This window comes from Leptonychotes weddellii, chromosome 8 (genome assembly GCF_054177405.1).
Source record: "Leptonychotes weddellii isolate Sample4059 chromosome 8, ASM5417740v2, whole genome shotgun sequence".
NCBI classification, from domain to species: domain Eukaryota; kingdom Metazoa; phylum Chordata; class Mammalia; order Carnivora; family Phocidae; genus Leptonychotes; species Leptonychotes weddellii.
The window spans coordinates 64,615,184-64,687,272 of record NC_138376.1 but is presented as its reverse complement, the minus strand read 5'-3'; the positions used below and the strand labels follow the sequence as shown (position 1 = coordinate 64,687,272).

Here is a 72,089-nt window from a genome sequence, read left to right as displayed (position 1 = left end):
CATGACTTAAAATACCAAAAATGTCATAATTCATTGATACTTATAATTTTTTTACCAATATTAGAATTACTGAAGACTTCTAATACAATAAACTGCATATAACTCTATAACTATAACCACAATCAAGGTAATGAACATATATATCATCAGCCCCTTGCCCCCAAAGTTCCCTCCTTTCCCAGGGTAATCTCTTCCTTTCATTCCTCCCTTGTGCTCCCATCTCAGGCATCCACTGATCTGCTTTTTGTCTCAATAGATTAGTTTGTGGGGCGCCTGGGTGGCTCAGTTGGTTAAGCGTCTGCATTTAGCTCAGGTCATGATCCCAGCGTCCTGGGATCCAGCCCTGCTTCAGGCTCCCTGCTCAGCGGGGAGTCTGCTTCTCCCTCTACCCTTTCCCCCTGCTCATGATCTCCCTCTCTCTCTCTCTCAAATAAATAAATAAATAAATCTTTAAAAAATAGATTAGTTTACATTTTCTAGATTTTTAAATAAATGGAATCACACAACATGTATTTTTTGCTTGTGTAGCTTCTTTCAGGTAGCATAATTGTTTTGAGATTCATCCATGCTGTGTATATCAGTAGCTCATTCCCATTTATTACTGATTAGTTTCATTGTATGGATATACCACGATTTTCTTATCACTAGTAAATCCAAGTTTTTAATGTGGTAAAAATAAGTTATTTGCCTCAGTAGAACAAATAAGAAACTCTTTAACATTACAGAAATTCCCCAAACAAGGACATGAAGAATCAATTATGAGAAAAGCCTGTTTTGATCAAAGGTAGGATCAAATCTTTGTGATGAGAACAAAGTCTGAAAGAGATAAACAAAGCAGAGGAGGGTGAGGAATTTGGAAAGCAAGAATAAAATATGAACTGAGAAATCTATCATACGACATTGGTAGCAGGTATAACAGGGAATTTCAAAACATTTAAATTTAATGAAGTTAATTTATCAATCTTTTTCTCTATGGTTAACACACTTTGTGTTCTGTTTAAGAAAGCTTTGCCTACTCCCAAGTCATGAAGATATATTAAGTTGCCTTTTAGAAGCCTTATTATTTTGCCTTTCACATTTAGATCCACACAATACTATGAATTGATGTTCATCTTTGGCGTGAAGTAGAAGCCAATGTTCTTTTTTTTCTTTCCCATATGGATATCCAGTTGATCTAGCACCATTTATTAAAAAAGGGCATTCTTTCCTCATCACATTTCAGTGTCTCCTTTGTCACAAGTCAAGTATGTGTAAGTGTGTTGTTATTGGCCTGTTTGGATTGTGTGTTCCAATCTTTTATCCATCTTTGCATCAATACCATGCTGTATTAATTACTGTAGCTCTATAATAAATCTTGGTAACAACAAAGTACCCATTGTTCTTCTTTAAGATTATATCGGTTATTTTTATTTAGCTCTTTGTCCTTCCGTATAAAACTTAAAATCATTTTATTAATTTTCACAAAAATACTCGTCAGATTTTTGCTGGTTCTACAGATCAATTAGAATCTATAGATGAATTTTTAACATCTTTATAATATTGGGTGTTTCAATCCATGAGTGTGGTGTATCTTTCTATTTACTTAGTTCTTTAATTTCTCTCAATAATATTTTGTCATTTCCTGTATATATGTTTGGTCTATCTTTTGTTAATTTGAGGACCGTTGGAAAAGTACTGGCGCTCAAGCCCCCTCCCAGAGATTCTGAATCAACTGGCCTGGTACACGTTCCGGGCACTGATATTTTTCCAAGATGCCCAGGTGTTACAGTGTGCAGCCACAGTTGGGAAACACTGCTTTGGAAACCTCTCTCAAGGCTGACGTTAATCTATCATCAGTATTCTTGAGGTGTTGTCGTTCACCCATTTAAAAACTGTTTACATATATTATCATCCAGTCTTGGCCCTTTATCTCTGGAACCTATCAATGTTATCTTGTTTGGAAAGAATCTTTGCGGGTGTAATTAAGTTAAGGATCTTGAGATGAGATTACCCTGGTTTATCCAGGTGGGCCCTAAACACCATTCCAAGTATCCTTATAAGAGAGAGCCAAAGGAAGATAACAGACACACATTGAAGATACTGTGAAAAGAGAGAGAGGTAGCTACAAGCCAAGGGATGCCAACAATCTCTAGAAGCTGGAACAGGCAAGGAACAGATTTTCCTCTAGAGCTTCCAGAGCGAGTGTGGCCTGATGATAACTTTATTTTTAGACTTCTGACCTCTCATAGCTGTGAGAGAATAAATTTCTGTTGTTTTAAATCACTTCATTCATGTTAATTTGTTACTGTAGCTCTAGGAAATTAATACATGCCTTTTCAGATAACATCTGCTCATCTAAGCCTACAAGTTGAGTATGCCCCGAAAAGAAACATACAGATAGATTAAGGCTTTGTACACAAACAGCTGTGTGATCTTGGAAAAGTTACTTAAACTCCAGGAGTCTTACGTTTCTAATCTGTGCAATAGTGCCTACCCACCATATGGTTCTTGTGATGATTAAATTATTTGATGTACAGAAAGCCCTTGGGAGAGATCCTGGAACAAGGTTAGAAATTGACGTGCTAACAGTGGGGCACCTGGGTGGCTCAGTTGGTTAAACATCCCACTCTTGATTTTGGCTCAGGTTATGATCTCAGGGTGGTGAGATAGAGCCCCACCTCGGGCTCTGTGCTCAGTGGGGAGTCTGCTTGAGGATTCTCTCTCCCTCTCCCTCTGCGCCTCCCCCCACTCGTATTTGCATGCTCTCTCACAAATAAATAAATATATCTTTTTTTTTTAAAAGATTTTATTTATTTATTCGTGAGAGAGAGAGGGAGAGAGAGGCAGAGGGAGAAGCAGGACCCTGGGATCATGACCTGAGCCGAAGGCAGACGCTTAACCATCTGAGCCACCCAGGCGCCCAAATAAATATATCTTAAAAAAAAGGGAAGTGCTAACAGCTATTGTAGGGAAAAAAATCTCATAAAGAGAGAAAGAATATGATATAGCAGGCAAAGTGGCTAGGTGTTTTTTGTGTTTTGTTTTTGTTTTTTAAGGAAAAATATCTTTTTCTAAGGCAGAGTTTTAATCAGAGGTGCCTAGGGAGCTTCTAAGGCTGTGTGGACCTGATACTATATCCAAAGCATTATGTCCATGGGCACTTTTTTCAGGGGTCGTGGTTTGATCAGATCCTCAAGGAGTTTTATGATTCCATAAAGGCTAAGAAGGATTGAAGAGACTGAGGTGAGAACAGAGTGTGCGGTGGTGGGGACACGCCTGCTCACAACACTCCAGCCTCATATTCTCCATCTTCTCATTGAAACAAACTTCACAATTACCATGTTGGGCAGGGAGGCCAAGCAGCTCAACGCAGTAGTGGAACCAAGGGGTGGCTCAGGACAAGCGCTTTAGATTCCCTACTTCCCCAGTAAATACATCGAAGTAGACAGAGCAGTGGTCTATGTCAATATAGCTTCTAGACAGGTCCTCAGCTCCTTCCAGTATGTTGCTGCCCCAGCCTAGCTTACATAGAACATTCCGGGTGCAGCCATTGGAATAAATAAGATCATTGGCAGCGTATGTGCCGGGAAGGGAGGCTTAAGACTGGCCTATGGAGGCAAAGGTGGAACTGATGGACCAGGTAACCTTTCTTGTTTCCGCGTTTTAGAAAACCATAGAAAGCGGAGGAGTTGGAAGCCGAGGAGTCCTAACCTCCCAACACAGCAATCCTGTTATTTTAAATCTTCCACGACCCAGATTTGCTCCATTCGCCTTCTTTCTCCAGCAGTACCCTGAGCAGAGGACACTAGCAAAGGTCAAACTGATGTGGAGAAACGGTATGGGAAACTGTGCCAAGCTGACCAGGATGGAGTGGGGTTTACCAAGTGTGGATTTCAGGAGGTCTCTGGGTGGAAAAGAGAGTAGTACTTCACTTCTGCTACTGAGTGAGAGGCAGCTGAGGTCTGTGGAGTCTAAGTACCAAGAAATGGTGAAATGAAAGTTCCCGTGTGTGACCAGTGCTGTCGCTAAAATCGTACTCTAATGTTGGAATGGCTGGAAGCCCAAATCTGTGCTGTCTACAGCGGGTGTAAGTGAGGCGCTGTTAAGGCTCAATAGCACCTCTCTGAGGGAACGAAGGGAGTACGTCCTGCCAAGGGTGTGACTTTCATTCCCAGAAGGAACAATACTCGGGTTGTTGTCCTCAGAGGTAAGCATAGCTCCTAGGAAGGAAGCTCCTCCTGCTGCTTTAATATCATCTTTCATACAAAAAAAATCAATGCAAAGGATTACTTCCAAATTCAGCCTCCATGATATGCAATATGTGGCAACCACATGAAGGACTGAAATGATTCCTAGGTAGACCACAGTGCTTCTTTTCTTACCTGTATGTGAGGGAGCCATCTGCTGTCAGAATAGGATCCTCCAGCTACAGATTCTTCCATTTTCCCCCTCCGACTACGTAACTGCATTAACCTAGCTCCAGACCAACAATTCTGTAGAATTCTAGAAACTGACATGAGATCACTGTCAGGGAGAAGCCACACAGTCCTGTCTCTTCTGCAAGTCCGAAAATATTCAGTAAGCACTTAAATCCATTTATGACACATTGCAATTCTCAAAGGGGGTTCTGTCATGCTGGAATTAATAAGAAAGTCTGTAATAACAAATGTCCCTGCCAATTTCCTTCTTAGTGTTTTTGGCAATACTATTCCTTTCTCAACTTGTCTTTGCCTGTCCCCATCCTGCCCAACCCACAACCTCAGCTCCAGTCTTATTTCCTTCGCGAAGATGCTGTCATTGTTCCAGCACACAACGGCCTCTCCTGGGACCTCTGCTCTGTCCCCGGGGCCCCACTCTTGTCCACACTTCATCATCCACACACTGCTGCACGGTAGCATACACTAACAACCAGCATTTACCATATGTCTGCACTGTGGTAAGCACTTTTATTATTAACTTATTTAGTTCTCATAATAACCCTATGAGGTGGTTACTATTATAATCTCCATTTTGCAGAAGAGCAAATTGAGGTCTAGCAAGGCTAAAAAAAACCCTGCCCAACATCATCAAGGCTATTAACGCAGGGTAGCCACCATTAAACCCACATCGGCTTTTCAGATGTGTTCGTAAGCACCCAGAGGACAAGAACTATGCTGTAAAATTCTTTGGGAGTTCTCACAGTGCCTAGCTTAGCACTAGGGTCCTACGGGCTGATGTCCAGAGTTTTACTACAGTTTACTAATTTTACAGGGAGTCAGAAGACCCAGGAAAGAAGATCATTTTGTCCCAATAGTCAGGCTGATAAAAAACTAGTCTGGCAAGGTACTCTAGTAACAACAGGAAACTTGCACTGAGGATGTAGTATAAGCCAGGCGTTGGGGCAGATATGTTTATATATTAACCTATTTCATCCTTGTATACATCATTTCAGAGAGGTACAATTATATATATTTGATCATTGGGGAAACTGAAGCACAGAGAGGTCAAGTAACTTGCTTGAGGTCACAGAAACTCCTGCCTACGCCTACTCTACACGCTATCATCTCACACTTACTATGGAAGAATGCTTATCTGCAAAGGAGTTAAGAATTTGTGAAGACTATACAATGAGGAAGATGGCCTTCCCCATATTGTCCCAACTCCCAGGTTGCAGGAACGGTGCAGGAGGGAGGATCTCCGCAGACGCTGCACAGTCCCCTGGGGATCTCACTGGTTACTGCTGCCAGGCTGAGCTGGCCTCAGGGGGGCACTGCTCCCCTTTTAACACCTTGGCTTCTACACGTTTCCTTTTTAAAACAGCGATCCTAACTAATGCAAGGCTGGAACATTTCAATCAGAATTTACCAAAGCCCAGGGTAATAAAACAAAGAAAGAAAGAGCATAACAAAGAACATAATCTGCTTACAAGATGTGGCCGACTCTCCAAGGCATGAACAAAATGGACCTTTGACCTGCCTTCCTGCTGAGGCTCCATTCTGGTATTTACCACACAAAAGCACTCACCTGGCACCTTTCCTCTAAGTCCAACCCTTAGAGGGCTGGGTCTGGGAGAAGTAAGACTTCTCTGTGCATTAGCACAGAATTCAGATTCCTGTTTCCGGTATGAGGACCTGCTCCGTCCACAGATGATGGACACTGGCATTGAGCGCTCTCTTGGGGAGATGCCTTCTGTTTAGCCACTCCCTCCAAGGAGACCTGTTTTATTTTTTAATTTTTTAATTTTTATCAATTTATTTTTTGAGACCTGTTCTTAAGCCTCATCAGGACATCCTAAATCTAACGTCTGTATAAGATATTTACATGTACAGTAGTAGGTTGCCACAAATCAACTCCTCTCTTCAGGGTATCAAACAATGAAAAGAATTCTCACACCAGAATGCTTGAGAGATTAAAGAAGCCAACAGGATGAATGCGCTACAGCCAGGAGCACATCTGACAAAACAGTACACATGTGCACATGAGTTTGCATGTGCATGGATTAGGGGGTGTTTGTTTCTAGATACTACGGGCATTTGTTTCTAGATGCTGTGATTTGAGGTGCTAATGACTGGGAGATCATCAAGAAGACTACACATGGAGATAAAATCGAGGACGGGACATTCACAATCACTTCTACTGATGCTGCCTCCAAACCTGTTTGCCCGCTGTTGCCAGGAGCCTGACTACCTTGAGGAGAACCCCAGACCCATAACTGTAGATGCTCAAAAAGCTACCCGTTAATTTTATTAAACACCTGCTTAATGCTTGTATTTTAAAAAACCAACTCTTTCTGAATTTAGCAACATTGCTTTCTTTACCTAGAAATTTTTTTCTGGGCTTGCCTTTGGGATCGATTTGATCTTAGCTTCTAAGGCATCCACCCCATCTAGTCCCAGGATATATGGACTCCTATGTGTTCCAGCAGGTCCTTCTAACATGGTGCATGTCAGAAGTATAAGGCACTGCAGAGTCCGTGGTTATTGATGAGAACAGATGAAACAGTTTCTTCTACTCAAAGATATTTCTTTCCAGTCATTTACAAATAATATTATCAATCATGTCTAACTTATAGATGCACCTGTTTTCTAGGAAGATCTTCTGTGGACGTAGAAGGCCAAATTCATTCCCCTGCCTGTTTTTGAATGGCTTGCAAGCTAATAATAATTTCTATATTCTTAGGTAGTTGGAAAAAAACAAAGAACAGTAATATTTTGTGACATGTGGAAGTGATATGAAAGTCAGATTTCCGTGTCCGTAATAAAGTTGGGCTGGAACGCAGCCGCGCTCATCCTCCGTGTGCTCACGGCCGACCTCGCTCTACCGCAGCAGAGCTGAGAAGCCACAGCAGAGACGGTGTGGCCTGAAAAGCCGAAAATATTTTGTATCTGGTCCTTTACAGAAAAAATTGAGCAACCCCTGACATTGTCTAACAGGCTGTCTGTCTTTGATTCATAAATTCAATCTCCATTCTTTTTCAAATCATCGTAGTGATTTTACAGATAAGGAAATAAGAGGCCCAAAGAGGTTATAAACAGTTTGAGTGATACAGAGTCTGAACTAAAACACTTGGCCAAATCACTGAAGCTCTCTAAACCTTCGTTATATCACTTACCAAAAAACAGTGCTGACCTCACACAGTCATGGTGGAAGGGAAAGGGATTAACGCCAGCCAGGGGTTTAGGGCAGTGTTTGGCGGAAGCATTGACTACATGTAGCTATTTTCATTAGCTAATAATGTCATTATTACTATTAAAACTCAGATCTTCTGATTTAACTCAGTACCCTTTTCACTGTAATAAACTGTACTCCCCCCAAAGAAAAAACAGGAATAGGTTCTATAATCACTGATTGTTTTACCAAGACTTGAGATAGTTTCCACCCACTCTCCAGACAACTGATCCACTCATATCCTTAAGTTTCTACCAGTGTGACATCATAATGGCCACAGACAGTCTTTGAGGAGATGGATATCACTTACTCAGGAAGGCCTTACAACCATTTCTCCTCTTCTGATCTGTCCAGTGAGAATAAGGATGTGCCTTCTACATAACTGGAAAGCTCATAGGAGGTAATAGACAGGAAGACACTTTGAGAACTGAAATTTCTTTGCAATAAAATCATACATCTATGAAACCTTTTGCAAAAGTAGGTGATTCCTAAGATTGCCATCCGTTCATAGGCTATTGAGAGTCTGGTCGTCAGGTGAACTACGACCTAAATCGAACCCCTAGGTATTCTCTATTCCTTGATTTGGAGAGGAGCAAGAAATACCCAGCTCAGAAAATAAATAAATTTTTAAAAAAAGAAAGAAAGAAAGAAAGAGAGAAAGCCAGCTCAGAAGCTTGGAGGGAGTGCCAGTGATGGAAGAAGAGAAGTTGTCAGCAGAGGTAAGTGAACAGGTGAGGGCTCTTCTGAAGTCCCTGCTGGCTGTGTACCTCACCACTACCCACCCCGTGTCTCTCTCTATGGACCTTGTCTACCCCCATCCAGCTGCCTTCCTTTCTCCCCCACCTTCCTTTTTCCTTCTGTCTTCCCTGTTCCCTTCTTCCATCTCCCTCCCTGCGTGCCATCCTGTCTCTCCTCGTCTCTTACTTTGTCCTCAAGAATATTATTAGTTTTTATACAATAAAATACTTCTATTCCATGTCCTTAATGTTGTATTATTCTTCCGCTCATGTAAATTATTGTTTCATGTTACTTGAAATGAAAGAGATAAATAGGACTTTATTCCACTTACCAAGATGAGTACTGAGTGATGTATAGAATCACTATGTTGCACACCTGAAACTAACATAACACTGTATGGGAACTACACTGGAATTTAAAAAATAAATACAAAAAATAGGACTTTATTGTTTGCAAAGCTCTTTCACATGCATTAATCTCTGGGTCTTCTCAAGACCCCACTAGAAAACAATCTCCAAATTTAAAAAACACGTAATGATAGCAAAAAGCTTTCATCTATTTTTTTTTTTTTTTCTAAATAGGAAAGTGTCGCTTGACTGAGCAAAAGAGCTTCCTGCATCATGAACTTGGAGAATCACTTGGTTGATTTAGCTCTTTATTTTCTGATTTTACTGTGGATATCTTTCTCTGATCCATTTTGAAGATATTCATGATTATGTTATTGACTAGCAAGTAAATTCCTAATTCTGTAGCATGGTATTGGAGGGCCTCCATGATTGCCCGTGACCACTCTCTCCAGTCTCATTCCTCATGACCCCCTCTCTGTGTACCACATAGTTTACATTTTCCTGACTGTGCCTTTCCTCATGAATTTCTCTCTGCCTAGATTACCCTATATTCTTCCCTCCAAATCTGCCAATGGAGACTGAACTAGTCCTTCGAGGCCCTGATCACACCTAGCCGTTACATGTCTCTCAACTACAGCCCTTTATTAATGCCCTCAGTGAAGCACTCCCTAGATCTGGCATTGCTGTGTAATTATTATTGTTTATCAACCCATCATCTCCCACTACTCTCTGATAGATCTCTGTAATCCCTGTAAATTTATCACAATGACTGCATACAATAGGTTTTCCACAAATGCTTAGTGAATGACCAAACCTACCACCTCCAGCCTAAATTCTCAATAAAAGATAGGAAAAAATTCAAACTTTAAAGGTTTTCACTATATTTTGGGGTCAAATCACTTTCCTCATTTAGTACAAGATTTCACCTTAGCATTTTTGACATGAAGTTCGATATGCCACTGCTAGGTGTTTTTCCACCTAAAATCATAGTTCTGAGAAAAATGAAAAACATCTGTCATAGGCCATTATTCAAGCACTGCAATCACATAAGGACTAGGCAAGCATGACTATGAATCTGATGCTGACCTTTAGGATGGATTTAGGTTTTGCAAAACTATTAGATGACCTCCAGGCTAGCTTTACTTTTAGATTCCAGTAATCCAGAAAACACTCCGAATTATTTATTTCTCTGCAATGGGTCATAAAATGTGACATTAGCATCCTGGAAAAAATTATATTTGAATCCATTTATAATTGAAAGAGAATATGTTTGATGATATTTTTTGGAAGCACCTCCTCTACAAAGAAAGTAGGAATAGGTTATATAATCATTTATTTTAAAATGTTAATGGTGTTTTATTAAGACTCAAGACATCTGATCCACTAATGTCCTCAAGTTTCTGCCAAGGTGACATCATAATGACCACAGATGGTCCTTTGGGAGATGGATATCACTTAGTCAGGAAGAAAATACAGTATATTTTCAGCTCAGATTTCTTAGCAACATAAGGTATTAATTTTGTTAAAATCAAAAGCCATTCCTCTAAAAGCTACTGGTTTTTTTTTCCCTTTTCAAGTTCAGCAATTCCCCCCCACACTCAGACTTCTTCATGTTTCCTTTTAAAGGTTTATATAACCTATCCTCATGACTTTCTATAAACAGATAATCCCTTTTTTCTGTTATAAGGCTTTTTATGTTTATGTTTTTTTTTTTTTTAAGTAAGTTTTACACCCAATGTGGGGCTTGAACTCACTAACCTGAGATCAAGAGTCTCATGCTCTACCAACTGAGCCAGTCAGGGGCTCCAAGGCTTTTTACGTTTAAATAGAAACAAATGAAATACTAAATTGAGTTTAGGTAAAATAGGAGCCAGGAAAGCAAGCTAGGTGGCTTGGCCCTGGGATTATGGAGGGAAATATGTGCAGATGTGTCCATGATGGAAGAGAACGGCCTTGTCACTTTTCCTGTCTTCTCAACCTCTTCCTCTTCGGAAAAGCTCAGTGCCCCTGACAGCATGCCTAGTGACTGCTGGAGCATGAATGCAAGCATTCCTAAAATGGACCCTAGTGCTATCCTTTGAGATGGGGCTAAGTATTCAATAATATTCCTCAAGCTGAGTTCCTGGTTCCCCCGAAGGGATAAATCGTAGGTTAAATCTTTAGAAATATGGCTTGTGAGTAAAAGCTGGTTGATTTGTTATTGATTAAAAACCATGCCAGAGGTCTTCCATCTCCTCCTCATTTGTAGACTCTCAAAAACACCCATAAGCCCTCCCTAACTCTCAACTCTTGCTGTGCTTCTGGCACAAGTAAATAGCTAAGTGCACATTTAGGTTTTATCATAGTCGGTGGGACATTTTGGGTGAAAACGATATACCTGAAGCAATTTAGAAACTCAGTTTGCCAGAGAGTTAAAACATTAAACTATTCCTTCTAGGTGCTCCATATCATCACTTACTGTTTTTACCAAGGAAGTAGATTTAGGTTTGCAAGGCTGGTCATTTTCTCAGAGGTATTCCGCCTATAATTCCTGTAGTTATACACCAGGTAATGTGGCCTGATAGAGAACACAGGTTCACAGGTTTTTTATTCTTAATAAAATTCTTAAACATCCTCAGTTCCTGACGACGTTATTTAATAATTTTTTCATGGCATCCCTACGCCAAAAGAAGTGCCTAACTACTCTGGACCTAGGCCAAAACCAGCACCTAATAGCTTGTGTGGAGCTGACAAATATCACTGTGTTTCTCTTGAAATTTAAAAATACCCTGCTTCACCCCTGTGAGTTTGCTACAGTGCCCAAGGGCGACTTGGGACACAGTTGGAGAATGCAGTCTTAGTGTTTTAGGGCATTTAACAAATAATCCAATTCCAATTCTCATATGGTTTCCTTATGAAAAAAATAAATAAAAACTGCTATGGTTTTACTTCTCTCTGGATAATAAAATGGTGATGTGTCAACATGGATAGATCTCAAAAACATAATGTGAGGTGAAAATGGCATAATGTGAGGCGAAAAAGTGTCAGAGGAGTGTATACAAAGTAAGAGCCCATCTACTGAAAGTTTATCTCTTATTTATGAATACAAAAGTGTAGTAAAATGAGGACCCTTAAAGGCGTGCACTCAGGAGAGTGGTCGTCTCTGAGGAGGGGAGAAAATGGGACTGAAAAGAGAATAAAGAAGACCCACATTTTATCTGTGCTCTTTTATATGTGTCATTAGAATATGTAAAGCAAAGATGACCTTGCTATGGACTGACTGTGCTCCCCTAAATTCGAATGTTGAGAGTCTAATCCCCAGTGTGGTGGTATTATGGGTTGGGGCTTTGGCAGGTAGTAGGGTAATGAGGATGGAGCCCTCCTGGACGCAATTGGTGCCCTTATAAAAAGAGACACAGACTTTGCTTCCTCCCTCTGCTCCCTGCCATGTGAGGACACAGTGAGCAAGACTGCCATCTGTAAACCAGGAAGCGGGCTCTCACCAGACACTGGATCTGCTGCTGCCTTGATCCTGGGCCTCCCAGCCTCCAGAACTGTGAGAAATAGAGGTTTGTTGTTTAAGCCACCCCATCTATGGCAATTTGCTATTGCACCTTGAGCTGATGAAGACAACGACCAAATGTTGACACTTGCTAATTCTGGGGAGTGGACTATCTATAGGTGTTTCTTATGATTGTACTTTTCTATATTAAAACAAAACAAACACACAGAAACCAGAAAGTATTGAGCAAGAAATAAAAGAATAGATTAGGCATTATTTTTTTTTTTTTGTATGATCAACTCTTATCTTCAGCTATTTCATTTGGTTTTGGATCATAAAATAATTCTGAATCTTTTCTGAGGGTCAGAATAGCCATATGATACCTACTTACTCTATTGTATTCAAAAACCACAGCAGCTGTGCTTAATAAAATTAGCTGCTTGTTAATCCTAATAAGGTGTAACTTTTACTACTAATTAGTTCCAGAAGATAGATTTACATTCAAATTTAACACATTATTGTATTAAAGAAGAGACCAGGGGCGCCTGGGTGGCTCAGTATGTTAAGCATCTGACTCTTGTTTTTGGCTCAGGTCATGATCTCAGGGTCGTGAGATTGAGCCCTGAGACAGGCTCCCCATTCAGTCACTGGTGGTGAGGGGGGTGTGTCTGCTTGAAGAGTCTCTCCTTCTGCCCTCCCGCGACACCCACACGTGAGCTGTCTCTCTCAAATAAATAAATAAAACTTTTAAAAAATATATCAGGGCGCCTGGGTGGCTCAGTCAGTTAAGTGTCTGCCTTCGGCTCAGGTCATGATCCTGGGGTCCTAAGATCAAGGCGCATGTTGGGCTCCCTGCTCAGAAGGGAGCCTGCTTCTCCCTCTCCTGACTGATGATGCTCTCTCTCTCTCGCTATCTCTCTCTCTCTCTCAAATAAATAAATAAATCTTAAGAAAATTAAAATAAATAAATCAAAGAAAATAGAGGCCATATCTTGATAATTTTTTTTTAATCTCAGTATCTTATACATGGTAGATGTTCAATAAGTGTCTTTGGAATCCATGAAACTAATTTGTCCTTTTCTCAACATTAAAATTAGCAATGAGAAAGAAACTTCTAGACACAGAAATGTAGCAGTTTGATAATGTGGCTTATAGTTTTTTGAAATTTTTTAAATGTGATAAATTCAGATGGTTCAAAATTAAAGGTTTAAACTGATACACAATGAAAACTAAGGCTCCATTCAACACTTGATCCCCAGCCACTCTCCTAAATAGGCAACCAAAATGACCAGTTTTGTGCATATGTCTGGAAAAGAGATATTTTATACATGTACAAGCAAATGGATATGTATCTTTTTTTCTCTGTTTATACAAATAGTAACATTCATATTCATGGCTCAAAATACCATCTACAGATGACATTGATTAGACAGTCATTTGGATGTCTAATAAATAAATCAAATTCAACATGTGCAGACTGAATTCCCGATCTTTCCTCCAAACAGGCTCCATCAGCCACTTTCCCATTCAGCCCATGGCACCCCCAGCCTTGGGGTTGCTCAGCCGTCCTTGACTCCTCCTGTTCACATACCACATCCAGTCTGTCAGGAAAGCCTGTTGGCAAGTAGGAAAACATTTCCAGAATCTGATCACTGCCTACCACCACCTCTGTTGTCACCCAGGTGATGGCCACCAGCATCTCTCGTGAGATGAGGGTCCCTGCCTGAGGATTCTCTGCCTCCACCGCTGCCTCCCACAGCCTATTCTCCGCAGACCACCAGACAAAGGCTTTTAAATTCGAAGTCATACAGTGCCACTTGGTGCCTCAGATCCCAACAGGGCTCCTTGTTTCTCAGAATGAAAGTCAACCTCCTTATACGGCCCTGCACTGATCTGCCTCCCGCTGTCTTCCTCACCTTCTTCCTACTACTCTTTCCAGATCCCTCTGCTCAGCCTGGCCAGCCTGCTCCCACACCAGCAGACATATGCCCGCCCTAGGGCCTTTTACCTTAGCTCCCACGCCTGGAACTCTTCTCTCAGACACTTTTCCGGACAAATGCCCTCACCTTCTTCAAGCCTTTGTTCAAATCTTACCTAATAAGATCCAACCTGACCATGGTATTGTTAACAGTGCACATTATCTTCTTCTCCACCCCCAAACCCCTGGATCTCCCATACCCTGCTCTACTCTTTCTTTTACCCACAGGACTCCCAGTTCCTGATAAACTACTATATAATGTTCACGTTTGGGGTTTACCAATTGTCTCCTTTAACAGAATGTAAGCTCCACTACAGTTAAGATCTTTGTCTATTTCATGGATATATCCCAAATGTCTAGTGTGATGCCTGACACATAGCAGATGCTCAAATGTATTTGATGAATACATGAATGTGTAACTAGATTATACTATGCATATCATTTGCACCTTAACTTTTTCACTAAATGACATATTCATTCATTCAACAAATACATTTTGAAATCTTGGAAATTTTTTATCAGCGCATACATTCTTTCCCTCATTCTTCTTCTTCTTTTTTTTTTTTTTTTACAGAAGCTTATTATTTCATTGGAATTTCATCATTAAAAAGAGGTATCATAATTTACATAATTCATATAACTGGTTCTATTTAGATTGATTCTAGTCTTTTATTTTTACAGAAGAATACTGTAATGACAATCTGGTTCATGTGTTATTTTACATGTGTAAGAATATTTGCAGGATAAACTGCTAGAAATGGAATTGCTGGGTCAAAGGCTATTTGCTTTTTAATTTTAATAGGTACTGCCAAACTGAATTCTACAGAACTTGCACCAACTTACGTTCCCTCCAGCAATGTATGAGAATGTTTGCTCACACTGTCATCAATGCAGCTTATAATCTTATTATCTTTGCCAGTCTGATAGGTAGACAATGAATTCTCAATGTAACTTTCATTTGCATGCCTGCTATTATGAGGGACAGGAACATTTTTCCATATGTTTAAACAATGTTTGAGTCTTTTCCATTTTCTATGGGGTTGTTGATCTATTTCTTATTGCTTCCTAGGAGTCCTTTATATAGCAGAGAAATTAGCCCTTTGTGATAGGAAATGCAAATATTTTTCTCTGGCTTGTGTTTTGTCTTTGGGCCTTCTTACAATTTTTGGCCTAGCAGATTTAAAGAAAATGTTTTCATGAAGTTGAATGCACCATGTTTATTCATGCTTTTTTCTTCTGGGTTTTGCATCAGACATAGATGGCTATCCTCGATCTGATTTATTTGAACATTCTTAAATGGCTTCTTCTAATACTTTTGCAGTTTCATTTTTACTTTTGAACCTCTGATCCGCCTGGAATATCTCTTGATGTGTTGAGATAGGAATAGCTAACTTTGCTATGAATACCCACTTGCCCCCAAGCCATTAATTGAATAAGCCATTTTTTTTTTCTTTAGTACTTCAAAGTGCCATCTTTGCCCTAAGCTAAATTAATAAGTGATATTAAGGAGATTCAAAATCAAATATTCTGTCATTTGGGACAGCATCCCTAAGTTTTCCCTATACCCTTATATTTTATTCTTTTTTTTAAAGATTTTATTTAATTATTTACGAGAGAGAGAGAACACCCAGAGGGAGAAGCAGAGGGAGAGGGACAAGGAGACTCTGTGCTGAGCACAGAGCCTGATGGAGGGCTCCATTCCACGACCCTGAGATCATGACCTGAGATGAAATCAAGAGTCGGAGCCCAACAGACTGAGCCACCAAGGTGCCCCTATATTTTATTCTTAAATTCTATTCTGTACCATTGCGTCTTGCGTCTATTCATGCCTCAGGATTACTATTTCAGTTTCTAATGGCATATAGTGAAAAGGTTAGTGCCCATCATCATAGGTACTCTCAGAATTTCCCTAAATATTCTTGCTCCTTATTTTTCCGCCTGAAATTTATTTTTATTTATTTATTTTTAAAGATTTTATTTATTTATTTGACAGAGAGAGCAAGAGAGCACAAGCAGGGGGAACAGTAGAGGGAGAGGGAGAAGCAGGCTCCCCTCCGAGCAGGGAGCCCGATGCGGGGCTCGATCCAGGACCCTGAGATCATGACCTGAGCCGAAGGCAGACGCCCAACCATTTGAGCCACCCAGGTGCCCCTCTGCCTGAAATTTAGAAACAACTTGCTATCACCACTCAAAATAATGCCAGGACCAAGCCCAAGATCAACAACAAAAGCAACACAACAACATGTGATATTTCTCTGGGTTTCTATTACATTCATGCTCTCCAGCTCCAACCTTCACTATTGCCTTTAGCATATTGAAATCACTGGAAAACAGTCTTTTCCTGGTCTGTCTCTGAGCTAATTCTTACTGGAGTTTTGGTTGCAGGGTCACACATAGTTTCATCTCCATAACTGCCTTAGGCTGTTGTTCTGGGTTCTGATCCTCAGCCATCCTGATATCCTTCTATTCATTTTTTCCTTATCAGTTCATGCTATAGCATAATTTAAAGTGGTTTGTTCAAAATCATAATTATAAGGGACTTACCATAATACTCCTTTTATTAACTTCTTTTAGACAGAAGTCTTATAATCCTGAAACAATCTTGCAGTCATTCCAATTCAAACTGTATGTTATGACTCTGTCCTTTAAATTTTTAAGTGTATTTTCCACTTGAGTTCTTAAAGGTTCAGAGACAACTGGTTTCTATGCAACCACTCAGGTGAAGTACATACTCTATCTTGCTGCTTTCCATTCCTTAGTGAAGTGCTTAACATCTGTAGTCAATAAACATACTCTCTGGGATGAAAGAGAAAAAAAGAATTTAGTAAAAGAATTTTAAAATAGCTGTCAGCAGGCTTCTCATAAGATTAAGTTTTTAAAAGCTAAAATAAAAGTTCTACCCATCACAGACTAAATATGCTTTAAAATATACAAGCAGTAGACTATAATTCACACACACAATGCACACACAAACACATAAAAAGACTGAGGAAATAAAATGTAATGAAATCGGTACATCCTACAATTTAGAATAAATGGCTTTAGGATCTGCATGAGGAATGCAGAACCATATATGTCTTGTGGGCTCATTTTTATAGGGATGAAAAATAACTAACATTTGGAATACTTCCTTTCTCTGAGGAACTATGCTAAACATTCTATTGAATCCTCACCAAGACCCTATGGTCCAGGTTCAATTATTATCTACACTTTGTGGAGGAAAAACTCTGATGTTTATAAGCAATTTGTCTAAAGCCAGCCAGTTACCAGCTGGTAGACTAGGATTTACTCCTAGGAAGCCGGACCCCAGATCTCTATGCTGCTACTAGGCACAAATAAGATGCTAGAATGGGAGCATTTGCAGAGTTCTTCCTAAGTGGGGTAATTATAAATGATTTTTAAAAATCAGCTTTATAGAAGTTTAATATACATAATAAAATTCACTAATTGTGTGCACAATTAGATATGTGCTAAAAAATGTATTCAGTGATGTTATCATCACCAAAATTATAATATTGAACATTTCCATTACCCTCCAAAATTCCCCCATGCCCCTTTGCCCCATACTCCCTGGCTCCTGGCAAATCCCACTGATGTCCTTTCTGGTATGAGAGTTTTGCCTCTTCTAAAAGTTCATATAAATTAAATCACACAGTAGTTGTCTTTTGAGGATGATTTTTTTTTTTTTGAGAGAGAGAGGTGGGGAGGGTGCAGAGGAAGAAGGAGAGAGAGAATCTTCAGCAGGCTCCATGCCCAGCGTGGAGCCCAATGCAGGGCTCGAACTCACAACCCTAAGATCATGACTTGAGTCGAAATCAAGAGTTGGACGCTTAACCGACTGCCCAGGTGCCCCTTGACGATGAAATTTTAAATGTATCATAGTGCATTTGAGACTCATTATGTTGTTACACGTAAGTTATTACTTTTTATTGTTGAGTGATATTCCATTGCAGGGGTATGCCACAATTTGTTTATTCACCAATAAACATTTGGGTTATTTTCACTTTGAGGTAATTACAAAGAAGGCTGCTATGAACATTTGAATACAAATCCTTGTTTGACATATGGTTTAATTTCTCTTGAGTAAGCACTACAAATACGACTTCTAGGTCATATGGTGTCATGTAGTCATCTGATAAGGTTATATTTATCTTTACAGGAAACTTCCAAATAATTTTTCAAAGTTTGTGAACCGTTTTGTATTTCCCCCAGCAATGGGTAAATGTTCTAGTGACTCATATACTTGTCTACCCTTGGTATTGTCCATATTTAAATTTTAGGCATTAGTGTGTGGGGGTGTGTGTAGTGGTATTTCATTGTGTTTATTGAAGGCCTATTATTTATCATGCACCATGCTATCCACAGGGAATAAAATGGTTAGTAATACAGAGTTGATCCCTCATAGAGTTTAAGGACCAGAGGAGAAGACAAACAAGCAATTATGACAGAGAATGCTAAGCAGTATTGTATTAGGGCGCCTCCTAACACAAACATCTGCCATTTTCTGCCCATCAGCTCTTCTTTTCAATAATCAAAACATTTAGATAAAGTTGCTTAGAGAAATAAAAAAAACAAAAAGACTTTAGTAGAGGTGATTTTAAATTCCATATTGAATACATTCTTACACACATTAGCTGTTTTGTCAGTATTTACATCCTGAAAATCAGTTTGAAAATACACAACTCTTTTAGAACTCTGGAGACAGGTAACCTGATGTTCTTTAGAGCAAAGAACCAAAAATATAAACACAGCATTATTCCTGATCTGTGCTTCTAGGATCCTATAGAATTAATTCTTTGTATGCTGATACTACTTGTGAAAAATCTTTGAAAAGACAAGAGAAGTGTGGTCAATTTTCCAAACACTTATAAATTAGGTTCTAAAGATACACAAGGAGATCTACAGCTTTTCACTCTGGAAGACGATGAAGACACACTATCAGATCACTCCCTTACAACAGTTAGTATAGTACTACCTGAGCAGAGGTGACTGCAAAGCATAATGTGAACCAAAATGACGGCATTTCTCCCACGAATGGAGAGGACTGGGGAGGATTTCACAGAGGTGGCATCAAGGTCCTGAGTGATGAATGATCAGGTCCAGAGGTAGGATGGAAGAAGTATCCAGGTAGCAGTAGTTGAGTGTATGGCTACTTGGCCTTTATTAAGACATAACTTTCCCAGAATAGCAGACCAGTACCTCTCAGATGTCATAAAAATGATCTGAACCAATAAAATAATGATAAAAAATCTGGTATCTAGAAATTCCTCCATTCAAGCAAAGAAAAGGAGAAAAGCCCTCCCAGAAAATATGGAACTAAGTGTAGCCCCATATTTTCAGTTTACCAAAGCTGATATTAATCAGTTCTGAACAACTGAGCAGGAAACCAGTCCATTGTTTAGTAGGAAAGAGCGAAAAGATAGCAATCAGTGTGAATAATAGTGTAATTAAGAGAAGTAAACTTGGCAAGGGTACTTAATTTATACTTAATTTGAAGTTTACAAAGCTCTCTTTCCAATTTGGAGGACTAGAAAAGGAAAGAAGGTTAAGTTTTTGTCTTGAACGAAAGGACGGACCCTGGGTTAGGAAAGAAAGGGAGTAGCCTAATTTGGTAAGGAAACATAAGCTTTAAGCCAATTCTCCTAAAATTTCAACAGAAGCCAGTGCAATGCATATTCCATTCCATTAAGCTAACATCCATGATGCTTATGAACTGGGACTTACCAGAAAACCCACTGAAATGTCACTCCAAGTACCATTACTTCTTTGTGGAATGGCTTCTCTTTCCCTCTTGAGCCTCAGGGAGGTCCTCAGGCTTGAAAGACTAGCTCTTGTCATTTTACAAATTAGAGGCTGTGTGAGCCTAAGCACTGTAAAAGACTAATTTTCCCTATCTGTAAAATGCAGCTAGTACTATCTACTTTGTAGGATTCTTGTAAGGTAAAGTATGTCGAGTACATTGAGTTCTCAGCACAAAGCTGGCCCCTATAAAAAAAGAAACAAGCAAAATGTATTAATCACCCAGTCTTTCTGGCCAGGGTACTGCAGGCCTATGATCTGCCAAAAGATACCCTTCAGCAGTTTGACTTATCTCGGAAAGCCTGTTCCCTGGGACACACACTCCATAGAATCATCTTCTCACCAGTAACATATCTGTGCATCTCAAGCTGTCCTGAAGCACTGGCGCCTGGGTGGCTGAGATGGTTAAGCGTCTGTCTTCGGCTCAGGTCATGATCTGGGGTCCTGGGATCGAGTCCCGCATCGGGCTCCCTGCTCGGCGGGAAGCCTGCTTCTCCCTCTCCCTCTGCCTCTCCCCCTGCTCATGCTCTCTCTCTCACTCTCTGTGTCTCAAATGAATAAATAATAAAAAATCTTTAAAAAAAAAGATATCCTGAAGCATTATTTTCTTCTTACAATAGGGGTTGGGGTTCCTCAAGGTAATTAGAGAAAGAAGGCACATGGGAAGATAATTTAACTGGGAATAAAATTTGCACTATGAACAAAACAAAACACAAAATTCAAATCCTAATCAGTATGGAAAAATCATTTTGATAGAATAGTCAAAAGAGAACAAACCTGAGTTGCATATTTTTCCTTTTATTCAAAGGCTGAGTGGTGAAGCCACCTGAGACTTCCAGATTTTTCTTTCTTTTTCCTGTGTAGTCTCTGGTTGTTCCCATTTCAAAATGGCAGTTGTGGCTTTCCAGAGAAATGTTCAGGAGGGCAGCTGACTTGGAGGTAGGTTGCCAGGATTCCTCAACATTAAAACATGCACATAAAGACTCCAGAAGGGAATGTAGGGGCGAGTGGCCTCTGCTAGCTGTTAGAGGCAGGCAGGTCCACGGCTGCATGCTGCCCTGCGTCTGTGCCCCAAAGTCAGTTTTTGGCTATCTTTTAAAAAGAACCCCTCAACAGATGCTCTATTGAATAACTTTTAAAAAGGCAAACCACTTGTGGTCATTTAACACAATCTCAAAGCCTTGATTGCAAATGATAGTGAGATGGCCAAAATTACCACATGCTGTATCCAAGTTCTCAAGGTGCACCACCACTTTTTTTTTTTTTTTTTTTTTTCCTGGTGGTCCCATAACCAAGCAGTTGATGTGGTGTTGGGAACTATCGGGGCCCATTTGGAAGACCCAGGTGCCCAGCAGCTCAGGGTCAAAGTGCAGCTGACAGGTGTGGAGTAGCAAGAGGGTGGAGAGCAGCCAGTGGGGCCAGGGACCCACAATGGTGGGGCCCCAGAGGAGAGGAGGAGACAGCCAGAGCCAGAGAGCTGCAGGCTGAGAATTTCACTGTGGCTTTAATTTGCATTTCCCCAATACTAATTTTGAATAGCTTTTCATGTATTTAATTGCCATTTGTATATCTTCTTTAGCAAAGGGTTCACATTTTGGTGGAGGAGGATTGTTTGTTTTCTTATTGAACTGTGAATGTTCTTTATATATTCTGCACTAATGACCTTAATCAGATATATATTTTCCAAGTATTTTCCCTTATTTTGTGGCTTGCCTTTCTAGTTCAAAATATTTTCTAATTTAACTTATGCTTTGTTCTCTGATACATGGGTTCTTTAGAAGTTGTTTAATTTCCAAATATTTAGATATCCTTCTGTGACTTCTAATTAATTTAAAGAATATATTTCATATTCTTTCAGTCCCTTTAAGTTTATTGAGACTTGTTTCTTGGCCCATTTTATGGTCCTTATTTATGAATATTCCATATATTTTTGAAATGTTAATTAGGTCAATTTTCTTCCTAATGTTGTTCATGTCTTCTACATCCTCGCTGATTTTCTGTCTTCTTTTTTTTATCAATTACCAAGAGAGGACTGTTGAAGTTTCCAACTATAATTGAGGATTCATTTATTTTTTTCTTTCTATTCTATCAGTTTTTGTGTCATATAATTTGAAGCTGTGATACTGAGTGAATCTACATTTAGGGTTATTATGATCTCTTGATGAATCAATCTCCATCATTTTGAAATGTCCCTTTTTTCCCCTGGTAAGATTGCTTGTTATTAAATCAACTTTGCTGGTTATTAATATAGCCATTCTACTTTTCTTTTGACTAGTGTTTTCATGGTATTGTCATTTTCCATCCTTTTACTTTTAACCTATCTGTGTGTCTTTATATGTAACTTGGATTTCTTCTGGGTAGCATATGGTTGAGTCTTGCTTTTTATTTTTAAGATTTCATTTCTTTATTTATTTGAGAGAGAGAGAGCATGAGCAAACAGGGGGAGGGAGAGGGACAAGCAGACTCCATGTGGAGCGCAGAGCCTGACAATAGGAGCAATCCTACCACCCCAAGATCATGACCTGAGCCAAAACCAAGAGTTGGATGCTCAGCCAACTGAGCCACCCAGGCTTGCTGTTTTTTTTTTTTTTTTTTTTTAATCCCATCAGACAATCTCTATGTTTTGATTAGAGTGTTTGGACCATTTACACTGAATGCAAGTAAATCTGCCATATTGATATTTTTTTCTATTAATCTCACCTCTTGTTTCTTTCTCTTTTGCCTTATTTTGGATTAACTGAATATATTTTGTGAATATTAATTGGAAACATTATTGGCTTAGTTGCTATACTTATTTGCCTTTCATTTTAGTGGTTGCTCTAGGCTTTACATTGTACATCTTGAACTTCTCATGGTCCACCTTCAAATATTATACCACTTCACACAGGTGTGTAGGGCCTTCCTATGGTATGCTTCCATCTCCTTCCTCCCATTTGGTGGAATTGTTGTCATACATATTACTTCCACATATGTTATAAATCCCACATTATTTTTTTTCTTTAAGTAGTCAATTATAAAGAGATTAAAATGAGGAAAAATATCTTTTACCTTTACTCACAGATTTATCACTCCCAGTGTTCCTTATTCCTTCACACAGATCCAACTTTTTATCTGTTACCACTTCCTGCTGCCTAAAGAACTTTCTTCAATATTAATTATATTGCAGATGTGCTAACAATAGATTTTCTCATCTTTTGCTTGTCTGAAAAAGTCATTATTTTGCCTTATTTTTGCAGAACGTTTCACGGGGTGTAACTGGTTTTGCTTTTCTCTCAGTACTTTATAAAGATGTTGCTACACTGTGGGTGCCTGGGTGGCTCAGTTGGTTAAGCGACTGCCTGCTGCTCAGGTCATGATCCCGGAGTCCCAGGATCGAGTCCCGCATCGGGCTCCCTGCTCAGCGGGGTGTCTGCTTCTCCCTCTGACCCTCCCCCCTCTCATGCTCTCTCTCTCTCTCATTCTCTCTCAAATAAATAAATAAAATCTTAAAAAAAAAATGTTGCTACATTGTTTTCTGGCTTGTTTCTTTTCTGCTGAGAAGCTTGAAGTCCACTGTTATTCTTTATTCCTCCACAGGTAAAATATCTTTTTTCTCTGGTTGCATTTTAGCTTTTTTTCTTTATCACTTACTTTCAACAGTTTGATTTAGATACTTCAGTGTGGATTTCTTTATATTTTTTTGCTTGGAGTTTATTAAGCTTAATAGATCTGTGGCTTTATATTTTCCTCAAATTTGGAAAATGTTCAGCTATCATTTCCTCAAATATTTTTTCTGCACCTCCCACATTTTTTCCCCCTGCGACTCCAATTACATGTATGTTAGACTTTTTTTATGTTGTTCCACAGGTCTTTGAGGCTCTTTTAATGTTTTCAGTCTGGTTTTTTGTGCTTCAATTTGGATCATTTATTTCTCTTGCTATAACTCCAAGTTTATCTTTTCCTCTTAATCCCACCCAGGGTATTTTTCATTTTATTTTTTTTTATTTTTTATTTATTTATTTTTTTAAAGATTTTATTTATTTATTTATTTATTTGAGACAGAGAGAACGAGAGAGAGAGAGAGCACATGAGAGGGGGGAGGGTCAGAGGCAGAAGCAGGTTCCCTGCTGAGCAGGGAGCCCGATGCGGGACTCGATCCCGGGACTCCCAGGATCATGACCTGAGCCGAAGGCAGTCGCTTAACCAACTGAGCCACCTAGGCGCCCCAAGTATTTTTCATTTTAGATTCATATTTCTCATCTCTACATGATTCATTTGAAATACGCACATACACACAGAGAGAGACAGACAGATAGACACTTGTACCACATACCCGTCTTTGAGAGATGCCTTAGGTGACACGTGCACATGTCAGCTTAACTCAAAGGATGTTGAGCTATACCACTGTGGTCTTGGGAGACCATACTGCTATGGCAGGCCCTTAATCCCTGTGTCCATTTCTCCAGGGTAAACCACTACCTTCTCCCCATTGCAACAGACCCTCTTGCTTTTGCTCCTCCCTAGTGCAACCCCACCCTTTGCACCCACTTCTGTACCCTTCACCCTCTTCCTTAGCCTTCCTGGTATCTCCCTCCTCCCCAGTTCTCTGCTCTCACACTCCACTCTCAGGCCATCTTTCTTCAACCCAGCCTCAGGTACTATCTCAGTTCCCAGCCTGATGCTTCCACCAGCCTCCTATTTCCTCAACTTGCATCGACACCTTCTTTTCACTCTTCTCCCAGCACTGAACATTCATTCCTCAGGTGCTCGTAACCCCAGTCAAACTTCGGTCCATTACCCCAGTTCTTCCACATCAACCTCAAGACCTCCTGACCACCTAACCTCCAGATTCTTTTTTTTTTTTTTAAAGATTTTATTTATTTATTTTTGTCAGAGAGAGAGAGAGAGAGAGCACAAGCAGGGGGAGCAGCAGGCAGACCAGGTAGAGGGAGAAGCAGGCTCTCTGCCAAGCAAGGAGCCCAATGCGGGACTCGATCCCAGGACCCTGGGATCATGACCTGAGCCGAAGGCAGACGCTTAACCAACCGAGCCACTCAGGAGTCCCTAACCTCCAGATTCTATTCATACCTCTGTATCCAGCCTAACCTTTCTTTCTCAGGCTGATGTTCACTTTGCTGAGGTTCTGTACCCATCCCTACCGGATTCCTGCCCACTCTTGTTCTTAGCCCTCGGGGTCATCATTACCTGCTCAGACCCTCTTCTCCCTGTCTGGTTTTTGCATTTCCACTCTGCCCTGCCAGTCTCTGTGAGGCCATGATCTTCCTACCTTCTCTCTTTCTTCCCAAAGCATGATGTTTACTTAAGTAAAAAGTGACTTAAATCAAATACCAAGAAAATACAAAAAACAGTTCTGAGATATGGAGAAATTATGATGATGGTATGCAAGGATTGCCTTTTGTTAACTGATCCAAGGAGCCTACAAAACCATATGAATACAAAGGGGTATCTTTTATTATCAGTTAAGGATTTCAATAATAACTTCCTTTATTTCTTTCACCTCTTATTTGGAAATAAAGAATACTAAATTGTTTTTTATTAATTGTTCAGAAATTAAGGGATAAAATGCAAAACAAAATGAGTGATAATTCTGGCATTTCCTTAACAATATATTGTGCATATTTTCTATGTTGCGAAGTTAAGGTGAGTCATAAAGTCAAGATCAGATACACACTTCAAGTAAACTGAATTACCAAATCCTATTTGTTTGCTGAGAATTCTTCTCAGGGTATTGGTGTCCTTATGGAGGCAGATAAAGGCCTAGAGATGAGACACACGGTGTGACTTGGACATACCCCTTGGAGACTGGCTTGCCTTAATTCCTCAGCAATAATACAGTCGGGTTTATTCTCACAACTCACCAATTACGTTTTCTTTTTAAAAGATTTTATTTATTTGAGAGAGAGAGAAAGAGAGAGAGCACGAGCAGGGGGAGGGGGAAGAGGAGGGGCAGAGGGAGAAGGAGAAGCAGATTCCCCACTGAGCAGGGAGCTGGACACTATGCGGGGCTCCATCCCAGGACCCCGGGATCATGACCGGAGCTGAAGGCAGATGCTTAACTGACTGAGCCACCCAGGTGCCCCACAATTCACCTATTATGTTTGGGATGCTCCCCGGCCAAAGTGCCCTGAGTGTATCTGTGAGACAAGAGAGCATGAAGCCAGACTATGAGCCTGTGGGGCTGCCTGCAACTGAGTGACCATAGTTGCAGGATTTTCTTTTGTATCTTCCTGAGGCCTTCCCCAGAGGCTGGGATTCTCCTTGGATTTCAAAGATTCCAGGGATCATATTTAATCAGATAGGAATCTGTTGGCCTGAACCAACAGAGGAAACAACCATCTACTCTTGGCCACCTGACAGCTTTGAGAAGAACAAATCATGTGAAAACTTTGGACTGTAGAAGTCATTTTGCTGGGAACAAAATTTGCATCACGCCATTCCTTCAGTAATGTGGGCAGGACTTAGCGCTAAGCAAGAACAGGTGCCCCGAAATATGAGATTATTAAATGATATCCCTTCCAATGCTCCAGTGATACAAATAGCCCTGCTTGGGAACCCTGAGTTGGGAGTGAGGGGACAGTATAAAGTGGTATGTCAGTGCGCCTGGGTGGCTAGGTGTCTGCCTTCAGCTCAGGTCAGATCTCAGGGTCCTGGGATCGAGCCCACATCGGGCTCCCTGCTCACAGGAAAACTGCTTCTCCCTCTCCTCCCTACTTGTGCTCTCTCTCTCTCTCAAATAAATAAATAAAATCTAAAAAAAATAATAAAGTGATATGTCAAGGATACTGTCCGGCTCTGGAGTTTGTTATGGGTTCTCAGCAGAGAGTCCTCTACGGTCTTTAGTCCAGCGGCAGGAAATAGACACCCAAAACAGGTTAAGAAGTAAATAGAGCTGTGAGAAATAGGAAATAACACATATGGTCAAGAATTTAAAAAAAAAAAAAAAAGGCAGACTGAAAGACTTGGATCCTCGAAAGTTTTAAGAGCTAACATGCAGTTGCTATGTACAAACGGATAATTTTAACTTCATTCAACTCAATATTAAAGTGTTTATATTGGGAACTAACTAGAGTAAAACCCACTTATTTTCAATCCTGCAATTTGGAATCAGATAGCAATGGGTTGAACGCATCCCAGCTTCTCAAATAGTGTGACCTTAGGCAGAGTGCCTAACCTCAAAGTGCCTGAAATTCTCCACCTGGTTGCTGCGAGGCAGAAGTGGAATAACGCAGATGAGGCACTCACTCACTGCCTGGCTTTCGATAACTGATAACCGATAACTGGACAACAGACGATGATGCTTTCTTCTTTCCTCTTCTGGGTGATCTCAGCCAAGCAAGAAGAATTCGGTCGAACTCCTCTGATCTGTAAGTGAACCTAAGTTTTGCCAAACAGTGTCTACCTGGTGTCCGTGTAAATCAGGCCCCCAAACTAAATGTATTTAAATAAGCTTTAAATAGGTCACGTGGAATCCAAGTTAGAGCGACTTCTTTGTAACATGAAGGTCCACTGATTACTAACTAGCCCAGTTCCTGTGCTTTGTGACCAAGCTGGCTGGGGCCTTTTCCACCTTTCCTAGAGGTACTGTGCATCTGTTTTCCAGCCTACAGATCTATTTTCTCCAAAAACAAGACTTTTTTTCTTGGTGGAATGACTTCTAGAAAATTAAACTGAAGTCATTTCTTAGGATCCCCAGATTAAGTTCCCAGATGGCCTCCAGGAATTAATATATCTTCCTAAATATCAGAAACCATGGGAACAGCACGCACTACTCTTGTACAGATAGCATCTAAGGCAACTAAGGAAAATGCACTTTAATTTCTCCTTAAAAGAGTTCTCCAAAATGTTTACAATTTTAATAACTTACATGGGGCTTAGTATCTAAGGTCTATAATGGTCTCTTTGGGTATTGTACTCAAAGTAAATGATACCAGGAGAGTTAAGTGTTACCAAGTTAAATTATGCTTAAAAAAAAATTGGTTCACTCAAGGAATCTTTCATTTTGAAAATAGCCCAATTTAGTCTCAATCAAGTTTCCCTAGAAAACCTTGGAGTAAGGCTCCCACTGAGATTTCAAAAACATACCTCACTTTCAGTTTTCACTTGACTTGGAGAGCCTCCCCTTTGAGCTACAGGCAATTGATCTCCGCCCGGAACCCTAGGGGGAATCTTTCCTTTTTGAATTTGGATTGGTGGGAGGGAGTATGCCCCTCCATAAATTCACCCTTGGGGCTTGGTTTCGGGGATAGCTCATCGAGCACGTTGTTGTTGTCCAGTTGTCCAGTTCTGCTCCCCTTCATTCTTGGCTCTCAGTCATGGCCACTGGAACTGTCAGGGTTCTGCACAATAATTCAGAATTGCCCTGATACAATTCCAATGTATTTTGAAAGCAACGCATCATTGGTGGCTACTCAGGTCCTGGGATTGAGCACAATTAGGCTAACGTGCTGTAATTGTAGAAAACACATAGGCTTGCAGCCAAACACTTCTGTGATCTTCAGCAAGTGACTTTGCTTCTCTGAGTCTCAGGTTCCTCATTTTCAAAATGGGGGTCCTCGTAGGTACCTTACAGAGTTGCTATGAGATTTCAATATGACAAGGTTTAGTAAGGAGCCTAGTGCACTGATGCACAACCCATGCTCAGTAAATGGTCATTGCTATATATTTCCATTGTGTCATTTTTTAATGCATCAGGATCATCCTTATCAGTGCCATAGAAACAAGAGACTACTGAGAGGGCCCATTGAATGGGGCACTGGAAATATGAGTGATACCTCATTTTTAGTCTACCATCAGCCTTTCCTGATTTTTAGGGCAAATTATGCATCCACTTTGAACTCTAATTCTCAGGGGTATATTATCTGGGAAACATTCAAACTAGGAAGAACTGTGGGTTGAGATGACCAAATCAGGGAGAAGGATTTAGGTAAGAGCAAAGATGATGTTCCTTCAGTGCGACCCTGGGAGAGGTAAATCTGAGACCCTGAGTGAGAACAAGAGAAGTGAAAGAAGACCCTCCTGCCATGGTTGGTGCTGACTCCAGACTCTAAAGTAAGTGGCAAATGGGGGCCTGGGATCAGGCAGTCTGTCCTGATAGGCTCCCCTGTGATTACCCCCATGACAGGAGGATGATGAGCACTTTGGGGGAGTGGGCAGGTGAGTCCTCTGGTGGATCCAAATTGCTTTAAAAACTCTAAGGAAGCTGTTGGTTGGGATTGAGGTGGGAGCAGGGACAGGATTATGGACAAGGAAAATACTAAAAACACAGATAATTTAATTTCTTCCAATCAAGTTGAAGACTGAGAAGCTAAATTCCTTTTTTCAAACCCAAAATACATTGTCTGCTTTCTTTTCATGTTACTATGTCACTGATGCCAAAGGAGTCATGCTTAACTGTGGCCATAGAGTGAATCCCTTCAGAGGACAGTTGCCTTCTGTTCCCCTATGGTATGTGCTCAGATTTGAAACTGGTGGATGACTCCAATAACTCAGATACCACCAATCTTAGGTACAATTTCCTTTGACTTCTATGAGACAAAAATGATGCATGACAGAGAGGACAGACCACGTCCTTCTTGTCCTCATCACAGAACCCACAAAGACACACACTCGCAGAGTACCAACCAGGTACCAAGGCCTTGATGTTCAGGCTGAACAAAATAATGACTAAAAGTGTGGACTGAAGACCCACACTCTCTGGCTGTGATGATTACAAGCTGTGTGACTTTGAGAAAGTGACTTAACCTATCTGTGACTGTGTTACTGGTTTGTACCTTTCACAGACCGCTGTGAAAATGAAAGAGTCCTCTTGTGTACCATGTTCAGCGTGCCCGGCACACGCTAGCGCCCCCTAGTGTACTCGATGATGAAAAACTTTAGGTCTCTTAAGCTCTGCATCCATGTGCCTGTGCCTTGTAATATTTTGAACTCTGGCTCTGTCATTAGTTGTGTGCTCTGGGGAAAATTCCTAAACCTCCCTAGCCTAGCTTTCCCTTCCTACAAATAGGGGACAATGATAATTACTTTCAAAAGTCATTGTGAAGATCAAATATCAATGTTCTCAAAATGTTTCACACATGTAAATACCTGACTACATACATAGTAGTTTTTGTTATCTATTAAAAATAGACTAACAACAATCCCTGTCCTGTCTCATGGATTGTTGTGAGAAGAATGGACATAAAAAAGCAGCATAAAGCACTATATAAATGTTATTACATCCAGCAGTAGGCAATCAATCAACAGGGATTGTTGCAGTCCTGCAGTATCAGGAAGCTAAATACTGAGGAGACTGTAGTCCATTTGCAATTGTAAACAAATTGCTACTTTTACCATTAGGAAATCGAAGAACAGTCATTGTAAACAAACCAGCTTAAGGCTTGCTCAAGAACAGTACTTTTTAATTTACTGAAAAGTGCTTTCCAAGTTTTTATTTTAAAGCCACCAACACAAGGTGGTGATGAATAATTTAAGGATGCTACATTAGAGTGGATAGATTTTTGAAGTTTTTATGGCTTGGGTTTTCTTTCATTTTAATTTAGTAGATGTTGACATGTGTTGGTGCTGAGCATTGTGGTACTTAACAGTCTTCTGCGTTTTAACCCAAAGAAGGTGGGTTCAGAGCACTCCTGGGCTGGAGTATAAACACAAGAAGACTCCCAATCCCTGAAGCAGGAGACTGCCCTCTAAAGGCATATTTTTTCTTTCACAACTGGCCAATATAAATGAGTCCTCTCTGAATTAGTTTATATAGAATTCCCAGAATTTAAATTTTATCCTATTGAATTAGAAGGAAATTGCTTTTTTTCCTACAATGCTATTGCACTTCACCAAATATTAATCTTTACTGGAAATTAGCACACCTCTCCACAATGGGAACAACCTAAAAACATGTCCCTTTACTTGTTTTCAACTGCAACAAACACTAAAATAATTACATGTCTGATGTAGACATGAATAAAGCCAGTTATAGAAGTTTGTTTGAACTTCTTCCAAGAAACCTTTCCCCCTCCTAATTAGTTTTGTTCCCTCTCACTGTTTTCTCTCCTCAAATAGACTTAGAACTCAATGTAGCCTGGAATGTGCTTTTTGAATATTTTGGTTTTCCATCAAAATGCCTGCAGCCCCATAGCACCCTGTATATAACTGGGGATCAATAAATGGTTTTTGAGTTGATTTATTTAGTCTTTGGGACATTGACATTTGTAGTGAAATTTCAGTCAAGGATTTCTAATCGAGAGTTGTTTCTTTCTCCTGAATAACAAGACTGGAAGGTGTTTTCTTTCTTTCTGGCAGAATAAAATCTGCATGTCCTGGAGAAAGCTTAGGAAACGTATAATTGATATATTTTTGAAATGCTTCCCTTGTTTCCTGTAATTCCTCCTCCAGGAAATCTTTCCAATTTGTCATAATGCGTAGTTGTTTCGCTATGGACAGCAGCTCCCCCTCAGTGTTAACCAGTTTATCCATCACATTTCCAAGCGTGGCCTGATGTGTCTTCTCCGCTTCTTGAAGCACTTCCTGGACCTCTTCTTGCTTCTGCCTCTGAGCCATGCAATAGTACACATTCATTTCATGTTCTTTTTCTTTTATCATTTGGTTCACACTCTTGCTCTGATCCTTCATAACTGTTATACCAGTATTCAAAACTTCCTCCATGGCTTTTCTACAAAAGGGAGGGAGTTATAAGTTAGATGGGTTAGCCACTAAAAACAAAAAGATGTTGTCTTTTGCCCCAGATGTATGAGAAACTGTTGCATTGTTTAGATGAGCCATCAGTCTGAGAGAGGTGGGTAGAGATGAGCTTTTGGATTGCAGTAGCTGTTAACAATCCAAGAACATTTTTCAAGCAGGGAGACTGCCCACTGACTTCCCTGCTGGGGACTAGGGTGAGGCCTACTAGCCTAGTGTCTGATGGTAATTTTAGGGACCTGAGTCCTCTGTGGCCAGAAAAATATGAATGCAATGTGATTAAAAATGAAGAAATAGGGTCAGAGTTCTAAACCCCTAGAGAAAGTATTTCTGTGTATCAATCCAGCTACTTCCCTTTAGCCAGAGGGGAGGAAATTGTACTCACAGTTTTATCTGAACAATACTCTGATAGCCACCTCAAACCTTTTGGTCTCAAAACCCCTTTTCACTCTTAAAATGACCAAGGAACCCAAAGAACTTTTGTTTGTATGGGTGATATCTAGTGACACAGACAGTATTAGAATTAAAAGTGAGACATTAAAAAAATATTTATACATTTATGTAAGGTACGATTAAATCTATGGAATATTAAATGTAATTAAGTTACCTTTTATGGAAAATAATTTCCAAATTAAAAAAATTTTGGTGAGAGAAGTGGCATACTTCCACATTTTTTGCAAAACTCTTGTCTGGCTTAACAGAAAAAAAGATGGATTTTTTTTCATATTGTTTCAATCTGTTGTGCCATCACACATCATAAAACTCTGGAAAATAGCACTCTGTACTCATGAGATAATGAGAGTGAAAAGGCAAATAATATATTTGTATTGTTAAGAAAACAGCTTTGACCTCAGGGCCCCCCTGAAAGGGTCTCAGGGACACTGAGTATTCCTTGGACCACACTTGGAGAACCACTGCTGAATGAGTTCACAGACCTCTGGTTGTAATGTACGAAATTATATGTAATTTATAGCAGCCAACTGTTTTGAATTCTTACCATGTCCCAGGCAAGTAAGTGGATGAGCATCCCATGCATACATTAGCTTAATGTTTCCTCAAAATGAGTCCATGAGGTGGGTTTATGATTCTGCCTATTTTACCGATGAAGAGACTGAGGCTCACAAAGGTTAAGTGACTTGCCCTATTTCACTTTATCAGTACAAGTGGCAAAATGAGCAACCCAGGCAGTCTGAGTCCAGGTCAAAAGCTTTTAGCCACTGTAATGTAATTTTGATGGACATCTCTGCTTAACCTAGTTTCAAGACCTCCCAAGAGGTCTTGAGAATAAAACCTCCCCAAGATTTGAGAATAAAATAATTTATAAATGTGATTCAAATACTTATGATTGTTCCTGAAAATCCTCCCCCTCTGCCTCCAGGTCTATTACAATCTTCCCAAGACTTAGCACCTGTCCTATCTCCTAACTTCTAACCTCCAAGATGCAATTCTCTCATTGTCTCCGATTCTTTCAACTTGACTTTCAAATGTGAACTTCCCTAATCATGAGGTAAACATCAGTTGTCCTTAGCCTCTGTGGCGCTGTGCAATATTTCTCCCCTTCCTTTTCCCACCAGTCAGGCTACATCTATGACTAATAACAAGGGTTAACATTTACTGAGTACTTACTGTGTCCCAGGGACTGTGCTAAGCATTTGACATGCATTACGTCTCATTTAATTTTCACAATAATTGAAGATGGTACAATTTTTATTTATTACCTCTTACTATTCCCATGTAACAGGGGAGGAAACTGAGGCTTAGGGAGATTTAGTTATTGTTCAGTGACACAATTGAGCAAGTGGGAAAGCTCCCGCCCTTAACCATTACCTGCTGCAATAGTGTGAGAGATCATTATATATTTTTTATCGGGAGAACAACACAATGAAAGTAATTATGTTTTAGAATTGTTATTCTGGTAATAGTGGTTAAATTGAAAAATAACGGGGTTAAGTAGAGATATGAACTGGTACTATTTTGCAACATTCTGGGTGTGCAATAATGAGGGTCTGAATTAATGATGAAAAAGAAAGGGGTAGGTAGAGGGAGAGAAAAGGATAAGTCCAAGAAATATTACAAAGCCGTAAGTGCCAGAATTTGTGTTGGCTAGGATAAAGGGGAGGCAGAAAGAAGAGGAATCAAGACTAACTCCCCGATTCTCGGCCTGGGTCACAGGAGAATGGAGGTACTATCAGTAGAAATCACACTGTGGCTAGAGCCGGGGGTGAGCCTCTACACACACCCTGAGGATTTAGTCTGCTGTTTTATAGAATCTTTGGGATACTGGAGAGTCTGTAAAGGTGGCGACCACGGACACTGGTGCTTTGATTAGAAGGGACTGAAAGGAAGCTTCCTTGAGCCTGCCTCAAGTCTCCACAGGGGAAGTGGTGCTCCTTCTCGGGAACCACAGCTCTGTCCCATGCAGGTGCGAGCTTCCTGCTGGCTTCGCCTGGCTTTCTCCCGGCCCACACAGAGGATGTGTTCATCTGTGGGGCCAACTAGAAGGCTCCACCAGAGCTGGTCCTAGGTAAAACTGCTCAAATAAGGTGCATCTTAGATGACTCCAGCTTCCACCCTCTATAACAGTCCCCCCCGCCGCCCTGGCCCTTAAAACACCTTGCTCTCAAGATCTGTTCTCACTAAAGGGATCTGGTATTTTTGGGGATGTCCCTTCCAACTCCTCCCAGCCGGCATTAGAGCCTGAATTTTTGATCCTGTGGGATTCACTCCTTTTGGTGTAAGGTCAGAGTATCTCTGATCTTTATTCTGATAATTTCCTAGAAGTCATGGAATTGAAGCCAGGAGAAAAGTGGGTGCAGAGCATGGAGAAATGGTCTGGAGTACCCATTCAGCTTTCTATCTCCCCTGTCTGGCATGGTGCCTGGTGTGTATACAACAGGTAACCAATAAATGGGTGAATGAATGGGTAGTATAGATGTAGTTCTCTCCAATACATTTTTTATGCCAAATAATACTAATTTTAAAACAGCTAAATTAGAGCATTATCAAAGCCTGAAACAATTCATGCTTAAAAAGGATTCTTAGCATAAGCAAAATATTCATCATAAAAAATAGTCACTTCTTGTGGTATCTCTAAAATATTTTTTGATTTATACAAATTACCCACAATTTTTTTTCTCAAAAGAGGGCCTAGAAATCACATCATATGAGGAAGGACTAAAGGAACTCGTTTCGTACTTTTTGGTTTTTTTTCTTTTCTCCTTCAAATGAATGCTTGGAGAATCTTCCTCTCTTCTCAAATATCTGGAGGATCACTACGCATCGGGGAGGGGAGGCAGAGCTGGAAGCCAAGTGTGGATGTGAGGATGAGACCCAGCACATTCTGGATCCACGTTAGGAAGCACATGACAAGTAGAGGCATTCAGTATTTTAACCAACCACTTCAACCAGCTGTAAAATTCCTGGAACAGAAGCACTCAGGAGGCTCACCAGTGCTTGGCAGGCATCCAGCAGAAGGAATAGCAGGTTCCACGGCCTCCAATGCCCCTTCTGACATGACGCGAACATTTATGCTTCCTTCTGCAAGTGGTGAGGTCTATCTGCCATCTCTCACTTTATGAGGCTCTAATCTTGGGATTTCAAAATTACACACCATATTTACGTGCAGTGCTGGCCACAAATTGAAATTTTTTGAATAGTTTTAGTGTGTGTCCATATATATCCATAGGATTCAGTCTGATATTTTATAAAATGGGTTCTCAGAGAAGAAAAATAGATTAGTAAATAAAAATAGAATCTAATATATAATAATTCAACCTCATTAAGCTCTTGAGGAAAAAAATAAAGCATGGAAAACCATACCAGCAACTGATTTGTGCTTTGCTCTTGAGGGACTCTCCTAGCTCTCTCTCTCTCTCTCACTGTGTTTGAGAGGCTATTGAAATGATTCAAGATACATTGCTCACAGGTTTAAAGAATAATATCTGGCTGTTCCTTCCCTTCTACCTATTAAGTGAAGTTTTCATTTTCCCCATAAATGTTGCTAAGAGCACACTTCTCAATCTCCTTTCTATGTCCATCAGTAAAAGTCTTGGTTCTTAAGACAGTAAGAATGAATACTTCATTTCTCCATTTCTTCAATTCCTAAATTATAAAAGGATTTGTTCCCAAAATTCATTTGTACATCAAGTATTTAGAGTGATATTAAGCATTTGCCTAATGAGCCCACAGTAAACTATTAATCCATTTTTTCACTTGAACTATAGCACTGTTAGCACTATTTTATTTTTTTTAAGATTTTTTTCATTTATTTGACAGAGAGTGAGAGCACGAGCACAAGCAGGCAGAGCAGCAGGCAGACGGAGAGGGAGAAGCAGGCTCCCCACCGAGCAGGGAGCCCGATGTGGGACTCCATCCCAGGACTCTGGGATCATGACCTGAGCTGAAGGCAGACGCTTAACCGAGTGAGCCACCCAGGTGCCCCAGTAGCACTATTTTAATCAGTTATAACCACTGTGTTTGAAGGAAAATATATTCTGACTTTCCACCTAAGAAACAGGGAACCTACTGCACCCAGTCTTGCAGGAGGATTAGTGATACCCCAGACTGAGGTGACAGTCATTGTATAGATTTGGTGGGGGGTCATCTCCAGAGGCCACCCCTTAGTGGTGCATCTATATCTCAGGGTCATTCATATTCTTAACCTTCCCTTGGTTCTGCCTCATTACACTATCCACCTTCCCCTCTACATGTTTGTTCATTCTGTTCTTACTCTTTCCAGTCTTTCACAAATAGGACCTCCTTCGTTCTCTCTAAGGCCCAAGCCAAGACTAACTGCCTCCAACAAACCCAGCTCACCACATAGCCCACACGCTTGTTGCTTGATCTTTCCAGGACTTTCCCAGTACTTAGTGTTCTTTGTACCCGTCCATCTAGCCTTGGTCTATGGGGCAGCCATGCTTTAGTTACTACACATGTTGAGGAAACACCCTTATTTCCTTGCAGCAGAACTCAGGACCACATCCACAGAAGGCACTTTATAAGCTCTGGTGAAATGAGCAGGATAGTGTAATGGAAGGTCATAAACTTTGGTATGGTATAGACCAGGGTTCACATGGGGCCCTGTCACCTCTTCTCTATGTGACCTTTGGCAGGTTGCTCAATCTCTCTCTTAAAACTCAGGGACTTCATCTGAAGATATGGAGGATGATAGAATCCCTCAGGAAGGGATACAAAAATTCAGTGAGAAGCACACAAAGGGCCTTGCATGTGCTGCATGTTAAATAAAGGGTAACTATCATTAGCAATTATAGACATGAACACAAAAATTCCTGAGCAGTCACTTCATTCATGCCTTTGTCTTGGGCTAGAAAACACCTAGAACCTTTCTAAGCAAAACTCGCCTGCTTGCTCTCTTCTCTCCCTCTCCCGCCTCTCCTTCCCTTCCTCCCTCCTTCCTTTCCTTTCCTTTCCTTTCCTTTCCTTTCCTTTCCTTCCTTTCCTTCCTTTCCTTCCTTCCTTCCTTCCACCTCCCTCCTTCCTTCTCGCCTTCTCTCCCTTCCTTCTTTCCTTCCAGAAAAAGAATACAGTGTTTCCCAGATAATCTATTTAGAATCTAATCACCCCAGTCCACAAAATGTGTTCTGTGAATTTGGCATATTTGTCATAATATGTAAATGTTCTGAATCCTTAATTCTTCAGTGGAAGTTTATAATCAAATAAAAGATCTACAGTCGAATTCTAAAGAGTGGTCCTTCTCCATATATTCATTTCTGCAAATGCTCTAAAGAACACTGGAATCCAGCGATGTCTAGAAATAAGATCTGATGTGCGGCAGAGTGGGTTCAGCTAATTGGAACAAATTCAAACCTTTGTTTAATAAATATTTAATACATGCATACCATGGGCCAGGCTCTCTTCCAGGCATTTGGAATACATCAATGGACAAAATGGACATTCTAGTTGGCTATCCTTAAACAACAGACATAGCAGTTCCCTAATTATAGTCAACTGACTTAATAAAAAGCAGAGAGGAAAGGGCCAGAGGTGGGGGTGGGGGGATGATGAAAGCAGCAGAGTGAGGGAAGGAGCAGACACTGTAAGTGTGTGAGGAGTAGACCCAGAAGCTCCTACAGGAGAGGCAGAGTTCCTGCAGATGGAGGGCGGGGAGAAGGGAGAGGGGTACCACCTTTCACTGTATTGGACTACAACTCATTTGGGCATTACCACCTTCTCTAACTTTCTCCCAGAATCTTCTTTCACTTTCCTTTTCAGTCTCAATAATGATTTATAGCCTGTGCATGAAGGAAGGTACCGCTGAAATAGTCACAGCTGCAGCGCTCGCTCTTATTTATCTGCAAAATAAACATCCTACAGGATTTGACCTTTGGCCCTGTTCTAAACAGTTCTAACAAAGAAGATTTTACCCATTAATCACAAACAGATTTGTTCCTTAAGTCAAAGAGCAAAGCAAAAGAGACAAGTCCTAGACTAGAAGGCCAAACACAGAGGTTTCAGTCTTGGTTCTGCTGCTGAAGCTGCGTGATCTTGGGCAGGTCACTTAATAGCTGGAAACTGTTTTTCTCTTGGTTCCAATAATCACTAGGGATCCTGACTGCTGTCCTGTAAAAATTGGCCAATTCCATCAAATGTTCATTGCATACATAAAAATGGTTACTTTGGTATTCTTTAAAAAAAGTGATCTGATTTGTGTAGAAATTATTTGTGATCATGTACAAATATAAAGCTGTAATGACATCAAAAGGGCATGGAAGGACAAGGGGCCCATTATTTAAAAATGAATGTCCCTGGGAGACAGGGAAGGTAGGGAAGCAGTGAGTGAGGACTTAGCAAGTTTTGCCCTATATATTTCCAAAGTGTCCATTTCATTTACAGCATGTATGACTTGTGTAATAAGGAAAAGACCAAAAGTAACACATCCATGCTGGTGTATGATATCAGCTAGTGAATGTGAAGATTGACTTTTATGTGTTTATGGGGAAATATTTCTTGATTCCTCTCCTCAGCCTCTTAAAACTGGAGATACAGAACGCAAAGCACATTATTTAGGATGGTAGTTATCTCTTGAGAGTGGGGAGAGGAAGGAAATGTGATTGAGGAAGCGTCATGGGAGCATCAGAAGTGTTAGCAATTTTCAATCTCTTCAGATGAGTGGTAGGTCTTTGAATATTCATGGTATTTTTTCTTTAAACCACACACACACATACACATACATTCTACAATATATTACATATTGTTCTCTATGTTTGAAATATTCCATAATAAAAATATAAAAACACAGAACCTGGGAAATATCCACCTATGCACCTCAACCTTATCCCTTGCTCCAAGTTGATTTGGCCAGAGTAAGATACTGATTTGCAAATATGTTCTCTGGAATACCTTTTCTGGGCCTGGATTGCTTCTTGGGCCATCTGTCTCTCTTCAGCCCTGGCCTTCTCCACAGCCTGGACCTTCTCCCTGTGGCACTCCATCATAATCCTTTGGATTCTATGTACCATGCGTTGTTCTGCAGCCAAGTGTTCTCTCTGTAGTTCATCTTCCATGTTTTGGTGCACCTCAATCTTGGTTTTGGCTGCCATTTCCTTAAGCAACAGTTAAATAGGTTTAGATGTTATAGCTTTTATTTATTTATTTATTATTTATTTTTTTTAAAAAATATATTTTTCTTTTTCTTTTTTAAGTATGGAGCCCAACCCAGTGCTTGAACTTGTAACCCTGAGATCAAGGGTCAGACGCTTAACTGACTGAGCCACCCAGGTGCCCTTATAGCTTTGGTGTTTAAAAATGTACACTAGAAGGTCCTGAGTCAGTCTCAGTCTCATAAAAATGCATATTAAAAGGTTATTCGTATTTAACCCAATGGAACGTGCATCTATCAACACTGATGATTTAAAAGAAGAGTGTGGGGGTGTCTGGGTGGCTCTACCCAGAGTAAGAACAGAATGAACAAACATTCGGTTAAGTACCTGACTCTTGATTTCAGCTCAGGTCATGATCTCAGGATCATGAGATAGAGCCCCGCCTTGGGCTCCATGTTGGGCATGGAGCCTGCTTAAGACTCTCTCTCTCCCTCCAGCTTTCTCTCTCTCCCTCCAGCTTCCTCTCTCTCTCAAAAAAATAAATAAAAAGAAGACTGTGTATGATATGGAAAACTTTCATTTATATAATGCTAATACCAAAAATGTTGCAAACCACAGAGCATAAATATTTATGTAAGTAATATTGGAATATTCCCTGATATGCCAAAAGGGAAAATAGGTCTTTTTTTCCTTGATCGTCCAAATGTTCTATAGTGTCATGTTATCTTTATACATAATTAGAGATACATAATATGATTCTCCTTTAGGAAGTCAATCCTGGAAAATGACAGAAATAATGACTATGCCTCCTCAGTGTCTTCTGGGTAGGAGGGAACCTGAAGCTCAGACAGCTAACAGTTGCCCATTACTGTAGTCACAGAAGCTTGTCTGTCTGTCCTCTTGCCATCTGAGCATTCCAGCTCATTAGCATTAAGGGGTCCTTTCTCCTTCACCAAGGGGACAGAAACAAGTGCTCCATCACTCCAGGGTAGAAGGACCTGTGGATGCCTTTGGCCAAGTAAAGGGAGGAAGCACTAGTCAAAGCAAGACTCAAGAAAAATAGATTCTCAAGGAAAACCCTGTAACCATTTTGGAAATGCCTACTAACCCTGCCACGTGCCAGGCACTGTGCTAGGCTCACGTACTACAAACACAAGAAGGCTGGGATCCTCCTCCTCAAGAAACCAGCAACTTAATCGTGCAATGAGTGTTTTAGTAGAAATGCAAGAAAGGAGGAGCAATGAATTCTGCCTAGAGTTTCAAAACTTTCATTTAAAAGTAAATTTTTACCTCTATTTTACGGATAACAAGAGAGCATAAAGAAATAAGTTATTTCACATAGTGAGTCAGTGGAAGAACTAGGAACAGAAACAGGATTCTCAATGCCAGTTTCCTGCTTCATCGCTGGCTGTGATGCTAGGGTCTTTCAAGAGATTCATCAATTTATTTTCATTCCAGAAACGCTGTACAATCCTCTAATCACAGTGAACATGTCTGCTTGCTTTCTCTTTCTTTCTTTTGAACTCTATGTCTCAATGGAAGCTGAAACCACTTTAGCTTTTTAGAAAAAAAGTGTCTTAACAATTAAAATATTTGTTAGACTTCAGTTTTTTCAAGAGAAGGAAAGTTTTCGTCTTCTCACTTTGGCTACTCCAAAGGTGACAATTTTAAAAAAGGAATAAAACAACAAAAACAACTTTAAGAATCTCTCCAGAGTGGCCTCAGTTCATGTATTTAGCAAGAAATGTTAAGGAAAACACTGGCTGTTTAGAAAGGCCACTAGGTTTTCCATATGCAGAAGGTTTTGCCTCTGAGAGGACTAGAACTTTTTGACGATAAAACATTTTGCATGGAAATATTTCTAAACGTCTTTAAGATTTATCTTACTTCATAAAAAAAGCATTAAACCAAGTCCTTCTTTTATGCAATGATGTATTAAAAGCAAAATCATTTTACTGCCTCACAAAGCATGTGGAATATATATTTAAAGTTACAAAAATAATTCAATGACTGACTGTTTGGCAATGTTCTTATTCAATGGAAAGTCTCCCAGTTAAATTACTTTTACTGAAATACATTTTGAGTAAATCAGCTCATATATTATCTTATCAAAGAAAGATAAACCATGTCCATAAGGCAAAAACAAATGAGATGCTCAGAGAGGCCCAGATATTTCTACATGTGATAGCTGAGAGAAACTTCTCCTAAGGCAGACATTGTGTCATAAATGTCTGTCACACATCAGTGCAGTAAATATGATGGATTTCATGAGGCTGTTTCTTACAGTATCTCAATATATGAGCTGATTTACTCAAAATGTAATATGAGACATGCCAAATTCTTAATATCATAAAAGAGTAATTAATACGTGGTGAGATCTACATATCTGAATTTAATGGTATTTGGTTTTAGAATAGCTTGGTTTCTGCTCTACATATTGGCAATCTCAAACTGTAATATGTGTGAGAATCAGATGGGCTGCTGGTTAAAAACCTTGCCCCTGACTGTGTAGGTCAGGTGGGGCCTGGGAATCTGCATGTTAAGCTCCCAGGTGAGTAGATTCTAAAGCAGGTTGTTCATAGACACCACTTGAGAAGCAATAATGATGTGTATGTCTGGGTATCCTAAGTTGAAATAATCCTATGCATCCCTCTTAGACAAATCACTCCTCATTACACTAAAAATATCCCTGTACGCCTGGGTGGCTCAGTCGGTTAAGCGTCTGCCTTCAGCTCAGGTCATGACCCCAGGGTCCTGGGATTGAGTCCCATGTCGGGCTCCTTGCTCAGAGGGGAGTACGCTTCTCCTTCTCCTTCTGCTCCTCCCCCCACTTACGCGCTCTCCCTCTCTTAAATAAATAAATAAATAAATAAATAAATAAAATCTTTAGAAGATATGTCCCTGAGATGGTAGTATAAATGTGAATTCCCAAACCCTAGACAAATATTTTAGAAAGGTCAACCTCCTTCTAACTTTTCCCCTTTACATTTTCCTAGGACTTCCACTTCAGCACTAAGTGTATCAGCTCCACCCAAAGACTATATGGAGTACAGACAAACGTGAGCTCCTTGAAACTGGCATCACAGCTCGGTCATCCTTGTATTTTCAGAACCCAACACCAGGAGTGATGTTCAAAATGTGTATCCTCTGGCTGCAGCAATGGGGCAGGGGCCTGAAGTTCCCCACCACTTTGAAGGGTTGCCGCTTTACACTGCTGGATTGGGGGAGGTCTTAGAGTCTGGGGGAGTGGCCAGGGTGGCTGGGAGGTGGTTATCTATCAACTGATAGAGAAGTATTGAAACACTTATGGCCACACCGGCAGATGCCAGTGGTGCAGCAGGTCCACATAGATTTGCTATAAATGTTCTTCATGTTTTGAACTAAAATAGGGAATGGGCAGTGAACCCCTGCAGCCAACTTCTCGGGGACCATGGCCACTGGAGCCAAGCAGGGAGGACCCCACTACCCTTCCTAAAGGGAACCCTGGGGCAGAGCTCCCTTTCCTGACAACAAGTTTCCTGAGGACAAGGACAGTCCATTTAATCTTGTCTGATACATGGTAGGTGTTCATTACCGAAACAATGAATAAATGGGCTGGTGGTCCCTGAACTGTTTATTAGTTCTGTTTTTATTAAGTTAGGCCGAATCTGGGGCCAGACTTCTGCCACTGTCCCTCCAGCCTCTGCCCATGAATCATCACATCTACACCATGTCTTGTCCTGTCCCTCCCGTGGCTGACATGTGAGAACAGTTCTATATCCTTTTCCTTTGATCAGATTTGGTAACTGGGGTACTGAACTAAATAATGAATTCCTGCACCTCTGCCTGGGATGTTGGCCAGCTACCTATAAGTTCCAGGTTAGAAAGAGGACCCCTCATTTTATGACCTCTGGTGCTGCAGGAAATACTTCAGTAACAGCTCAGAGTCCCCATCGGCACTTCAGTAAATGTAAATTGAGGGGAGAGGAGGCCATCAGAGAGCCCGGGAGAAGGAAGAAAACACCCCGCTTCCTTTGTTCGGCCACAGCCTGAACACTTGCTAAGCCAAGGCTCTGCGCTGGACACTGGGCTAGAGTGGGAATGAGAGAGACATGCCCTACTGGAGGCTACTGTCATGTGTGAGGCACAAGTAATCACGCGGTCTATTTAACTGCAGTGCTGATGGGTGAGGTCTGCTATAAAAGGCGACAGGGTGTCAAGGACAGAGCACGGTGGCAGGGCAGAGCTGATCAGGTAAAGCTTCCCTTGAGTAGTGATGTTTGAGCTAAAACCCTTGAAGTGGGGGGGGGGGGCACAATAATGTGCCAGACACATTATTTCATTGAACTCTTTCAACATTCTGGCAAAGACCCTGAGGTGGGAAGGAGGCGGTGCATTCAGGTTTGAGGACCCGAAAAACGGCGGTGAGATAGAAGGGCTGGGGCAAGAGACGTGGAGGGTAAAGCAAACGGGGTGGCTCCTTTGGGCCTTGAAACCCCATAAAGATTGGATTCATCACATCAGAAACCGTGGGATTCTCCCACACCCATCCATCACTGCTGCCTCTCATCTGTGAGTTCAGCATCTCTTCTGTGAAAATCCTGGGTCTCCCAACCAACCTCCATGAAATACCCATCAAGGTTTTACATATTTTGTTTTTTCTCTTATTCCTTTGCCAGAGCTTTTTACTAACCTATGTACCCTTAAAAAGACAACAAACAAGCCATTATAAAAACCTGTAAATCTTTTTGGTGTGCCTCTTCCAGAATCTGAATATTAATTTTGTGTTGGTCATTTGCTTCTTCAAGTGCTTTCTCGATTGCTTGTTTTTGACGTTCATTAGCCTTTGAAAGAAACAGCCCATACTTAATATTTATATATTAATGTATAAACTTATATTAACACAAATTTTTCATGTTTACTGAAAATTAGCAACCGCCATGGGGCCCCTAATTACTTGCTCTGTTCCCATCTCAAATCTCCCACAGCCAACTTGGCTGCCTCAGCCAGAGATGCCCTAACACATTCTGACAGCTAACATCACTGTTTTGTGAACTGCTTAAGAGAGTTTTACTGTAAGCTGCTGGGTTGTCTTTTCTTTGGCACTTTATTTCTTGCTTCTTGATTATCAAAGTAATGTGTGCTCATTGCAGAAAATCTGGAAAATACAGAGAAGTGGAAAGATGCACAAAGCTAGACCTTGCTGAGAAACGAGGCTGAGCACTATCCCTGACCTCCTGAATCAGGCATTCAGAAAGAGGTTTTATTATTTTATTTGAAGAGAATGCCCAGATCATTAGATATGCTGACATTGCTTTATATTAGGGTGTATAATTAATAGTTTGCAATTGATTTGAATTTTACTATTATTGATAAAGAGAGATGACTACTAAGACTTTTATTCATATTACCCTTTGCACTTGGAACATTTTGCACTTTCAAAGTACTCTAATACCAAACTTGTGCGGGCACAGATGCTGGACAATTCTAACACTCTTTGCCATGATGTCTATATTATAAAGACACTGAGAAATAATGTTCCAAGCACTGTGTCTTGTCCTGCTCTCACGGAGCATTCATTCTCTTTGGGAAGTTGTTTACGTTATTCTATCTATGACTGGAAGGAGGAGAGGCTGGAGGATTGAGATTTTGCTTCAGTTAAGTGTCTGGGATCTGACTGTGAGTCCCAACACACTCAAATTGCCCCTACAACCCTCAGCAGTCATAGGGACAAGATAAACATGGACCTTGGAGAGAAAGAAGGAGAGCAGACCATAATACAGAATTTGGCAAAAACAAGCACTTGGTCAGGGGTGTTACAACACCACAAAAATGGATGGTCTACATATGAAATAGTAAGCAATAATAAACAATTATTAACAAGGATGTCTTTTTTTTTTAAGTTTTAATCCAGTGAGATTAAGGAGAGCAGGAGTCATCCACACAGAGGGGCAATTTAGAAGGAATGAAACCCCTAATGGTGTCTGCTTCTCACTAAAGACCTCCTGTGTGCCAGACACATTATTTCATTGAACTCTTTCAACAATCCTATAGAATCTTATCGTTCCTCTTTTACATTTGAAGAAGCTGAGACTGCAGAGTTGAAGAATTTGCCCAAGGTCCCACAGATAGCCAGGATTCAAAGTCAGTTCTGACTATTGTTTTGGACAAATCCAAAAAGTGAAAGAACTGTAAAGATGCTTTTAGGTTGATATCCAACTTCTTTTACCTGAACCCATACGTCAGCTTCTGCTTTTGCAATACGTTCTTTGAGTACTGCCTCTTGAAATTGCTCTTCTTTATTCAGAATATCTGCCCCAATATCTGTGTATTTGAGGAAAAACAATCACAAGAATCCACAGACTGTTTTTTCCTTTTCACTATCACCTAGTTACTTATTAATGTCCTCTAAAAGATATTCCCTTTTAGATGTCAATCTTTTCTTTAAAGATACCGATGAAAGGGGTAGGTTTTTCCCTAATTAGTGAGGAGGGAGCTCACAGCATCGTTGGGTCTGGAGACAGGCTGTTCCCTTCATCACACTCAGGCCACACAATAAGCAACTGGGGAAGTAAAGTGGCAGAAAAGAGCACATCCTGCGGTCCCAGAGCAGAACAGTGAGAGAATATTCAAGCTATGTTAGCACATTGTCCTGCTCCCCACTCTCTGCCCTGATCTGGGCGCTGGCGTTGCTTCTCTCAGGGAAGGGGTAGCAGAATGCTCTCTTCACTCTGTTGCATGTCTTTCTTCATGTGTAGGTCTTCATAGGTTAGCTGCTTCAGTTGTGGAGTAAGGGGGTAGCTGTTTAGTACTTCTCGGTCAATGGTCTCACTTAATTTCCACATGATAATATTCCCATAATAGCCTTCCTACTCGGACAAGAAAATAAAAGCCTAAAGAGGTTAGAGGACTACACGGTACCAGATAGCTAGGGACAGAGCTAGACCTACAGCCGAGCTCCATCTTCACCTACCAGAGCGGACCGTCAGAGGTGGCTCAGGACCTGTGTGCAGGTGACAAGCCTTTTCAGTGCTCATGGCACACACAGAGTCATCTTTTACCCAATCTAAACTCTTATACTACTTACTCTTCATTCCATTTATTTCTCACATCTTAGATTTGTTGAATTATTAACTTTTCATGTGATTAGGTCTTGACGATCAACTTCTGAAAATTACAAAGCTTATCTTATATTGCAGTGTCTCTCTCCTGAATACCCAGCTTGGCGATAAGTACAGAGAAGCCATTGTGGACATAGGTGTCTGCCAACATCTCTGCTCTCCCTCTGGTAACAGGACCCATTTCTCTCAAGAATGTCCCTCTCTCACTTCAGGTTGTTCTGGGGGGACTGGGGACTGCAAATCTCAGCAGCCAACCTGCTTCACCCATCATTTTGTCACCATCCTCCAGGCCATAACAGTTGGCCCAGGGTTGGGCACATGCTCCAGCCTGGCCAACCAGGCTCTTCTTTAGGATTTATAGAAGGATGTAAGGAGAAAATACCTTTTTCCTCTGAGATTTCTAAGCTAGAGGTAATAGCCACTTAGAGCAGTTTGGGACCACTTCTACTCTTTTCCCAGCTGCTGGAGTAAGCCTGGCTGGTAGTAAACAATTGGGCCAACTCATTGAGAGCAGGCGTGGATAGATCGAAAGCCCTGGTACCAGATCCCTCTTGGGCTTCTCTGTTAAAGGGTCAAGGAATTCTCTTTTATGCACAGTCTGTCTGAGTTGTGTTTCTGTCACCTGCAACTGAAAATCCATGTTTGATAGCATTACAAGTCTTTGCTATTAGATTATTAGTGACTCTAAACACATAGGGCAGTGAATACTACAGTAGAGATGGACATATACTACATAGGCTCAACACTGTGTAGATATGATTATGAAAGATCTAGGAAGAAAGGGGACTAAGCATGGACCATCAATGTATTAAATTTCATAAAAATGTGATACAACTGTGGGCTGCTAGTACTCTTTCTTATGCTTAAATTCCATTATTTGATATTAGTTTTTCTCAACCCTAATTGTACAACAGGATTCCTGCATAGCTTTAAAAAAAGTACTCAGGGAAAGACTAGTAATACAAAGGACAACGTGGATGGATCTCAAGGGCATTATGCTGAATGAAAAAAGCCAATTTCAAAGAGTTACATACTATATGATTCTATCTATATAACATTCTCAAAGGGATAAGATTATAGTGATGGAGAACAGATTAGTGGTTGCCAGGGGTTCAGGGTAGGGTGTGTTAAGGGGTAACATAAGGGAGTTCCTTTGTGGTGATAGAACAGTTCTCTGTCCTGATTGTGGAGATGGTTACATAAGCCTACACGTGATAAATTTTATAAAATTATACACCAAGAAAAAAAAAATGCATGTAAGGTCTGCACCTGAGTTAACAGTATTTTCCAATACCAATTTCCTGGTTTTGACAATATACTAGCATTTTGTAAGATATCAATGAGAGAAACTGGAGAAGGAGTACAAGGGAACTCTATTCTGTTTTTAAAACTTGTGAGTCTTAAACAATTTCCAAATAAAAAGCTATTAAAATATGAAACAAATATAAAAAAAAAAAAACCAACACATGCTGAAGCCTGATTCTGAAGGCTCTAAGTTAGTGGGTCTGTGTTAAATTAACATTAAGTCCTATGACTCTGTATTTAGATATTTGTAGTAAAAACAAATGTTTTAAAAGCTATGTGTGCTGAGGCACCTGCATGGCTCAGTCGGTTGAGGGTCTGACTCTTGATCCCAGCTCAGGTCTTGATCTCAGGGTCGTGAGTTCAAGCCCCATGTTGGGCTCCACGTTGGGTGTGGAGCCTACTTAAAAAACCAAAACCCAAAAAAACCACAAAAAATAAAAGCTGTGTGCACTGCTAGCGTTGAGGACTACTGCCCTATGCAATATTCACTTAACATTTATACAGACATTCCCACATGCTCCTGAATTTACTTATAAAGAACAGAGAATTTTGACTCTTTCGACTTAAAATAGTCAATGACAAATACAGGTCACTGAATATAAAATATTAATTTCTAACTAGATTTATCCGCATAAGGAATCAATCAATAAACACACATCTAAGAATGGATATCCACTGACCTGGGCATAAGAAGTCAAATCACTCTAGACATTATAATTAATAAGTCATACTAAACATGTACTGAAAGTTAAAATCAGTTTTGGTATTGATTATTTGTAGAGAATGATTCCAATTTGATCTCCCCTATACTGTAATGTTTTCAAGACATTCTCCATTCTTTAGCTTCTCACGTTTTCCAAGATCAGGAGTGAAATCAAATCACTAGTTTACCAGGTTACAGGAAGAAAGCATCAGAGAAGTATTTGGAGAGTCCTTAGGAATGCATTTTAAGGTTCAAAGTTAGACTGCAAACTCTGATAGGAATAAGGAGAGAAGTAAACCTGTGATGACAATCTGATTTGCTTAGACAGCAAATAGTCTCAGGTCATCTCCATGTTACCTACATTTATGTCACCAGCTACTAGTAAAGGTTATAGTGTCACCCACTTATTAAGGTGTTACTTAGAGGTATTTCCTCTCCTATGTGTAAGGAAGGTGACCAAGTATGGGCAAGGGCAAAAAGAACTCCCATTTACTATTATGTGTCAACAAATATTTCATTAAAGCCTCATAACCAACCTGCAAATAGGGATTAACATCCCTATTTAACACAGGATCCCTAACATCCCTATAAGGAAACAGATTGAGAGGCTAAGTGTACTGTCTAAGGCACACAACTGGTCAGTGGAGAAGCTAGATTTCAACCCATATTCTTCTGGTGCCAAACAGACACCCCTGCAAGACAAGCAACTTTGATCAGAAGAGCTGATAAAAGTATAGCAGAAAGAATGACATATAATGCTATCAAATATTAGAACAAAGGAAAAGAGCATTCACTTACCCAGTATATCTTTGTGAGTGTAAAAGCGTGTCTTAAATGGCTTGTATTCATGGATCCGTTTGAAGGTTTCCCCAAAAGGGGCTGGTGGAATTATTTTATTACAAACAGCACAGCAAACAAAGCTTGTGTAATTCGGATTTCTGATCATAATTAAATTTTAGATGTCTTTTACTATGTGCAGTTAAATTACTCTTATGATACAAAAAAAAAGTTTTAAGAAAAAGCTAGAAGTTTAAGAAAGCTGGAAGAGGTTCAAGGTTTTAGGACAATGTTAGAGGCTGGTAACTATGAAATGATTCGCCATCATTAGGTAGTGGTTATGTGCCTAATGGCAAAGAATGGTACTGAAAGCCTTTGCCATGTAAAGTATGGGCACTGGATTTGGGAAGATTTAAGCAGTGGCTCTCCTCCAGATTCTAGCATGAAATTGTTAACTTACTTGGCAACTGTTGCTAGGTAAGACAAGCTTTGCTCATAAAAGCAACTAGAAATAATGACCAAAGGAGCATGTTATAGCCATTCATTTCCCAGATATTCTCTGTATGAGTTTCCTTTTGCTGCTGTAACAAATTACCACACATTTAGTGATTTAAAACAACACAAATTTATTCTCTTGCAATTCTGGAGGTCAGAAATCCAAAATGAGTCTTATGAGGCTAAAATTAAGGTGTTAACAGGGCTGGTTCCTTCTGGAGGATTTAGGGGAGAGTCTTTTCTTGCCTTTTTCATTTTCTAGAGGCCACCAAATTCCCTGGCTCATAGTCTCACATCACATAGCCTTTTCTACCCCTGTGTGCATGGTGACATTGCTTCTTCCTCTGATCTTCAGCCTCCTTCTTACAAGTATCTCTGTGACTGTATCAGGCCCATATGGATAATAAAGGATAATTTTCTCAGCTCAAAATCCCTAACTTGATCATATCTGTAAAGCCCCTTCTGCCATATAAGGTAACATTCACAGGTTTTAGGAATTAGGAACATCTTTGAGGGTGGGGTGGGACAGGGGAATCATTATTCAGCCAACCACACTTTCTTTTCTCTGTTCTTTTCTTTTCTCCCCTTTCTTCCGTCCTTCCTTCCTTCCTTTCTTTTAAATGGTTTATTTAAAGAATTGATTTCTTTTAGGCCAGGTGCTCGCTTCGGCAGCACATATACTAAAATTGGAACGATTTCTTTTAGGCCAGAAAAGGAGAGAACTTAATTTTTTTTCAGGTTATCTATAAATGTGATGTTTCAGTGTCATGGCAATAAAACTGGGAAACATCACAGTATCTTAAGGGAAAAATTCCTTTCCTTTAGTCAGAACTTAAAATTAATAAGCCTGGTTTTTAAAATCACATAGTTAAGTAATTTGTTGTCCTTGTTTTAAAATGGAAAGTCCTGCATCCCAAGAACCTCCTCATGCCTGAAAAACTAGGAAAGATTGGTCACCCTATGGAGGATAAGGCTACAAACCAATAAATAACTTCACTGTTTATTCATGAAATTCTTGAAAACCAATTTATCAATTGAACAGCTTGCTCCTCCGGGAAAATAGCTCTTCTATCAGAACAGATTACTTCCCAGGGCAAAAAGTCACTTCCCGCTTATTAATAGTTTACTTACTGAGACTTGCTTCAAGATCTAACCTATTATGTTACTGAGTTTGGCCAATCTCAACCAGATTCCCACACTGAAAGACCTTCCTTTAACCACTTGAACCCTGACTCCAAAATGCTGTACATCTCATGCCCAGACCATTCCTTTCTTAGACACAACTGACTTTGTCAAAGTGGCATTTTCCCTTAGAGAATGAATGAGAACATCAGTACACAGCCAGGCAGCCTTTGACACTGTGTACACAAAGCCTGTGTTGTAACTTGTAACCACCCTGTAAAAAGTATCATAGTTAGGTTATTTGTTCCTAAAATTCAATGTGATTGTTCCCTCCCATTATTTTTCACAGCTGTGCACCTTGCTGAATCTACTGCATAAGTGGCAACAAATATTTCATTATAGCCTCATAACCAACCTGCAAGATAGGGATTATCTATGAGAGAATAACCCAATGCAATTAGAGTTTTTCTTTGGGGAAAAAAAAGTATATTATACTGAGGTATGATGTTTTTATTTGATTACAACCAAATGTTATCTATTTAAGTTTTTGTAAATTAATGTTACAATGATATTATAAACATAAAATCAAATTTTCTTATGGTTATTTCCCAATAACCAGAAGCAACGACACAATCCTATTTAATATAGGATCCCTAACATCCTTATAAGGAAACAGACTGAGAGACTAAGTGTACTGTCTAAGGCACACAACTGGTCAGTGCAGAAGCTAGATTTTAACACATATTCTTCTGGTGCCAAACAGACACCCCTGAAAGACAAGCAACTTTGATTAGAAAAGCTGATAAAAGTCTATATAGCAGAAATGACACATGTGAATATGTATGTATTCACATACATAGATGTCACATGGCTTAAGGCTGCTCTATGCATTTCACACTGCCCTTCTGTGCTGTGATGGTCTCTTGATAGTTCACCTAACTACTATCTCCCCCCCGCCCCGCCCCGCCCAAATATCAACTTATTTTGTTGAATAATAGAGGAATTCTAAAAGATGATAGTGTGACATTAAATATGTAAGTTAAAAATAGAATTCTAGCTTAACAGCCAAAGTACACAGGGAAACCAAAGGCAAAAAATAATACTTTAAATTAAAAGGCATTTTATACCACCTAAGTGCATTTTAAACTGATGAAGTGTACTATATAGAGAGATGTAACAAAGGAATATTTAGGGCTCAGGAATAAAGATTTGATTTAGTTGCCTATAGATAACTCAATTAGTTAAGCTCTTTAATATCTACAAACAAGACAAAATTGCATTTTCACATATCTTACACAACCACAATAAAGTACTGGAAATTAAAAGCTCACAATATGATGATAAACCCTGCCAATGTAGTTATTGTTACTTGGTAATAATAAATGAAACAAAATTTCATAGGTGAGATTTATTTCTGAGCCCCAATTTCAGGGATTTGGAAAACTGTAAAAATCTACAAAAATGAAACATGTCCAAAATCCTTGTCAGAAAATTCTAAATTATATAAGGTAAGCCCAGGAGAGTAAGAAGACCTTCTTTTCTTATCTGTTGAATAGTTCTGGTTTTAAAATAACCATAAGAAAATTTGGTTTTATGTTTATAGTATCATTGTAAATTAATTTACAAAAACTAAAATAGATAACATTTGGTTGGAATCAAATAAAAACATACCTAGGTATAATATACTTTCTTTTTCAAAGAAAAACTCCAATTGCATTGGATTATTCTCTCATTTACTCATGTTAGTAGTTGAGTGGGACTACCTTATCAAAGGAAATAAAATTCTGGACCAAAAATAGCTGAAATGGAATGCCAAAATATATGAGTCATCTGTGACTCTGTAAAAATTATCTGTCTTGAATGTTGACTGCAGGCTTTATAATAGATTACAATTTTTCTTTCTTTTTTTCATAAATACAGGTTCTGTGCCAGGAAGAAAATGAACATTGCCTTTACAAATAGCAAAACAAAACAAAACCCTCACAACAGTTGCAAATGCACAATTCACCTTAAAATATTAAAAATACCCTACAAATTTGATAGCATTGGGTACTTTTATTATATAGAACTTAATAATTAACAAAATGATTTCCATTTTCCTGGCACTTTGATACGAGGACTTAATAAAAGAACAATATTAAGAAGCTCCCGCTGTGGAGAAAGAATGAGATAAGGACTGCAGCCTCAAGGCCTGGCTGCAACTGCTACCTTCTCTCCTCATCAACATGTTCCAGAACAAGAAGCTGATACTAGGCACTCACAAAGTCTTTCCTTCAAAGATTTCAGAGCCCTTTACGAAGCTCCATCTGCGGTATCCAGCACTATTAATCCCATTTAGATGTTCTCCTCCTCATGTAACTGTGTCCCTCACTATCAACAGCTTCGTATAGGTCCTTTGTATTCTCTTGTGTTGCATGTAGATAACCAATATACGCCACGCAAAGTGAAAGGGTTATCAATCCGAAAGCCATTACAGGTTTGTTCTGCCAAAGAAAAAAAACGATAAATCCTCATTAAGACTAATAATTTGAGAAGACCCAAATATCTGTTGCACTTTCCTCTTGACATACCAAGTCTTTATTACCACACTAGCATTCCTATGGTAATATTTTCCATTATAACAATTTATCCAGTTCCTTATTTAATTAATTCAGCTCCTGATAATTCAGAGATTAGAAAAGACTCTTGCTTCTCCTCTCCAGTCTCTCTCCTGTGTACAGCCTGGATCTCAGGCCTCCACCCTCAGGATGGTGGTGGTTGGGAGAGGGGTGAGGGAAATGAGGCATGAAAATGGGTCTGGTGCTCAGTTTTCACTGTTATCTGGGTGACATGGAGAAGTTGCTTAACTTGCCTGAACCCGAGTTTCCCCACTGACAAACCTCAATTAGTTAATCTTATTAGGAAGTGAGGAGTGAAGTATATATGCTGTTCTTCTTGCCTGACTCCATGGATAACTAGCAAAAAGCCTTTCATTTTCACATCATATATTAAGTGTAGCAAAAATGACAATGTATACATTCTTCTCTGGGAACCTACTCTATAACCTCAAGAAATTTAGTGATTGAGGCAGATACTATGCTGTTATAATAACCTTGATTAACTGCTGAAAAATCCAAGACCCTAAGAGACAAAGTGATGTAACTTTGAAATTGGAAAAAAAAAAATAGGAAAAGATGTTCACAACTCCACAGAAATGTTTTGTCCTGTCTATAGTATAACTCAGATCTTCCTTTTTGTGTGTTCACATTCAACAAATTAACCTTTCTTAAGGTCAGTGTGAGTGCACAGTAGTGATACAAGTTTCAATTAGTATTTTCTGCTTCTGTCACATTTGTTGTATTACTATTTCAAATCTTAATCATCTAAAGAATAAAGGTCAAATTTTTTTACTTGGATGGACACATAAGAAGGGCCACAAGCTCAAAGGGGTTTAAATCTACAAATTTTGAAATGCACTTGGCAATTAAAACAACACATTTGTTCAAAGGTTTTTAAAACATTCTACCTTGACTTAATGATTTGATTGTTAAGTTGACCTATTTAACATTAAAACAGTTTATACTGGCAACTATGTTATCAATATTCTAACCAAATTCAATATATTTACATATATTACATAATATTTGATTTCATTTACATTTATTTTAAAATAAATTTATATTTATTTAAAAATAAAATTGGTCAAATGTATTCAATAATCTGCAACAAGAATATAAATAATTAGCTAACTCTCTTACAATGTATGTTTTAAACTTTTCATAACATTTGCAATATCCCTTAAGTAAGAATATTATAATAAAAGCTGGAAGTGTAGTCTATAAGAATGATCAGATTTTCACTTTGTTTTGTTTCAATGGAAGATCTTATTTACTTAATAGTACCTGATCAACAAATATTTCCTTCAAATTAGTGCAACCATTAAAATAAAATTTTAAATAGGAACTTGAGAAGTTGATCTATTAAAGTACAACTATATTCTGTTAAAGTTCTCAAATACCCTCAAAATAATTAGTTTTATGTGTATATTTACAGAAATAGATAGCATTTAAAATTTTCCTTCCACCTGCTTTTACTCAGAGAGGTCTTATTAGTCAACATAAAATTTTCATGATACAATCAAATGTTACAGGAAAATAAAAACTTTCTATTTCTGATAGCCTAGTTAAACTGAACATAATGTCTTATCCTGGATATATTTCTTACAGGTTTAATGAAGAGCTCTGGATTCACAGCTCGAAATAAAGTTGTTGTGCGGACCCCTCTGAGTCCTGGGTTTCGAAAGTCTTTCTCTTTGGGTGGTTCCTTTTTAAAGCCAGGAGATTCCGGTGCTGAAGACATCTTCTTGATTAATGATGATTTATTACCTAAAAATAAGAGACTTTTTTTTCCTTCATGACCATGTTTTTTTTTTTTTAATAATGTTCTTTAAAAAATCATTCTGTATTCATTCATTTTTTTGAATTCCAGTCCAAATATATACCAAAGTGATTGCCAATTATATTATTATTTTGTATAACATGTACTTTGTAAAAGGTGCTTTAAATTTTGTTTGGCAAAATAGTTATTTTATTTCTCATCTCTTAGAACAAACCAGTGAAGTGGGCAAAAGTTGTTTTCCTACTTTCACAGAAGCCTGGAGAATTGTTCCTTGGTCTGAGTCACACTGTATCTTGTTATATGAAAGGCGTATTGGGGGTAGGAGAGGTTGGGGGTAATCCATATCCTTCTTTATTTCCTCCCACTTTCATTCTTCCTCACCTTCCAACAGCCGAAAATGCCGCTAGCATTCCTCAATTTCTCCCACAGCTTCCCCCCTGGCCCATGCTCCTCAGCGTCTGTTGGCCTACCCCAGCATGAGCACCAAACAGTAAGGGCAAGTAGTTATTTTCACTCCTCATTTGCATGTCAGTGACTTTCTGGGAAGGACTGCTCTGCTATCTTCTCAATCTGAATATCCTTTTTTCCTCTTAATTACTCTAACTCTATCCTATCAAATCCAAATGGGTCTTTTGGCTTCCGGTTCTCCCAGCTGGAGTGTCATTTTGTGAATATTCTCTTCTAGGTATTATTAGGCAAATCTTATTCTTATCATTCCTGCCACCTAATGCTGGGGAGGGATGGGATAGAGTTGGAAGGAAAGAGGTAGGCAAAGAGACCTTCCAAAGGCTGAAATTAATGACAATACTATAAAGTTCTCTGGGGAAATGCTGTAACCCTACCATACAGTAAATGTTACGAAACAAGAGTCAAACATTCACATTTAAACACTCATTGCGGCTTTGTTCATACAAGGACTCTTTAAGTCTTCCATTTTATGGACTTTATAAAAGCAGTATTTCTGTACCTTAATTATGGAGAAAATTAGTTCATTTTTTCTTTTTTTAAAACTATTTTCTTTCTTTTTTTAAAGAAGATTTATTTGAGAGAGAGAAAGAGAGAGAGCATGAGTGGGAGGGGAGGGGCAGAGGGAGAGGGAGAAGCATACTCCCTGCTGAGCAAGGAGCACGATGTGGGGCTCCATCCCAGGACCTGAGCTGAGGGCAGACGCTTAACCAACTGAGCCACCCACACGCCCCAGGAATTGTTTTTTCAAAACTGTTTTTGTTGAAGTGGTTACTTCGTCTATACCACTTAGTTGGATAAACACCTCGTCAGAAACACCTACTTGAAGGAAAAGGATTCTCAATGCTCCATTTGCCAGGGCTTCTGAAATGTTCACTGTTCCCTGTTCCATCATCCACTGGATGTTATGGCTGTCACTGCTGTCATCATCATCACTTTCTGGCTCCACTCTGACATTAGTTAGCACTCCCATAGCAATTTTTGGATTTGCTAACTCTTGGAAAATAGTTCAACTGCTATCTCTAGCCACAAAGTCCTTAAAATCAAATTAGTTTGGGAGACTAAGAGAGTTACCAATTAAGTACCAGACTATTTCAAACACCATGCTTGGTTTGCAGTCTTCCAAGCTGACCTCAGGGGATTCCACAAGAATCATGCCTGTTTTCTGCCAAAATTTCACTATGTGGATGGCTCTACAGATCACCAGATCTCAGCAATCATTCCAATAGCTAGCTTCATTCAACTTTCTCAGTCTTCTCTTCACTATCTAAATTTAGAAAGAGTTGTTTCAGCAGTGTGCTTACGCTGTGAAAATTATACCCCCAGCTGATGGCTTTAGAATGGCTCATGTAGTTCAATGGGAAAAACTCAACACATGCATGATCCAAGCACAGGAGTGTGTTTAGGCAGAGCGACTGTCTACCAGCAGGAGGATATGGCATTTTGTTCCTTCCATTCTCTTGCCAACATTTCCCAGCTATTCATTAAACAAACCTCTCATCCTTCAGGTATGTGTCCTGGTTTTGTAATCACAGGGGAACAAACAAGCATTTCTGAAGCACTGAGGGTAAACTAACTTGCCAATGACAAGTAGTCTCACCCCTTCCGTCCCAGATGCATTACAGCAGAATAGAACAATCATCAATCTTTACTTCTTTTGCAAAGTCCACCTTTGCCCATGAAGTACATGAGATAGCAACTCATAAAACACAATTCATTAGCATTTCAAACATCATTCAAACAGTAACTAGCAATTGTTTTTTTTTTTCATTTCTCTCATATGCAAGTTACTCATTTTCTCCACTGGAACACTGGTTTTGTTTTGTTTTTCCACTACAGACAACTTATGAAACCATTCCATAACATGCCTGAAATTTGCTCAGCCAGAATACACTTGCTTGAAACTCATCATGACCAAGGCTGGCAAAAAATCCACTGCTTTCTGCTGACCAAAAGGTTCACCTATGTGCCTGAGTCCTGCACTAACTTTTAAAAAAAATTTTTTTATGTTTATTTATTTTATAAGTAATCTCTACACCTAACATGGGGCTCAAACTTACAACCCCGAGATAAAGAGTTGCCTGCCCTTCTGCCTGAGCCAGCCAGGTGCCCCGTCCTAAACTAACTTCTTAATACCACACAAAAACAGCTGTAATAGGGACCTGGCATTTGCTTCTGCTTTAGGCCAAGAATCCCTTTAACTTCCTTTTCATTTACGGCCTAATCTTTCAATAATGTCGACAATATAGGAGGAGGGATGGTAAATTCCTTTGCTACTCCTCCTTTCTTGTGGCAACAACCTACTCCTATTGCTTTCATTTCCTTCTGTGAAAACTGCTGGCATTTCATCTTTGCCTCTCAGCCATGAGAGCAGGGTAGATGGCATGTACTAATGCATTTAGAATTTAAGTGACAAATGTTGGTCACCAGATGCCTAAGCTAAGTGCCAATGATGTTTCTACTCAAGTTAATAACATGACTGACTGTAACACAGGGAAAGAAAATTCTGAAAGAAGCAATCATTAAAGTGGAAGCAATATTATAGAGAGTAAATCGGCTATGCCCATAAAAAAAAAAAAATGTGAGGCAGGAAATAGTTAACACAATAGCCATGTTAGGACTAAATCACAGCCTGAGTGTACTGCTAATTGAAACTGGGGATATTAGATAAAACTACTAGGAAGGGGGCGCCTGGGTGGCTCAGTTGTTAAGCATCTGCCTTCGGCTCAGGTCATGGTCCCGGGGTCCCGGGGTCCTGGGATTGAGCCCCGCATCGAGCCCCGCATCGGGCTCCCTGCTCAGCGGGGATTCTGCTTCCCTCTGCCTCTGCCTGCCCCTCTGCCTACTTGTGCTGTCAAATAAATAAATAAAATCTTAAAAAAAAAAAATACTAGGAAGGCCTGAAAAAGCAAATACACAAAGATCAGTCATTTTAACCATAAACTGACAAAATGGCATTTTCCTTCAATTATTGAGAAACTGCTGCATGTAATTAAAACAAAGATATTCAGTAGACTATGGTTTAAAATTGTTTCCTGGGAAGAAAAACAAGGTAACAGGGAAGGTGGGTAAAGAGGACACATACTGTAAAGCACGGAAGGGTCCCCCGATCACAGTTAATCACTCACATTCTGTGTTGATGAAAATGTGCCAAGAATTGGGCACCTGGGTGGTTCAGTGAGTTAAGCGCCTGCCTTCAGCTCAGGTCATGATCCCAGGGTCCTAGGATTGAGCACCGCATTGGGCTCCCTGCTCTGCAGGAAGCCTGCTTCTCCCTCTCCCACTCCCCCTGCTTGCATTCCCTCTCTCGCTCGTCAAATAAATAATATCTTAAAAAAAAAAAAAAGAAAATGTGCAAAGAATTGAGGATGGTTAAATCAATCCTTACCTCAAGTCCAAAAACAAGAGAGATTTCACTATTTTAAAATCAAATGGATGCGGGCGCCTGGGTGGCTCAGTTGGTTAAGCGACTGCCTTCGGCTCAGGTCATGATCCTGGAGTCCCTGGATCGAGTCCCGCATCGGGCTCCCTGCTCGGCAGGGAGTCTGCTTCTCCCTCTGACCCTCCCCCCTCTCATGTGCTCTCTCTCATTCTCTCTCTCTCAGATAAATAAATAAAATCTTTAAAATCAAAGGGATGCAAAAAAAAAATTTTTTTAAATCAAATCAAATCAAAGGGATGTGGTGATCTTCAATATCGAAATTCAACCTATATGAAATGTCTGTAAAAACTATGGATTAAGAGTGTTCTAATATGAATTGTAATGACTTAATTTTTTTTGTTTTTTAAGTAGGCTCCAAACCCAGCAGGGAGCCGAAAACAAGGAGCCCAAACCCCAATGTGGGGAGCCCAATCCCCAATGTGGGGAGCCCAATGCAGGGCTTGAACTCACAACCCTGAGATCAAGACCTGAGCTGAGATCAAGAGTCGGACACTTAACCGACTGAGCCACCCGGGCGCCCCTGTAATGACTTTTTTTTTTGCAAGATTCCTTGGTCTCCTCTTTTCCTTAGCAGAACCTATGTTTTCTTTGTAATGAATGAAGGAAGTAAATAACCAAGGCAGTATTTATTATACTGCAATCTCCAGACATCCATATTCACCTTAATAAGACACTATTTATGTTAAACTTTTTATTGGAAATAACAAAGAATACCTGAACTGGAAGCCAACAGAAACGTTTATTAAAGGAACATTTACAAATTAAGGGATTACCTACCACACTATATTTTTAAAAATTTCATATACCACAATTTCCATCATTTGTGATACTTTCTGCAAAGTATATAGGTAACATTTTCCATTATATATCAGTCTTTTATCAGATATGGTATAAGACAGCTCAATTTTATTGCTTTTTTTTTTGAGATTTTATTTATTTATTTGAGAGAGAGAGAGAGTGGGCAGGAGGAGGATCAGACGGAGAGGGACAAGCAGACTCCACACTGAGTGCGGAGCCTGACTCGGGGCTCAGTCCCACGACCCTGAGATCACGACCTGAGCTGAAATCAGGAGTCGGACGCTCAACTGACTGAGCCACCCAGTGGCTCTATTGCTGCTTTTTTTTTTTTTATAAGCCAGTCACTGAAGATGTTATAATAGTTCTCCCCAAAATTGCATGTATTTGCTTATACAATCTATTGAACAAAGAAATTTTAACAACATTCTATACTTTAAAAAAAATATATAGATTACTGAGTACAAAAAAGGTTTAGTAGCCAAAAATTTGTTATATATAACTATAAGAAACAAAACAACATAAAATCTTCTCATGTAGAAAGTTCTTTTGAATCTCTTCACATGCCTAGCCCACAGAGCTATAGACATAGGCTGGAGCAGAAATTCAAGATGTGTTGGTTGGATAAGTAAAGTATATAGAGTGCAAAACCTTAGTTGTTTGTTCACAGATGTGTTCACTGTCAAAACTTTTGGGGAAAACCAATGTCACATCAAAAGTAAACTTTTAATCTAGAAGTAAAAGCTGACTAGCTATTTTCAAGTGCAGAGCTAATGTAAGTTCCATTTTTAAAAGCTGCAGAACTAATCATAAATTCAAAGCACAGCAATAATCTGACATCACCACTCAAATGAACTGTACCTATGACAAAAACATCTATTTAACTTCTAGCACACTTCCTTTAGAATTTCCTGTCCTCCCATCACTTTGACCAACTTCTTCCCTTACTCTTTTGCTTCCCACGACAAGTAACCAGCACTTACTTATTTGCATATGATTTTGACCAATCTCTACTTACAGTAGCTTTCAAGATAGGTTTATTTTTAAACTAGGAAAAAACCTCTCATTTATTGTGTTAAAGGAGGAATCACACAAAACAAACACACACAGAGTCTGGCAGGGATGACGGAAACTTGGCATTGCACTGCTCCAGGCGAAGCAATTTGGTGATCGGTCTGTGTGTGGGCCCACTTGCAATATACTCGATAAATCAGGTATCCAAGGGGCCACCCCTGGCTGGTGCAATCTATCCAGGAGCAGCTAGTTGTATTTCTTCTTCATTTTTCCATCATTCTTGTTCCCTTATTGACAAATGATATGAAACGGTCGTTTATACATTTTTAAAAAATAGAGTAAGATTTTTCATACTTACCTGTAAATAAAAATGATCTAAATTAAGCTGCATTTACTTCTTATGTCCCTCCCTGGTAAAAAGTTCACCTTTTTCTTCTGCCCATCCTCTTCTGAAGGAAGTATGTGATGGGAAAAGGAAGCAGCAGAAAGGATGCCTCCTTACGCAGCTTCATGAGGGTCATTCAAACCTCAAAGTGTGAGTGACAATGGTGCCCTCCTGGAATTAATAATGCACAATGTGTGAAGCTATGCAACATAGTCCTAGTCAGTCAGAACTGGTCATTTTTTGATGATTTTCCCTCCTTTACTAAAATTCTTGCTCAGGTGGATGATCCAGAATGTATTTGGCAACTGATATTAAATAATTCACTGGCATGACTATCTATATTATGTTGTACGTGGAAAATAGACAAGATAAAAAGACTAAGTTACTATAGGGAAAAATTTAATCTTCAGATACTCATTTTTGAAATCAGCATCTCAGCAGAAGATGTCAAAACAAAATTATCAGAATTATAGAATGTTAGTGAGAAGGAACCTTAGGAATAATCAAAGCCTTTCTGGGGCACCTGAGTGGCTAGTTGTTAAGCATCTGCCTTCAGCTCGGATCATGATCCCAGGGTCCTGGGATCGAGCCCCACATCAGGCTCTCTGCTCAGCAGGAAGCCTGCTTCTCCCTCTCCCACTCCCCCTGCTTGTGTTCCCTCCCTGGCTGTGTCTCTCTCTGTCAAATAAATAAATAAAATTAAAAAAAAAACCAAAGCCTTTCTTTTAAGACTCAGGGAATTCTAAAATGGACAAAATATTTTAGTGAGATATAAAATACACTTGTTATTTCAGTTTCACATACCACACTATCTTAATATTTAAGAAAGTCATTTGAGGGGCTCAGTCATTAAGCGTCTGCCTTTGGCTCAGGTCATGGTCCCAGGGTCCTGGGATCAAGCCCCACATCGGGCTCCCTGCTGCGCGGGAAGCCTGCTTCTCCCTCTCCCACTCCCCCTGCTTGTGTTCCCTCTCTTGCTGTGTCTCTGTCAAATAAATCAAATCTTTAAAAAAAAAAAAAAGAAAGAAAGTCATTTGAAATCTGGGACAGAGCACTTTAAAAATTTAAATTAAAAGAAAAGTTTGGGATAGAATCAGAGGGCTTTATGAGGGAACTCAGCATAGCCTCGAATTCCAACATTGCTACATATAGGCTGGAGGTCTTGGAGTAAGTGACAACCTCTGCGGGCCTCAGTTTCCACCTAAAGGGGTAATGTTATCTATTGCATAGAACGGCTGTGTGGATTAAGTGAGATAACACTTTTTAAAGGATGTTAACAGATGTTCCATAAATGATAGCTATTGTCATGCTCACCATCTAGTCCAACTCCCTTTTTTAAACAGAGAAACCTAGGGGCACCGGGGTGGCTCAGTCATTAAGCGTCTGCCTTTGGCTCAGGTCATGATCCCAGGGTCCTGGGATCGAGCCCCACATCGAGCCCCACATCGGGCTCCTTGCTTGGCAGGAAGCCTGCTTCTCCCTCTCGCACTCACCCTGTTTGTGTTCCCTCTCTCGCTGTCTCTCTGTCAAATAAATAAATAAAATCTTAAAAAAAAAAAAAAACAGAGAAACCTAGACCCAAAGAGATTGTCTTTGTCAATGGGAGTGAGATAATCCAGGTCTCTCAATTTCCAGCCCACCCCTATTCCATTACTTTACCCCCACCATACTCCAAAATTGATAAGGCGCTGCATTTACAAGTTATCACCAGAATTACGAAACATAAAAGCGTATCCCTTAAATTTTTTAAATGGATTCTGTATTTGTTGTTTTGATGTAAAAAAAAATAACCGTTTAAAAAAGTGTCTTTCCATCTCTTGAATTTACTGTACCTGTGTAAGGGAGAAAGGTTTTCACAATGGCTGTTACAATCTGCGGGCTGTCAAGTATTATTGAGGTCTACCCCCCTCCCCATATTGTGGTACCTACACTACAGCTGGCTATTACTCAAAGACAGATGCATTTGAAGTCTCCAGAAAAAGAAACTCCATTCAATTAAGTTCCAGACACTGTGCTGGGGAATTGCAAGGGGAACACGTGACGTTTAACACAATTACTGCTCAACAATAACCCACAACCCTCGGACCAACTTAAAACAATTACTGAAGGAAAGAGGCACTTCATGTGAAAACAACTGCAACACCACTTCCCTCTAAATAGGAGTTTGGTGAGCTGGGACACCAAGAAACTGTCCAGGAAATGGTAGGGTGTCTGAGGTGGAGGGTGTCCATGACCAGTGCCTGGATCTTGGCACGTGAGGGGCGGGAAATGGGCCCTATGGGGTCAGGGATCCCAAAGACCGTTCAGGGCACCCAGGAGTGGCGACGGTTCGGGGTGCTCGGGAGAACGCCGTCAGGTCCTACGCACCTGGGAGTGAGGCCCGCAGGACGGCCGCCCCGCCAAGGCCAGGGACCAGAGCGTGGCGGCGGGGCGGCCACCCTGTTCCCCGCCGTCACCCCTCAACCGCCGCCGCTCACCTGCCGCGAGGTCACCTCCCCTGCGCGTCCTCTCAGCTCTGCCTCGTCTCCGCCTGCGGAACAGAGCGGCCCACCGCGCCCAGCAGGCTCAGCGCCACAGCGGCCCCTAGAGCCCGGAGGCTGAAAACGCCGGGGCGCGTGCACTGCAGGACACAGGCCAACGCCGCTCCTCGACCTCCCAGGCCCTGGCGCCGCCCACGGATTCACCTGATGGAGTTTGCAAGGGGCGTTTTTAGTTTCTTCCTTTTTTACCTTTAGTTTTCAGCCTCCCAGGGTTCTAGTTTCGTGTGTCTGTGTTTTGTAGAAATAAAAGAAGACATCTAGAAATATATATTTATTTAATGGAAGGGGTAAGCATTCTGAAGTGGGAAAGAAGGCTGGGATCCGCCTGGATTTTAGAGGCACAGTCATTCAAATGTACAATTAATACTCTGTCATTCTATTAGTGTCTTGACATTCCAAGATGCAAGGTGTGTGTAGCTATGGTTGTGATAAGAATAGATACAGTTGGGCGCCTGGGTGGCTCAGGTGGTTAAGCGTCTGCCTTCGGCTCAGGTCATGATCCCAGAGTCCTGGGATCGAGTCCCGCATCGGGCTCCCTGCTAGGCGGGGAGCCTGCTTCTCCCTCTGCCTCTGCGTCTCTCTCTCTCTCTCTGACTCTCATGAATAAATAAATAAAATATTAAAAAAAAAAAGGAATAGATACGGTTACTGGTTTTTACATAGTTTACTAATGTTAAAGTTTGTTGGTATACCAGTTGCATTAAAACAAAATGGGGTGCCTGGGTGGTTCAGTTGGTTAAGGGTCTGATTCTTGATCTCAGCCCAGGTCTGAGATCAAGGCCTGGAACCTACTTAAAAAAATAATAATAATTTAAAAAATAATTTAAAAAAATAATAAATGAAAGAGAATGCAGGTGCCCAGATTTGAGCAGGAATCTGTGTAAAGTTTGGGCAAATAAATTTTGTTTTGTTTTGTTTTGAACAGTTAATGAGAAAAAGAAATATATCGAGCTCAAAAACACTGTGTTTCGTGTGTCACTGGGTCCAGGTTTGGGGATCCACGACAGACCTAGCAAAAAGGATATACATCAACAAAAACATTCCTGGTTACAGACTGAAAAACTAGCGCCTGGCACGATTAAGTCTCTGTTTCCTCATCACTCAGCAGCATGTTGGGAATCCTGCGACTGATGGGGAACAGACGTCCAGACTCTGGGCACTGCAAGGTGCCCTCCAGCACATCCACCTCCAGCAGCACGTGGTGCATCTGCCTCAGGAATTTCTTTTTTTTTTTCTTTTATTTTTTTAAAGATTTTATTTATTTATTTGAGACAGAGAGAATGAGAGAGACAGAGAGCACATGAGAGTGGGGAGGGTCAGAGGGAGAAGCAGGCTCCCTGCCGAGCAGGGAGCCTGATGCGGGACTCGATCCAGGGACTCCAGGATCATGACCTGAGCCGAAGGCAGTCGCCCAACCAACTGAGCCACCCAGGCGCCCCTGCCTCAGGAATTTCTCATCATGCTCATACCCTTCAATCGGCCCTTTGGGCACCTCGACCAGATACAAGGTATCCGCCGCCTCCAGAAGCGCCGCCCACTCCACCTTGGGTATCATACGCGCCAAGAAGTCGGGGTTGAACTCCACCGGGTTGATGCGGACCTGAGTGGCCTGGAGGCGCAGTGGGAAGCCACGGGGCCCCCCACCCCCCGCACATGCGAGCTCAGCAGGTTGTGCGTGAGCAGCTTCATGTCACCTCAATGCGCTCTCAGCAAGCCTGGGCAAATGAATTTTTAATTTCAAACTTGTTCATTCAAGCCGAATTAACTTTATATTTGACTTGAGGTTTAATTTCTAAAAGTTCATCAGCATCTGGTATTACTAGACAATCTTTCCGACAAAATAAGTTAAATTTTAACTAAAAAGCTATTTGTGACATGAAAAGGTGCTCATTATCACTAATCATTGGGGAAATGCAGATCAAAACCGCAATGAGATCACCTCACACCTGTTAGAATGGCTATCACGAAAAAAGACAAGAGATAAGTGTTGACAAGGATGTGGACAAAAGGGAATGCTTGTGCACTGTTGGTGGGACTGTGAATTGGTGCAGCCACTATGGAAAACAGTATGGAGGTTCCTCAAAAAACTAAAAATAGAAATACATATGATCCAGCAATTCCACTTCTGGATATATATCCAAAGTAAATGAAATTACTATCTCAAAAAGATATCTGCACCCCATAATGTTCATTTGCTGCATTTTTACAATAGCCAAAACATGGAAACAACAACCTAAGTGTCTGTCAATGGGTGAATGGATAAGGAAGATGTGGTATTTATGTACAATAAAATATTATTCAGCCCTGAGAAAGAAGGACATCTTGCTGTTTGTGACAACATGGATGGAACTTGAGGACATTATGCTAAGTGCACTATGTCATACAGAGAAAGACAAATACTGTATATCAAGTATATGCAGAATCTAAAAGAGACAAATGTGTAGAAATAGAGACTAGAATGCTGGTTACCAGGGACTGAGGGCATAAGAGAAATGGGGAGATATTGGTCAAAGATTACAAACTTCCAGTTAGAAGGTGAATAATTTCTGAAGATCTAAAGCACAGCATAGTGATTACAGTTAATAATACTGTATTTTATACCTGAAAGTTGCTAAAAGAGTAGATCTTAAATATTCTCACCAAAACAACAACAACAACAAAAACCAAACAAACTAGTTGATGCTATGGTGGTTATCAGTTTGCAATTTATATATGTGTTAAATCAAGACATTGTACATCTCAAACTTGCACAATGTTATATGTCATTTATATCTCAATAAAGCTGGGGTGGAGGGGAAGTTGCCCACAAAATCAGGCAAAGGACCTATATACTAAACACAATACCAAACTTCCAGATGATGTTCCAAACTCTCTCAAAGAAAAAAAAAAAGCTATTTGTGCAGTAGCCACACAACAAATGAGGGTTACAAAATGTTCCTGTGCTGCATTATCAACATACCCATATTTTCTCCTTATCCCTTAGGGTTCTCCTCCCTAATTGCCAAGTATCACTATGGAAACAAAAGTACCTTTACTGTCATGATCAATCCAAAATGATCAGGTAAAAGAAAATGAAACTTAAGAATGTAAAAAAAAAAACGGGCACCTGGGTGGCTCAGTCGTTAAGCGTCTGCCTTCAGCTCAGGTCATGGTCCCAGGGTCCTGGGATCGAGCCCCGCATCAGGCTCCCTGCTCCGCGGGAAGCCTGCTTCTCCCTCTCCCACTCCCCCTGCTTGTGTTCCCTCTCTTGCTGTGTCTCTGTCAAATAAATAAAATCTTAAAAAAAAAAAAAAAAGAGCATAAACTGTAGGTAAAGACAGTAGAGAAAAGCCTAAAGACCCTGCCAATGTCATGAATATGAAAACAATGCAAGTGATGTGAATAAACAACAGTTCTTTCTATTTTATCATGCTTTTAAGAAATTACTTTGAAGAATGAGGCCAGTCTGAAATCAGCTTTTATAATCATTTTAAACAGAACCATCAATACTTAATAATATTTAACAGGAGATTTGGTATTTGCTAGGATTAGCGATTTTATATTTGATGGGATTAGCTGCATAAAACAAAAGTTTATCTGTGTGACACTGCACTCAAATTTTCAAAATATATCTACTTTCATCCGGAGTTCATTAAGTGTGTCAGGGACGGGCGCCTGGGTGGCTCAGTTGGTTGGGTGACTGCCTTCGGCTCAGGTCATGATCCTGGAGTCCCGGGATCAAGTCCCGCATCGGGCTCCCTGCTCGGCGGGGGGTCTGCTTCTCCCTCTGACCCTCTTTCCTCTCGTGCTCTCTGTCTCTCATTCTCTCTCTCAAATAAATAAATAAAATCTTTTAAAAAAAAATAAAAAGAAAAAGAAAGTAAGAGGTAAAAATTAAAAAAAAAAAAGTGTGTCAGGGACAATACTCATGGTCTGGGAGCCTTCTCAAGGGGATCTCTGATGTGCTGGTTCTTTTCTTTTCAGGCATGAATTAATAGTTGACTTACAATATTTAATAAAAAATCATACATTAATTTATTGGTGTTTTATCAAAAGCAAGGGTTGCTTTGTTGTTGTTGCTGTTGTTTTTATAAAACAAATGCTGGCTTCTTTTCCCTAGCATTAAGCCAAGCCAAAGTAGGTGATATAATTAATGTGGGCCATGGGGATATGACTCCATTGAATGAATTATTAGCTGAGAAACTGGAAAAAAATTAAGCATGTGTGGTATAATACAAAAATGATCCCAATTCTCTACTCCTCTATACCCTCCCCCTCCCCCTTGTGTCCACTCCCACTCTGATTCTGGGATCGGCCTTGTGGCTTATTTTGGTTAATATGATATTAACAAGTTTGACACAAGCAGAGGCTGAAAAGGTGCTTGAACTGGTGAATATGCCCCAACTAGCCCACTGGAGATGAAAAACACATAGAGCCAAATCAAGTCATCCTCAACATTCCAACCGAGGCCATCCTAGGCTGGCCCCCACACATGTGAGCAAGCCCAGCCAAGATCAGCAAAGCTACCTACCAAGATCAGACAAGCCTGCCCAGATCAGCTGAGCTTAAATAGGTGTGTTGGTTGTTGTGCAGCTTCACTGTGGCAATAGATAATTGACACAATGTCCTCCATTGTAAATTCTCTGAAATCAAAGAGCATTTGATTTGCTTGGTAGCTTGAGGAGTAATCCGCTTCCAGCGGGAACTGTAAGAAGAACAAATGTTTGCTATTTGTAAAAACTATATTGTGGTCTAGCATCATAGGAATATCTGCTATGGGAAGGAAATGAAATCTATCAAATGGTAGGAAACATAAATGAGTTAAAAAAAATTGAGAATGGGGAACTGATATTATTTCTTCCATATAATATTTTTAGCAAAACTGGTTTTGATACTTTCCATGTCAGGTCATCTTATATTTATTTTTATCACATTTCCAAATACTAGAAAAAATAATGATTTATTCAACATTAATTTTTCTAAAATCTCATAATCTCAAAGCACCTTAAAAAATAAAAATTAAAGGGGCGCCTGGGTGGCTCAGTTGGTTAAGCAGCTGCCTTCGGCTCAGGTCATGATCCCAGGGTCCTGGGATCGAGCCCCGCATCGGGCTCCCTGCTCGGCGGGGAGCCTGCTTCTCCCTCTCCCTCTGCCTGCCTCTCTGCCTACTTGTTCTCTCTCTCTATCTCTCTGTCAAATAAATAAATAAAATCTTTAAAAAAAAAATTAAAAAATTAAAATTAAAAACATTTTTATTCCAATTTTTTTTAATTGAGTGAAGGAAGCATCTCAATATAATGTGATAAGTGATAACATAATGATGTGCACAGGTTTCTTTGGAAGCACAGAGAATGGTATGTAGCTCGGCCTGGAAGGGCTGATGACTGAGCTGAGAGAATCAGAAGCATTAACTAAGGCAAGGAAATTAGAAAGGATGTTTCAGAGCAGGGGAAACAGAATGAACACAGTCTTCGAAGCATGAAACCATACAATGTGATGGGGTGTGTTACGTATTCATCAGAGAGTGAATAATAAAATGGAAAATGGGAAGAAATGAGATTGGAAAAACAGATAGGGGCCAGTCCAGGAGGGCTCACATCCATGGTAAGGGACTGGTAAAGTATTCTGAAGGTCGTGGGAAGTTACTGAAGCCATTTAAACCCGGAGCTACATGATCAAATGTATGTTTCACATAGATTTCTCTGAGAACAAAGTGGGCTAAAGGGCAGAGAACGCATTAAAAAGGCAATGCAGTATTCTAGGAGAGAGGGAATGAAGGCCTGGATTAGGACAGTAATAAGAAGTATAGAGAATATGGGATGGATTTTGGTAATATTAGTGGGCAAAACTGGTACGACTAGTGATTGTTTTGGGTTGGGGTAGAAGAGGTAGAAGGTAAGGGGAAAAAGGAAACTAGGAGGATGTAGAGGAGCCCGTGGTGCTCTGCCCAGAATCCCCCTCTTTGGGGCAACATGGAAGATCTGCTGCTGACTCCCTCCAGCTGCTCCCTCCAGCTGGGCATTCTCATGGCTTCAGGAAACTGTCTCAACCAGTGCTTCAGGGGTTACCTGTGACCAATGACAGGCTGATATGGGTGTTGGGTATATGTGTCTGAAGTTCGGGGGGAAGGGAGATAAAGATTTAAGAATCATCAAATACAGAATAGGTAAAACCATGAGAGTGGATGTGAACATGTAAGGAGAGGAAGCAGAGAAAGAACGGTGGGCCACAAGACACTGGGAACATCAACAGTGCAAGAGTGAGCAGACCAAGAGGAGATCAGGAAAGGGTTTGAGAAAGGATGGTCAGAATGGTGTGAAGAAAAACAGGACAGGATTGCCTTGGAAGCTAAGGGAGTTGAGATGATTAAGAAGAGAATAGATTAATGCACAGGCTTCTTTGCCATCAGCCAAACTCCCCTCCAAACTATTGGCCTTCTTTCTAAAATACAAGTCTAATCATGTCACTCTTCTGCTCAACATTTCCTGCTGGGATGCCCTTTCCTGTCCTTGCCCTTTGCCTCACTCCTTATTCCATAAGGTTAATCAGAGGAGACATCACACCCACAGCTCAGCCATACTTGATGTGTAAAAATTATCTTCCTGGAAGCTGACTCTTGGAGAAGAATCATACCTATCCAGAAGAAAGATTCCCCTTTTTGGATTCTCAGGTAAGGCTAAGAGGTTACATTTATTTCATTTATTTTATAAGCCAGAAGTCTAGCAGGATAATCTTGAGCCCCTGCAAAGACTGATCACAAGGAGCCAGCAAACCCTGCCCCCACCCATCTAAAAACTCTGGTGTCAATATGTAGGAGGTAATAGGTAAGAAGATTGTCTTTCTTGATTAAGTGGGAAGGATGAGATTTGTGTATCAGCTCCTAGATAGAGAAGAAATGGAAAGAGCAGGGTTACTTGTTCCGTGGCCAGTAAGAAACAAGATCTGACCCCCTAGAGACATGGTAGAAGCAGAAGGGAGGATTTTTTGGATATAGGATCCTGGGAGACTCAGCATACAACTGTTATTTCAGTTGCAAATCACTGAAACTAGCTCAAGTGCAAAAAGATCTGTATTAGGTCATGTAATGATAAGTACAAGGAGAGAATTGGTTTTGGGAACATTGAGTTATGGAACATCCAAATACATCAACAAGGCTCCCTTGTCTCACCTCTTAGATACACTTATTCCATATATTGGATACATACCTGCTGGCAGTTTTAGGCACCTACCATGTTGAAGTACATCCAGCTAGAAAGGGAGCTTTTCTAATCATTCATATATCAAATCTTATAGAAGTGCTCTAATTAGCCTTCATGACCTTTGGGTCATGTGCCCTTTTTCAGGACAAATTGCTGTGGACTGGAGGAAGGGGTGCCATGGCTGGTCAGACCTGAGTCAAGTCATGTTATCATAGCTGTGGAGGAGCAGTTGCCTGGGGGTTGGGATGGCATAGAGGTGCTAGGAAGACAAAATCAGCAGATGTCCTCTCAACAGGTGGACCTGCTTTCCAGTCCAAGTTATGCACAGCTGGGGCAAGGAGTGTGCTCCTGAAATACAGCAGCCAGCAGGGACCATAGAACAGAGCTTTTCCACTGAGTGGTGCTGTGCCATATTCTCACATGGTGGTAAAGAGAGACCTTCTTCCTATCATGGCTAATGACAGGAGATGGCCAGAATGGAAGAGATAGGTGGGCTGGTGCCAAATGCACATGAGAGAATCCCAACGGACTTTATTTATTTATTTATATTTTTAATTTGACAGAGAGACACAGTGAGAGAGGGAACACAAGCAGGGGGAGTGGGAGAGGGAGAAGCAGGCTCCCACCAAGCAGGGAGCCCGATGTGGGGCTCAATCCCAAGACCCTGGGATCATGACCTGAGCCGAAGGCAGATGCTTAACGACTGAGCCACCCAGGTGCCCCCCAAGGGACTTTAAAAGACAGTATATCATGGGGTGCCTGGATGGCTCAGTCTGTTGAGCATCCAGTTCTTGGTTTAGGCTCAGGTTGTGATCTGGGGATCGTTGGATTGAGCCCTGTGTCGGGCTCCGTGCTGGGCAGGGAGTCTGCTTGGGATTCTCTCTCTCTCTCTCCCTCTGCCCTCTGTCCCTCCCCATGCTCACTCACTCTCTCCCTCTAAAATAAATAAATCTTAAAAAAAATTACCTGACATCACAAAGTTTATTTCTTTGTTGTCTTTCTTCTCCATTAGGATGCAAGTTCCATGAAGGCACAAACACTCCATGAAAGCTCCATGAAGGCTCCATGTTTTGCTCATAGCTATATTTCCAGACACATTGAAAAGCTCTGGAAATATCCGCTGAAGCAGTGCTGAGTGAACTAGGGAGATGTTCAGGAGGAGATATAATGAGGAA

At 40.3% G+C, this 72,089-nt stretch overlaps 3 protein-coding genes across 5 annotated transcripts in view; all 3 read right to left on the bottom strand.

Moving 5' to 3' along the window:
- Window positions 1-6,477, bottom strand: part of CFAP206 (cilia and flagella associated protein 206) — a 45,996-nt gene extending 39,519 nt beyond the window's left edge. The window contains exon 1 of the mRNA XM_081828622.1: window positions 4,362-6,477. Coding sequence (XP_081684748.1) covers window positions 4,362-4,380 — 19 coding nt within the window. The 5' untranslated portion in view covers window positions 4,381-6,477. The remainder of the gene's footprint in view (window positions 1-4,361) is intronic.
- Window positions 6,478-27,363: 20,886 nt separating this feature from the next.
- C8H6orf163 (chromosome 8 C6orf163 homolog) lies at window positions 27,364-52,614 on the bottom strand. The gene is made up of 5 exons (XM_006746324.3): window positions 49,123-52,614; window positions 45,425-45,519; window positions 43,932-44,039; window positions 39,017-39,219; window positions 27,364-31,631 (listed from the first exon to the last, which is right to left on the bottom strand). The coding sequence occupies exons 1-5, from the start codon at window positions 49,268-49,270 to the stop codon at window positions 31,196-31,198; spliced, it is 990 nt and encodes a 329-aa protein (XP_006746387.2). The 5' UTR covers window positions 49,271-52,614; the 3' UTR covers window positions 27,364-31,195.
- Window positions 52,615-52,753: 139 nt separating this feature from the next.
- On the bottom strand, window positions 52,754-63,761 carry SMIM8 (small integral membrane protein 8). 3 transcript variants are annotated; one of them, XM_031017040.2, is made up of 4 exons: window positions 63,674-63,746; window positions 61,170-61,367; window positions 54,922-55,082; window positions 52,754-53,201 (listed from the first exon to the last, which is right to left on the bottom strand). In XM_031017040.2, exons 3-4 carry the CDS (start codon window positions 55,054-55,056, stop codon window positions 53,043-53,045), a joined length of 294 nt encoding a protein of 97 aa, XP_030872900.2. In that variant the 5' UTR covers window positions 55,057-55,082; window positions 61,170-61,367; window positions 63,674-63,746; the 3' UTR covers window positions 52,754-53,042. The 3 variants fall into 3 exon arrangements, with proteins under 3 accessions (XP_030872900.2, XP_006746386.2, XP_030872903.2); XM_006746323.3 differs by lacking the exon at window positions 61,170-61,367 and having other exon boundaries at window positions 63,674-63,761; XM_031017043.2 differs by lacking the exon at window positions 61,170-61,367 and having other exon boundaries at window positions 63,564-63,678.
- Window positions 63,762-72,089: the final 8,328 nt, after the last annotated feature.

Bases quoted from the DNA above. Each gene is read 5' to 3' on its own strand.
- C8H6orf163 (XM_006746324.3), bottom strand. From the start codon at position 49,270: ATGATCAGAAATCCGAATTACACAAGCTTTGTTTGCTGTGCTGTTTGT. The intron at 45,520-49,122 runs GTAAGTGAATGC...TCAAATACACAG, and splicing joins CACTCACAAAGATATACTGG to ATATTGGGGCAGATATTCTG. The intron at 31,632-39,016 runs GTATTCCAGAGA...TCCCTTTTGTAG, and splicing joins GCAATCCAGGCCCAGAAAAG to AAAAGCCATGGAGGAAGTTT.
- SMIM8 (XM_006746323.3), bottom strand. From the start codon at position 55,056: ATGTCTTCAGCACCGGAATCTCCTGGCTTTAAAAAGGAACCACCCAAA. The intron at 53,202-54,921 runs GTAAGAAATATA...TTTCTTTGGCAG, and splicing joins CAGAGCTCTTCATTAAACCT to AACAAACCTGTAATGGCTTT.